Source organism: Anolis carolinensis, chromosome 6 (assembly GCF_035594765.1).
Source record: "Anolis carolinensis isolate JA03-04 chromosome 6, rAnoCar3.1.pri, whole genome shotgun sequence".
Classification (NCBI taxonomy): domain Eukaryota; kingdom Metazoa; phylum Chordata; class Lepidosauria; order Squamata; family Dactyloidae; genus Anolis; species Anolis carolinensis.
Window position 1 is genome coordinate 76,200,430 of NC_085846.1, and position 72,089 is coordinate 76,272,518.

At 39.2% G+C, this 72,089-nt stretch overlaps 3 protein-coding genes across 7 annotated transcripts in view; 1 reads left to right on the plus strand and 2 right to left on the minus strand.

Moving 5' to 3' along the window:
- Positions 1-18,841: 18,841 nt before the first annotated feature.
- On the minus strand, positions 18,842-49,207 carry nr1d2 (nuclear receptor subfamily 1 group D member 2). Of its 2 annotated transcripts, none has more exons than XM_008118961.3 (8): positions 48,889-49,207; positions 34,537-34,797; positions 31,396-31,484; positions 29,470-29,614; positions 28,165-28,820; positions 25,949-26,134; positions 25,364-25,574; positions 18,842-22,383 (listed from the first exon to the last, which is right to left on the minus strand). In XM_008118961.3, the coding sequence occupies exons 1-8, from the start codon at positions 48,902-48,904 to the stop codon at positions 22,187-22,189; spliced, it is 1,761 nt and encodes a 586-aa protein (XP_008117168.2). In that variant the 5' UTR covers positions 48,905-49,207; the 3' UTR covers positions 18,842-22,186. The 2 variants fall into 2 exon arrangements, with proteins under 2 accessions (XP_008117168.2, XP_016852216.1); XM_016996727.2 differs by lacking the exon at positions 48,889-49,207 and adding an exon at positions 33,928-34,025 and having other exon boundaries at positions 34,537-34,675.
- An 8,017-nt stretch (positions 49,208-57,224) lies between these two features.
- On the minus strand, positions 57,225-61,687 carry rpl15 (ribosomal protein L15). Its single transcript, XM_062984396.1, has 4 exons — positions 61,535-61,687; positions 59,168-59,344; positions 58,592-58,728; positions 57,225-57,579 (listed from the first exon to the last, which is right to left on the minus strand). The coding sequence occupies exons 2-4, from the start codon at positions 59,337-59,339 to the stop codon at positions 57,274-57,276; spliced, it is 615 nt and encodes a 204-aa protein (XP_062840466.1). The 5' UTR covers positions 59,340-59,344; positions 61,535-61,687; the 3' UTR covers positions 57,225-57,273.
- The window catches only part of nkiras1 (NFKB inhibitor interacting Ras like 1), a 16,711-nt gene continuing 6,199 nt past the window's right edge, over positions 61,578-72,089 (plus strand). The window contains exons 1-3 of one of the 4 annotated variants that reach the window (XM_008118963.3): positions 61,578-61,683; positions 64,038-64,167; positions 66,075-66,316. In XM_008118963.3, the coding sequence (XP_008117170.2) occupies positions 64,074-64,167; positions 66,075-66,316 (336 nt within the window). In that variant the 5' untranslated portion in view covers positions 61,578-61,683; positions 64,038-64,073. Of the gene's footprint in view, positions 61,804-64,002; positions 64,168-66,074; positions 66,317-72,089 lie in introns of all 4 variants that reach the window. The other 3 variants (XM_008118964.3, XM_003226220.4, XM_008118962.3) reach the window with 3 other exon arrangements.

Here is a 72,089-nt window from a genome sequence, read left to right on the forward strand (position 1 = left end):
TTCAATGTTAGAAACAAGTGGTCTGGCAAATAGAAATTAAACATTCTCAATAATGCCAGCAAATAAAGAAAGTGTCAAAAACAAAGTTGAGTCATATAGGAACAAAATCGGGAATTTTTTCTTCCAGTTATGACTTGTTTTTCAAAGGTAGGTAAAGGTAAAGGTTTTCCCCTGACATTAAGCCTAGTCGTGTCCGACTCTGGGGGTTGGTGCTCATCTCCATTTCTAAGCTGAAGAGCCGGCGTTGTCTGTAGATACCTCCAAGGTCATGTGGCCAGCATGACTGCATGGATTGCCGTTACCTTCTCACTGGAGCAGTACCTATTGATCTACTGACATATGCATGTTTTTGAACTGATAAGTTAGGAAGCTGGGGCTAACAGTGGGAGCTCACCCTACTCCCCGGATTTGAACCGCCGACCTTTCGGTCAGCAAGTTCAGCAGCTCAGTGGTTTTACCCGCTGCGCCAGCAGGGGCTCCTTGTTGTTCAAAACCGTTAGCAAAAATGGCCATGGTTATTTCGCCATAGAGGTGATAAGACTTGTCTTATGAAAAGCCTGTTCTCTAGAACTTCTGACACTATAAATGGCTTTGCAACTGTTGCAGAAAATGTAACTCCCAGTTTAGCCATTCAGTTCAATCTAGACAATGACAGCTCTACCAGGGAGGTTGAACTCTTTCTCTGAAGGTTTTTAAACAGAGACTGGATGACCAACTGTCAGGAGTGTGTTGATTGTGTATTCCTGCATGGCTGTGGTTGGACTGGATAGCCCTTGTGGTTTCTTCCAACTCTGTGTTTCTGTGATTAATCAGAATGAGATGAAAGGATAGCAAGTTGATTATTTAAATTGTTGCTACTGTATTTTTATTACTAGGGATTTTCTGACTCAATGGCCAAAGTGGCTTGGCTGGCTTTGAGTATGATACGCCTTGGCTTCAGTGAGTGTGTGGACCTTGCTCTAGGCCTGAATCCAACTGACCTATATATTGCCATCATATGAATCTGGTGCTCTCCAGACATGCATGTGAGCCCAAGTGAATCACAACCATCTTTCTTCTTGCATTGTTTGAGACAGATGTGAGACTTCTTGTGAGTAATAAAGTTACCTGCATTTGGATCAGAATATTTCTCCACTCATTATGACAACTGTAGTTAAAATCTAATCCATAATTAATATTTCCAACTTCATGTGAGGTTGCTTTGGGAGGGAAAAATCGTGGAAGACATTGTCAGTTTGTCATACTAGAAATGGAGAGAGAGAGGCAATGTCAGCGAAGAGATCCTTTCCATTGACAGAAGGCAGAGCCTGACTCCAACCATACACAAAATATATGGGTGAGTATTATTTAGTTACCTGAAGGATCTGTTGCCTACAGAAAGCAACATTTTCCAGCAAGGAAGAGAAACAGGAACAGCTGGAGTGTGTTTATGTTCACTGGAGATGTAGCTTGAGATGAAAGCATTTTCAACTCATGCTGTGTGCACTTGATCTATCTCCCACTGTGCTCAGTTCTAAGCTTTGTCACCTGATGTTGCTTCAGGGCAAAAGCATGGACAGACCAATCCACGGGACACAACCGCTAAATAATTCACTCATGGAAGGGCAATTACTGTCAGTCAAAGCAGACCAATGTGGAATAAGTGTTTAGAACTTTTTGTTCATTGGGCTAAATAAACTTGAAAGGGAATGAATGTACTAGAAGGGTCAGGGGGTCTTCACGGGGTTCTCTTGCAACTGTTCATCGCTCTGCAGCTTGTTGGCAGGAAGGGACATGTCATCCTTTACCACAACACTCACCAGCACTAGAGAACTCTATCCCTTGGGATGGCTGCCTGGATTTTATGCCTGATTTGGGGGGGGGGGGGTTGTAAGCATGGCAATCATAAATTGAAATACTAAATAGTAAGGGGGACACCAGCCTAGTTTACAACCTCATAGTTGCTGCTGCTCAGTCGTTTAGTCAACTCCGACTCTTTGTGACCTCATGGACCAGTCCATGCCAGAGCTCCCTGTCGGCCATCACCGCCCCCAGTTCCTTCAAGGTCAAGCCAGTCACTTCAAGGATACCGTCCATCCATCTTGCCCTTGGTCGGCCTCTCTTCCTTTTTCCTTCTATTTTCCCCAGCATCATGATCTTTTCCAAGCTTTCCTGTTTTCTCGTGATGTGGCCAAAATACTTCAGCTTTGCCTCTAATATCCTTCCCTCCAATGAGCAGCCGGGCATTATTTCCTGGAGGATGGACTGGTTGGATCTTCTTGCGATCCAAGGCACTCTCAGGATTTTCCTCCAGCACCAGAGTTCAAAAGCATCTATCTTCCTTCGCTCAGCCTTCCTTATGGTCCAGCTCTCGCTGGGGAATACCATTGCTTTCACTATGCAGACCTTCGTTGCCAGTGTGATGTCTCTGCTCTTCACTATTTTGTCAAGGTTGGCCATTGCTCTCCTCCCAAGAAGTAAACGTCTTCTGATTTCCTGGCTTCAGTCTGCATCTGCAGTGATCTTCGCGCCTAGAAATATAAAGTCTGTCACTGCCTCCACGTTTTCTCCTTCTATTTGCCAGTTATCAATAGGTGTAGTTGCCATGATCTTGGTTTTCTTGACGTTTAACTGCAACCCAGCTTTTGCACTTTCTTCTTTCACCTTGGTGATAAGGCTTCTCAGCTCCTCCTCACTTTCGGCCATCAGAGTGGTATCATCTGCATACCTAAGGTTGTTAATGTTTCTTCCAGCAATTTTAACTCCGGCCTTGGATTCCTCAAGCCCCGCACACCGCATGATGTGTTCTGCGTACAAGTTGAATTAAGCTTAATCCTGACAATACAGAGGTCCTCCAGGTCAGTTGCTCAGCAGATCAGGGTATAGGGTGGCAACCTCTGCTCGACGTGGTTACAAATCTTCAGTCTGAGGACACAGTTCTGCAGTCTGGGGGTCCTTCTGGATGGACTCAGCGCTGACGTTTGATGCTCAGATGTCGGCAGTGGCCGGCACGGCCTTTGCACAATTAAAACTTGTGCGCCAGTTGCAACCGTACCTCAAGAAGTCTAACTTGACTGTGGTGGTCCACGCCTTAGTTACCTCCAGGTTGGACTACTGTAACACACTCTACATGGGGATGGCCTTGAAGACAGCTTGGAAACTGCAGTTAGTTCAAAGGTCGGCAGCCAGGTTGTTAACTGGAGCTAATTACAGGGAGCAATCAACCCCCATTTGAACAGCTCCACTGGCTGCCAATAAGTTTCCGGTCTCAATTAAAGGTGCAGATTATCACCTATACAGCCCTAAACAGTTCGGGACCTGCCTATATTTGTGACCACATCTTCCCCTACGGACCTGCACAATCTCTAAGATTGTCTGGGGAGGATCTCCTCTTGCTCCCACCCCTGGCACAAGTGCTGTTCGTGGGGATGAGAGAGGGCCTTCTCGGTGGTGGCCCCCAGGTTCTGGAACTCTCTCCCAAGGGAGATTAGACTGTAAAGATCTAAAAATGTTGATGTTCCACTGTGCTTTTGATTAGGCAGTTCCCCAGATCATTTTGTCCCCAGCTATGGTCCAAAGTCTAATCCTTGCACTTTACTACTCCTCCTTACCCAGAGATATAGTGCTCTACTTTATATTACCCTTCATTCCTAATTTCGTCATCTGGTTTCTTCACGTTATTCATCACCCCTGTCCTTGCAACTGACTTGCACTAACCCGGCCTGCCCCTCAAAAACTGCTTACTACTCAGGCCATTGGTGGTTTGCTTGATTGTGTTTTATACTGTATTATGTTGTGTGTTGTTTTATTTAGTATTATTATGATGTTGTTTTATCAATTATATTATGCTATATTTTAACTGTGTTGATTGGGCTTGTCCCGATGTGAGCCGCCCTGAGTTATTATTATTATTATTATTATTATTATTATTATTATTATTATTGACACAACAACATTGTATGACACAGCAAACAAGATAGATATGCTGGATTTCATATCACAAAATCACAAGTCAAACACTTCCCAAGTGTTTAGGACTGTGTGATGTATTTTCAAATGATGCACGCAGATCCCAGTAGGGTGGCCTTTTGCAGTTGGCAGATCATAATTTTGTCAATGTCTATTGTTTCCAAATGCCGGCTGAGATCTTTTGGCACTGCACCCAATGTGCCGATCACCACCAGGACCACCTGTACTGGTTTCTGACAGAGTCTTTGAAGTTCAATCTTGAGGTCCTGATAGCGGCTAAGTTATTCCTGTTGTTATTCATCAACGCGACTGTCACCTGGTATGGAGACATCAATGATCCAAACCTTTTTCTTTTCCACAACTGTGATGTCTGGTGTGTTGTGTTCCAGAACTTTGTCAGTCTGGATTTGGAAGTCCCACAGTATCTTTGCGTGTTCATTTTCCATTACCTTTGCAGGTTTGTGATCCCACCAGTTCTTTACTGCTGGGAGGTGGTACTTGAGGCATAAATTCCAATGAATCATTTGGGCCACATGATTGTGCCTCTGTTTGTAGTCAGTCTGTGCGATTTTCTTACAGCAGCTGAGGATATGCCAGAAAACCACAGAATTATTATTATTATTATTATTATTATTATTATTATTATTATTATGCTGTAAACTAAGCTGAAAAGCAATGGGGATAATGAACAAAAACAACAAACAATGGTCTTCGATAGACTCAAGCCACATGGTTTTGCTGTCTTGTGTCTCTTGATCTTCATGAGAGTTTTCCCTATTCTGAGAAGAGTAATGAGCAAAAAACATGCTATATAACATGAGAAGACAATCATTATAATCCGGTTTTGTATGCTCTGATTGGCTGTAGATCTCCAGAGTTCCAGACCAGTTTCCTTTGAAGTCGTCCCATCTAGCAGTCCTTTTCCATTAGGTATCTGATCCGTAATATAGCTAATATATTTCTTGAGCTCCTTGAGGAAGGTAAGTGTGTTACATTATCTCTCTAATTGTGTTGTTGAAAGCTTTCATGGCCAGAATCAATGGGTTGCTGTGAGTTTTTCGAGAGGTACGGCCATGTTCCAGTAACATTCTCTTTCTACAACTACGGAAGGATGGAGGACTGGGGAATTTCAACAATATGTAACAGAGAGGATTTTTCAAATTTGCCAGATTTACAGAGGTTTCTATTTCTGCTGCCACCAAATATGTAGAGGATTCGAACTCACTACCTCTATCAAATGCTGTTGCCAAATGCTTCATTCAGGAGCCTCTTTAAGATTAGGATATTGAGAGAGAGACATGTGGCACTTTATGTGAGGAGAAACAATAAATAGTTATTTATTTGTAGTTTAAACAGTATATACGTGTTGGTTTCATTAACATTGAACAGTAAAGATGCTTAACTGTTTCATTAAAGGCTTATGCTTTTATCTTCAAAGGATGTTCATATAACCTGGTTTCTGTGTCAATATATTCCTTCCCCAAGGAAACACAAACATGACAATTTACTTTTAAATCCACTTCTCCTGGGATTTAAATAGCAATACTCTGGACTATAGAATTCACAAATATAATTCTCAGCCCTTCCTTTCCTGAAGGCTTTAACTATATTTCCTCAAAGAGGCTTCCTTTTTAAAACACAGTTCCCAACTGACTGAATTCCCAACTCCAACTCCTAACAGACTGATTTCCAAAAATCAACTGAAAAAGAATTCCTTGGCTCCAACTGTCACTTTGGCTCTGTCCATCTCCAGTTGCTAAGCAACTTCTCATTTGCATCAGCCAATCAGACTGCACCTATTGTAATGGCTGTTTGACTGCTCCTACCCCTTGCTCTGCTGAGCTTCTACAAGTAAGACCTGCAAAATGGCCGCACCATCAGCCCTGCTTACAAAATGGCTGCACACCATTCCTGCAAGATGGGCTACTTACCAACTTTGTAAGGTAGGCAAGATCCATTACAGCAAACATTCTCAGAGGTTTGTTCAGAGGTCTGTTGGAAATGAGGCAAGTGGAGTGTATATATCTGTGGAATGTCCAGAATGGGAGAAAGAACCATTGTCTGTCTGAAGCAAGTGTGAATGTTACAATTAGCCAGCTTGATTAGCATTGAGTAACCTTGCAGCTACTAGGGAGGTGTTAACTGGCACTTGATTGTTTGCTATCCGGAATTCCCCTGTTTCTGAGTGTTGTTCTTTATTTACTGTCTTGATTCTGGTGTTTATAAGCACTGGAGACCAGATTTTTTTCATTTTCATAGTTTCCTTCTTTCTGTTGAAATTGTCCACATGCTTTTGGATTTCAGTGGCTTCTCTGTGTAGTCTATGTCAGATGGTTGTCAGAGTGACCCAGAATTTTTGTGTTCTCAAATAATATTCTGTGCCCAGGTTGGTTCATCAAGTGCTCTGCAGGCGAAACATTAGGAGAGAATGCTACAGCCCGAAAAACTCACAACAACCCATCTCTCTAATGCAGTGGTTCTCAACCTGTGAATCCCCAGATGTTTGGCCTTCAACTCCCAGAAATCCTAACAGCTAGTAAACTGACTGGGATTTCTGGGATTTGTAGGCCAAACCACCTGGGGACCCACAGATTGAGAACAACTGTCTGATGGACAGTACATCATTCCATGCATCTGAATCTGAAACAGACTCATCAGACGGGTGGGAGAAAGCAGGGGAATGTAGGGAAAAGTGGAGGAAACTGTCTTTCCCTGTCTTCTCACCACTTTCCCCCGTAATCTGCTGCTTGGAGTCAGGTAACACTGACTTCTAAAGACAGTCTTCGGGCTCTGTTTCCATGCATTTAGGAAAAGGAGCACCACGGAGTCCCACCAGAAGTGCCTTTACATCATGTGATGACCTCTGTGGGACTCCTATGGGGCTCCATTTCATAAGTGCACGGAGACAGAACCCGGAGACTGACCGATGAGGTCCTTAGTCAACAAAAGCATACAACACCAACGTCTTTCTCTCAATTAGTCTCAAGGGTGCTCCAATGCCTCTTGGCATAGATTCAGAAGTTCACCACCATAATATTGCCAGACATTCATTTTGTACAAGCAGTCTTCAACATATCTTGATCTAATTATTGTTTTTCTGTGCTTTCTTCTGCAGCCTTTCTTTAGCCTACAGAACATGAAAATAAAAAATAACAAGAAAATAATTCAGCTTCTCCACATGTAGAGCTAAGCGTAGGAAGCAAAATAAAGTCATCCCATAAAAAAGTATTCCCTTTTGAAAGTCCTCCTCCACAAGGAACATGTCTAACACAGCAGTAACTTAAAACTTCAGCTGAGTGTTTAGAAATAGAGTTTAGGCATCCAAAGAAAAGGGACAGGTAGAGTTGCCAAGGGAATCGGAACACAAGAAATATAAGAATTCTAGCTGTGGAAAATTTTCACTGTCTTATTTTGTGCAATGCTGGAAATGTGTGTACTGAATGAAAATTTAGTTGGAAGAGATTTAATTTGGGGCGAAACAATGCCCTCAGTTTGCCCTGATGTAGATCACTCTTTCCAAGCTCTGCTAACACAATAGAGAATCTGTTCCAAACCCATTGTTTGCCTTCTAAAACAAGAAAACCACAGATGTCAAACCCACAAAGGAACTCTTTTTGAACGCATCCTCTTTCCCCTGGTCCCCCAAAGTGGTTTTCTATTTACTCAAAGTAGGGGTGTGATTGAAGAGACCAAAGCTCGAAAAACATCTTGTGGTCATAGAATGAGTTGTGCAGTCTTTAGCATGAGACGATTGTTTTGGCCTTTGATGTTGTTGTATGCCTTCAGATCATTTCCAATTTATAGTGCCTCTTTCTTGGCAAGATTTGTTGAGTGGGATTGCCATTGCCTTCTTCTGACACTGAATGGGTAGGACTGCCTTGAAGTTATCGAATACATTTCCATGGGCTTTAAGCCCTGGTTTCTTGGAGTCGAATTCTCAAATCACGACATCACATTGTCTCAAACCACTGCATTACAATTCAGTTAGCATGAATAGTCATCCCATGACAGAGGTGGAAAAGCATTGCATTTACATATTATTAAAGCAGTGGTTCTCAACCTGTGGGTCCCCAGATGTTTTGGCCCTCAACTCCCAGAAATCCTAACAGCTGGTAAACTGGCTGGGATTTCTGGGAGTTGTAGGCCAAAACACCTGGGAACTCCAGGTTGAGAACCACTGGTTTACAGAGTCAATAAGTCTTGTATCCTTTAGAGGGAAGAGGAGGAGGAGGAGGAGGAGGAGGACGACGACGACGACGACGGCGACGACAGTAATATCTTCCAGTCATTAATCCTTCGTTGTCACTTAAACGACTATGCCTGACAAACCTGTCCACCATCGTATCAGCCATCAATTTTAGCAATGGAGGTCTTCTTACCCAGCAATGTATCTCTGGATATTTGGATTGTAACCATAATGTACTGAAAATTACGATGCCCTTTCCAAAGCCATTATAGCCATGGGACAAGCAGAACGGGGAATAGTCATCAAAGTGTGAGTGAATTATGGATTTGCAGAGTGCCATTTATGACATTTTGCATTTCCTAATGTTTTTGGAATGTTATATTTACTTCTGGAAATATTCAAAGCCCCTTATTTCACTCATTTTAGAAACATAGTATTCTTTGTATTCAGTTCACTCCCTTTATCATCATTATCTTACTTTAAAAACCTTTTGACATAATTACACTATCATTTGAGAACTGACATTGTTATTATTATGTTAAGTAATAACAAGGATTAAAAATAGTAACAGCAGCATCTTCCCTAAGATAACAATTAAAATATACTTCTTTTTTTTTTAGTGTCAGGAGCGACTTGAGAAACTGCAAGCTGTTTTAGGTGTGAGAGAATTGGCTGTCTGCAAGGACATTGCCCAGGGAACTGCCGGATGTTTTTTTTTAATGTTTTACCATCTTTGTGGGAGGCTTCTCTCATGTCCCTGCATGGAGCTGGAGCTGACAGAGGGAGCTCATCCATGCTCTCCCGGGTTGGATTCAAGCTGACAGCAATCCAACCTTCAAGTCAGCAGTCTGCCAGCACAAGGGTTTAACCCATTGCACCACCAGGAGCTCCTGTAATATGCTGTCATCATAACTTCTCAAAAGGGGAAATGATCAAAAACTTGGATAGCAGCAAAACAGAATTTGTAAATACTTGCAGTACCAACGTGTGCACATTTACTCATTGGTAAGCTCCATTGTTTCCAATGGAATTTACTCTCCTAGTAAAATTCACTCCTATATCAGCGGAACTTGTGTCCAGCTCAATCTATATAGTTCCCTAGCATTAATAATCTGAAATGTGCTGCTCAGAGCCATTTCCCCCCAAAGCTAGTTCTGCCAAAATTCTGCAAGAGTACTAAGTGGAAAGATATTTTACTCACGTTTGGGAAAGAGAGTTAACAATACTTGTGGAAAACTAATTTGCATCATATTTCTGTCTAGACATGGCTATCTGCTCAAATTATCCTCAGCATGGAGACAGATGCTGCAAATGATCAGCAACCCACATAGCTCTATGCTTGCTGTGATAAGTGGCTACTTCAACTCCTTGCAGATGTTCTTACCTAGGAGTGGGAGGAATTTCTCCCCAGTGCATCCACTGCCCACGTGTTGCTTGGAAAAACTGGCACACCAGCCTCCAAGACGGATGACACTGCTCCACTGCCTTTTTGAATTCTTGGAGTAGTACACACTGTACATGTGTGTTTTTATTTTGCATTACAAATGACGAATCAAGACAACACATAATAAAACCAAGAGAAAAACAACATTTCACTGTGAAAATTCTACAGCTTTTGAAACCAAAGTAAAACCAGCTGCAAACTAGTTAGTAAGATCATTCAGCACTGCTCCATTTTAAAAATGTCCGGGATTTGTAGATTTGTGATATATTTCACTTTCTCTGTCAAAAAGCTCTGGTGTTCCAACAAATGGCAAATCCCTGGATTCCATAGGATGGAGCCAATGCACTTAGTGTGGTGTAAAACTGCTATAATTCTGCAGCCTGGATGGCCTCTCAGGCACAAATTCCAGTCCAGGTTATTAAAATATAATTTGCATGATTACCTGGGACAATGTTGAAAAAAGGGATTATTTCATTGGTTCTTCCCTGAACGAGTACAGAGTCAAGGCTCAAAGTACACTAGAGTATCCTAGATTCATCGAGAACTGGATTGAGTTAGATTGCTTGTTGTCATAATCAGAAATAAAGGGCCAAGGCTTTCACTTCAATAAGTATAATCAGGAATGCATTTTTATTGCAATCCTTTATTCTGGGAAGATAAGCTTTCAGAGTGCCCTTTTCGCTTCTCTGTACATCTTTTTTTCCTTCATTCACAAAGGATCCATTCACTCAATACAATTAGGATTGTCAGGTCAGGAGACTCCCATGCCCTGAAACTTCAGAGCCAAAACTCGAGATCCAAGGACAACCTCTTATGGTATTGTAGTGATGTTACGAAGTACAGGGTTTTTTTTGTTTTTTTTAATGCCTTTTAAATTTATTTGTGTGTTTTCGTATTTGATATTTGTATTTGATGTCACTGTATGCTGGTTTTATATCTGTGAGCCGCCCCGAGTCACTCTGGGGAGATGGTGGCGGGGTACAAAAATAAAATTATTATTATTATTATTATTATTATTATTATTATTATTATTATTACAGTTCCTGTTGATGACCTTAAGCATATTGCATAAAGGATCAAATCTCAGATATCGTTTAATTTTTTTTAATTAAAGTTTCAAATATTAAATACAGCAAAAGTGTGAGAACAATTTTACAATAGGAAAGATAGGTAAAAAGATAGAGTAGATCAAGAATAATAAAAGAGAAAAAAGGAAAAAAATAGAAAAAGAAGAGGCCCACACCCATAGTTCATCAAAAACCAAAAAAGTAAGAAAAACAAGAAAAAAATAAAAAAGTAAAATAAAAAATAAAAGTAAAAATAAAAAATAAAAAGTAGAAAAATAATGATAAAGAAATACTAATAATAATAATAATAATAATAATAATAATAATAATAATAATAATAATAATAATAATAATAATGGACTTCCATTCTTCCTTCTTATGCCCTTGAAGTTATGGGTAAAAAGTCCATAACCCTCTTCAGATAAAACTACGCATTAATATATTTTGATCTTTTCCTCCCTTCTTGTTACTCCTAATATAGTTTAAAATATTTATTTACTCTTGCTCTATGTAATCTTCAAAAATTGACCAATTGGTGGTTGTTGTATGTATTCCGGGCTGTATGGCCATGTTCTAGAAGTATTCTCTCCTGACGTTTCGCCCACATCTATGGCAGGCATCCTCAGAGGTTGTGAAGCATGGAGAAACTAGGCAAGGAAGGTTAATATATATCTGTGGAGAGTCCAGGGTATGAGAAGAGTTCTTTGTCAGTTGGAAGTCAGCGTGAATGTTGCAGTTAATCACCTTAATTAGCATTGGAAAGGTTTGTCTCTTGCCATACAGCGAACATGGCCATACAGCCCGGAATACATACATACAACCCTGTGATCCTGGCCATGAAAAGTCTTCGACAACACATTGACCAATTGGTCATTTTTATGCCTTTACCATTACTATGTTTTAATAAAAAAATCAAATCTCAGATATAAAGAGTATGCCTTTAAATTAAAAATTGAAACAAATCATCTGTGTGTATGTGTATATGTATATATAATTCCCCCCTTCTCTATATATATATGTATTGAAAACATAGTTCTCAGCATGAGATTGTTTCTCCTCACTCCAAGAAATAGAGAAGTGCAACCAATAAACCTGGCAGGCGAAGAAGAGTGTGAAGCAATTGCTTCACCACATTGGGGCAGTCTGGCAAAACCAAGACTTGCAGAAGTAGTATCGGCCCAGGGTCATACTTTAACACAGCCGGGCTGTGGCGCAGGCTGTTGAGCAGCTGCAATAAATCACTCTGACTATGAGGTCATGAGTTCGAGGCCAGCCCGTGGCGGGGTGAGCACCCGTCAATTAAAAAAAATAAAAAATAGCCCCTGCTCGTTGCTGACCTAGCAACCCAAAAGATAGTTGCATCTGTCAAGTAGGAAATAAGGTACCACTTATAAAAGTGGGGAGGCAAGTTTAACTAATTGACGACTTGGAATGAGGAAGTGCCATCAGAGTGGATGATGAAGCAGCTGCTCCCCCCTGTGGCCAGAATCGAACATCCCCTCAAAAGAAGGTTAAACTGCCTCTGCGTCTGTCTGTCTCGGTCTCTGTTTGATGTGTTTATGGGCATTGAATGTTTGCCCTATGTGTGTATACTGTGATCCACCCTGAGTCCCCTTCGGGATGAGAAGGGCGGAATATAAATATTGTAAATAAATAAATAAATAAATAAACCACTTCTGTTGTATGTCTACTTCGCTTTATAGACCGAAAATTACATTTGGCTTAGTTCATTCCATAGTCAACAGAGGGATCCATAGGTCAATAATGTACATGTTTTTATGAAGGCAGTGACAGTTTCAGTGCTTAATATCTCCAGATTTTTTAAAACATGGGTCACTACAAGTAATATATAATCTTCCACCCGGAACCCTGGAGAGCTACTATTAATCGAGACTGAACAGATCTAGATAGACAAATCTGATGTAATATGAGCAATCTATGAAAATCAAATCTTAGAAAATTCCCCAAAATCTTAGGCAGTATGATTGGGGAGATTGTGAAAATTATAGTCTTTAAAAAGTAACTTGTCTTTACCTGATTAGGCGTCCTAGGATAATCATATACTTGTTGCCCAGATACCATTTACTCCCCCAATTGAAATATTTATATGAGTTTCCAAGAATTTAGATCAATATCTTTACCTTCTCTTTTTTAAAGTAACTTTTAATTTGTTCCCAATTTGTTTGCATTTTTGGTCTGCCATTATTATTTGCTAGTAAATATGTCCGTGTATCCATATTCATTATCTCCGGTATTTTATTATACCAGCTGGTTATCTCTGGGGTAAAGAGGCAATCAGGTAAAGACGTGGGGCATTAGATGGAAGTCAATCTTTATGTTCACACAAGGGGTTTGGGGTTGTGTTTGTGTTACTGTTTACAATGTGATATATATAAACACCCAAGTTTATATATAGACATATATATAAATATATAAATATTAACGTACATATGTATCCATTCATAGGACTTCTTAAGAAACTCGCTCTCATTTATCTTTCTCTCTCTCTTTCTCTCTTTTTTTCTCTTTCTCTCGTATGACTATTATTGTCATTTTTATTATGATTATTATTTTTTCCTTTATTTCATTATTTTTTATTTGTATTTTTATTTAGTACTTTATATGTCACTTGGGTCGGCACAACTTCTGTTTGGTCGTCACACAACATGTAGTCTTGTTTGTCTCATTGTCATTACATCTATGTTTCACAATGGTAGAAAAGCACTAATAAAGACACTTAAAAAAAAAGTAACTTGTCCAAGGTCTTCATAACACTAGTTCATACTCTCAGTCAAACATGGAATTGCAATAGGATGGTAGGCGAGTACTGCGCTATGTATAGCCATGCCAGCTGTATGTATGAAAGAGGACAAAAGCAGCAAAGATTACAGCTTCTAAAATATTGCAGTCACAAGACTTGCTGGATTCCACATACAGTATTTTCTCCATGTGAGTGTTTACGTGGGAGAGGTTTTCCTGTAGGCAAAATTTGCATTGCATGAACAAGCTTTCCAGAAACCTTCACATGTCAGAGAGATGGCTTCATCTACAAACCTGCGCTGACAACTGCATTTCTTGTGCTTTATCTCCCCCTGCTGAGCAAACTTTGAACATCAGATTTGGCCATGAATAAAAAGGCCTTCTTCTTTTGTACAACAGGACACGAGAAACCCAAAATGAAAGATTAGCACATACAGGAGGCGGGTGGCTTTATCATGTCTCATTTAGTTTCCTACGTAGAGTTGCCTTTTGAAAGGAATTGAAAGGACCCAAAGAGCTGCAGCCAAACTATTAAATGTGAATGGGGTGAGTACAAGTTATGTCTCTGTATGCTGAATGCATGAAGGTTGTGAGTAAACCAGATATGTTACTTTTAACAGAGTCTATTTTTGTCTCTGGAGAGCATGATATAGAAACAAGATATTTTATGGGAGAGTAGATATTTTGGACACTGAAAAGAAACACTTCTGAAACTCTGCTATATTTTTGTGCATTGGCATAATCTCTGTTCGTAACAGATCAGAGACAACTGGGTTATCAGTCTAACAACTGGAAGCCAAATTGCCTTGCATAAGTACATGTGTTTATATACCACTGAAGAGAAGATTTTACTCAAACGAGTTTTTGGCTCTTCTCTGGAAGATCATATTTATACAAAAGGTTATGATTTTCAAATGGTGTGAATTCCATTTTTCTCAAAAGGCTTATGGAGATTCATGCCTTTCCAAAATAAAATTGTCTCCTTCCTTCCATTTTGAAATTTTCTGCACTTTGGCCCAGATCCGTGTATTAGTCTCCTGTTTTTAACATTTTATTCTGTATGTTGATTTTTATGACTGTTTTATTGATGCTGATGTTTTATTGTTGGGATATTTGTTTTATTGTCTTGTTGTTGTTACATTGTTGTGCTGGGCAAGGCCCCATGTAAGCCGCCCCAAGTCCCTCCGGGGAGATGGGCGGGATATAAGAATAAAGTTACAGCTCCACAACAGCTTCTGGGCTCAATTCGGTGACCTCAAAAAACCTACATAGCTTGGATCTAGTCTATCGGAAGTACTGTATCCTTTCTACAAGTCTACCTAAACTCTGAGATCCCTTCCACACAGCTGAATAAAATCCCACATTTTCTGCTTTGAACAGGAATATATGGCAGTGTGGACTCAAATAACCCAGTTCAAAGCAGATATTGTGGGGTTTTTTGCCTTGATATTCTGGGTTATATGGCTGTGTGGAAGGACCCATAGATTTGAGATCTTCAGAAGACTTGTAACAGGTATGTCTGGTAGAGATGCAAAAGAGAGCCTTCTTGGTGGCTCAAGGTCTCCATAAAAAGGATAGATTGCACCCCGGATTATTCTTCTTCTGTTGACAGATACCTTTTTTTATTCTGAAAAGCTTTGGGAAAATATTTATAAAGAAAGGTTTTTTAAATAGAGAGTTTCAAAATGACGGACTCTGTTTCAAAACAGTATATGGCAAGATGTTACATTTGCACAAAAAGTTACAAACAGCTCAATGAGTTATCAAGTTGTTCAAACCATTTTGAGATTGAAACAAATCTAAAAAGATAATCCCGCAAGTGAAGAATATCTCAGTTGGCCTTTTGCCGTTTTGCAAACGGCTGAGGCTATAGGGCCGTTTGTGCACTGGGAGAGGCATCTAATGGTAATCATTTGAAACTGTATGTCTCACACTTTCAAATGTTAACCATTTTATTTATGGGTGGGGTACAGTTGCAGAGATATAGACATTTCAAATCAGGTCCAGCTTTTTGAAACACGCTGTAGGGAATGTGGGAGGAAATATTGACGGAAAGACCAAGAGAGACAGAACGGTTTCTAGTTTTTTAATTTGTTTTTAATTGCTTTACATGAATGCTCTATTTTTTTTAGTAAAAAATTAAGTTTCATTACATTTCAATAACCTTTTTTATAGTGGTTTTAGTTTGTAAGCCAACTGAAGTGCTTCTTCTGAGAAAAAGGAAAAATGTAGAAATATGTTTGTTTCTGTATATACAGTAGAGTCTCACTTATCCAACATAAACGGGCCGACAGAAAGTTGGATAAGTGAATATGTTGGATAATAAGGAGGGATTAAGGAAAAGCCTATTAAACATCAAATTAGGTTATGATTTTACAAATTAAGCACCAAAACATCATGTTATAGAACAAATTTGACAGAAAAAGTAGTTCAATACGCAGTAATGCTATGTAGTAATGACTGTATTTACGAATTTAGCACCAAAATATCACAATGTATTGAAAACATTGACTACAAAAATGTGTTGGATAATCCAGAACGTTGGATAAGTGAGACTCTATGTATGTGTTTCTGTATACCTCCTCAAACTAAAATGTATTCAGGGAATAGCTTCAGGTAACCAAAGCCAAACAAAACCAAAACTGATGTTAAAATAGGTATTCAAAACAAAAAAATGGATAAAGTTGCAGATTTTTTCATCACCTTTCCCAACCAAAACTACAGTAGAGTCTCACTTATCCAACACTCTCTTATCTAACGTTCTGGATTATCCAAGGCATTTTTGTAGTCAATGTTTTCAATACATCGTGATATTTTGGTGCTAAATTTGTAAATACAGTAATTACTACATAGCATTACTACATATTGAACTACTTTTTCTGTCAAATTTGTTGTATAACATGATGTTTTGGTGCTTAATTTGTAAAATCATAACCTAATTTGATGTTTAATAGACTTTTCCTTGATTCCTCCTTATTATCCAACATATTCGCTTATCCAACGTTCTACCGGCCCATTTATGTTGGATAAGTGAGACTCTACTGTATCTCCCAGTAACAACGAACCCATGACCCCAGCCTACAAAATTTCCTTTTTTCTTCAAACTCTATGGAAACCTTCCTTCTTATTACAACTTTCAGAAACGAGAGACAGTATCAGCTTTGCCTTCTGATATAATCGATGTGTGACCAGACAGTTCTTTTTACAGGGTAGGAGGTTCTTCACTAAATACCAGAATCTCCGCTATTAGTGAGAATAGTCAGGCATTTTAAATATACAAACAATTGTTGGGTAAAAATATTTTACTTAACACTCACCAATGTAAAATAGTCTTACACATTTTTCAATGCTTGGAATGTGAAGTTTGAAAATTAATTTGATATGCCTACATGTTAGGTTCCATATTTTAAATGGAAATCGTATAGCATAATTCGATCATTACAGAAGTTTGCTTGATGCACTTTCCTCTCGTCACATTTCTCCTGTTCACCCTCTATTTGTACCTCCTCAAAATATCTGCATTAGAGACTGACATTTAGAACGAAACATTAAGACACTTCTAAGGACAAATGTTTCTTGCTCTTGATTAGCATTTACAGTGCGGTCCAAAATTTTAATAAGAGCTAGGTATGATTGAGTTCTGTGAAAATTGCCTAATGTGTAAACACAGAATCTATATATATAATTCTTCATGCTTTGTTGTCTGTTGCTTGTAGTCCCATTTGCATTAATGAACACATTTTATTTAATCATTATGATCAGTTTAGGCCAATTCAGATACTTTAAAACCAGAACAATGTAACTGTTTGATGACGGGAAGCATGCAAACATTCCCTCTCCATTCCAATTTCTGCCATCTCCATGAGAAGTGCTCCTTTTCCTGTCATATTTATCCTAGTTGAGATTTAGAACAACTTGATTGGGGCTTTAAAGGTAAAGGTTTTCCCCTGACGTTAAGTCCAGTCGTGACCGACTCTGGGGGTTGGTGCTCATCTCTATTTCTAAGCCGAAGAGCCGGCGTTGTCCGTAGACACCTCCAAGGTCATATGGCTGGCATGACTGCATGGAGCGCCTTACCTTCCTGCCGGAGTGGTACCTATTGATCTGCTCACATTTGCATGTCTTCGAACTGCTAGGCTGGCAGGAGCTGGGACTAACAGCGGGCGCTCATTCCGCTCTTGGGATTTGAACCTGGGACCTTTCAGTCTGCAAGTTCAGCAGCTCAGTGCTTTAACACACTGCACCACCACCAGGCTTTAGATATAGTTAATTTATAATTTTTCAAGTTAAACAGAACATATATAATAATATGTACAAAGCCTGTTTTGAATATTTTGGCTCTTATTCAAGTGCTTCCAAACTTTTCAGTTCAGTGGGCAGATTTGAAACGGGTGTGTGTTGTGATGTTATTACAAGATGACTCTATGGAAAGAAGCTTGCTCATTCCCATCATGGTTCACACAGCAGGTGTTGCCAGGCCCAAAGTAGCCTCATTTGGGTCTCAAATGCCCTAGATAGCTGCTAGAGGGTGTTAAGAGGCATTTGGTGCCCAATATTGGATTTTCTTGTGATATATGTTGTAGGGATGCAATCTTCTTAATGCCTGGCTCAACAGCAGTACTTGTGAAAATGATCTTGGAGTCCTCGTGGACAAGTTAAACAAGCCAACAATGTGATGCGGCAGCAAAAAAAGCCAATGGGATTTTGACCTGCATAAATGGGAGTATAGGGTCTAGATCCAGGGAAGTCATGCTACCCTTCTATTCTGCCTTGGTCAGACCACACCTGGAATCACACTGTGTCCAATTCTGGGCATCGCAATTTAAGGGAGACGTTGACGAGGTGGAATGTGTCCAAAGGGGGCAACTAAAATGATCAAGGGTCTGGAGAACAAGCCCTATGAGGAGCGGCTTCAAGAACTGGGCATGTTTAGCCTGCAGAAGAGAAGGCTGAGAGGAGACATGATGGCCATGTACAAATATGTGAGGGGAAGTCATAGGGAGGAGGGAGCAAGCTTGTTTTCTGCTGCCTGGGGTCTAGGATGTGGAACAATGGTTTCAAACTACAGGAAAGGAGATTCCACCTGAACATGAGGAACTTCCTCACTGTGAGAGCTGTTCAGCAGTGGAACTCTCTGCCCCGGACTGTGGTGGAGGCTCCATCTTTGGAGGCTTTTAAGCAGAGGCTGGATGGCCATCTGTCAGAGGTGCTTTGAATGTGATATTCCTGCTTCTGGTCAGGGGGTTGGACTGGATGGTCTATGAGGTCTCTTCCAACTCTATGATTATATTCTTCTTCTAGGGACGCAATGCAGTCCCCGAGCTCCACAGTTGTCTAGTTGTTCTAAGGTGGCCTGACATTTAACAGGAATGTACTTCATGTAAAAACTTTTCCAGAATTAGTTTTGCAGAAGAAAAAAGACCACACAACAGTATATTCTTTTCCAACATAATGCCCAAATTTAATCATTTAAAACATGTAAAACCAGAGGTAAAAAAATCATTTAGTTTCATACAGTACATTTTTGTAATCTCTCTCTCAGCAATCAACGATACTCAAAAGTCTGGTATGAAGTATTTGTCAGTATTTTTAACAGGCATATAACCAGCAACACAGTAAAGTATAGCTCATGATAAATGGCTTCTCAAGGTATAAATCACTGTAAATTCTGGAAGTTGGGACCACAGAAAAGTATCTTCTTCCAATGCTGCTCAGTAGCATGTAAAGCCTGGGAGGAGCCCATGCTTCATTTCTTCTCCAATAGTTTCTCATTTTCTAAAAGTTAACCCTAGCACGAGAAAGAAGTTTTGTGGCTCTTTCCAGTACCGTTACTGTCACAGCATCTCTAATGCTGCCAATGTAACGACGGTGTTGGGCGTAAAAGATTTATACAAAGGGGATGTCCTAAAAATTAAGTCGAGCTTGGATTTTGGATTTGTTATAAATGTAAAAATGGAACGTTTCTGCAACATGCAGGAACATGTTATTTAACATGAAATTGAATGAATATACTACATAATGTAATTCTATCTACATATATACGGAACTATTTCTTTTTTTAAAAATAAGCAATATTTTACTCAGTACTGGTTATATTTCTCTACTGGCTTTCTAATAAATCATAAGACATCTATTTAGGATAGAGGCTTCTATATGCCTAGAATCAAAATTAACTTTTTTAAGTTTTAAAAAGAATCAAAATTTTACCTATCTGTTTGTAATAAAAAATATTGATTCTCAGTTATTCTGTATTCTACCAAGTGCACATTTTTGAAAGTGAAAAAATCACTACCAAGTGGTTGTTAATCTAAATGGAAATGGTAGTGATATATATTAGTCACGGTTTTATTTGCAGCGAACACATGCAGTTCTTCGTTGACTGCTGAATGTTGACATAGAACCTCTTAAAAGCAATGCATATAAAATGTTTAGTTTTTCTGCTCTAATAGGAACTAAATCTACCTTCTTTAGTTACCCTATATACTCATGTATCAGTCTAGAATTTTTAGTCCAAAAAGTAACCCAAAGGATGGGTCAGTGTCAGTACTTACTTTAATTCTTATCAAAAAGAAAACATCCCCTTTTCTGAGAAGAGTGACAAAAAAAGCTTAGTAAGTCTCAGAAGGACTGAAAAAAACCTTCCAATTTCCCTCTACTCTTTCTGCTACGGCACCACTCCTGGCATTTTTGAATGCCTAGGTGGGAAAATGGTGATGGGTGGCAGGATGAACTTCAAATTATCCATGGGCCATATCAAAATCAATATTTTTGACCCCCAAACCAACCCCCTACTTATACATGAGCATATACTACAAGAAGGGGACATGTTTCTAAATGAGTAGTCTAGTCGAATACCAGGCTTAAGCCAACATCTGTCAAACTCACGACACTTTCATTATTCACATATACTTAATGGAAGTGTAGGAAATTCAAGATTTACCTTTAGTGCGGGAGAAAAAGAAGTAACAAACACATAAAATACCAAGATTGTAAGCAAAATTTTCATTCTTTTGTTTCAATGGAAGGAAAATTCACAGAGGGCTGCATCCAGACAGCCATACTTGAAACATAGAAATCAATATAGTCATGATCAACATAAATCCTGTTGATTTCAGTTGGTCCACCCAAATATGACTATATCTGGATCCATCTCTGAACATTTCTGTTTCATACATTGTGAGTAGTAAAGGTAAAGGTTTTCCCCTGACATTAAGTCTAGCCGTGTCTGACTCTGAGGGTTGGTGCTCATCTCCATTTTAGGCCGAAGAGCCGGCATTGTCCATAGACGCCGCCAAGATCATATGGCCAGCATGACTGCATGGAGTGCCGTTACCGTCCCCCCAGAGCTATAGCTATTGATCTACTCACAATTGCATGTTTTCAAACTGCTAGGTTGGCAGAAGCTGGGGCTAATAGTGGGAGCTCACTCTGCTCTCTGGATTCGGACCGCCAACCTTTTGATCAGCAAGTTCAGCAGCTCAGCGGTTTAACCCGCTGCTCCACTGGGGGCTATAATGTTCTGGCACACAAAGTGCCACTGTGCATTTATTCCAAATTCTTTGAACTATATTAATTTTGGGGGGAATGTAAAAGTGGCACAAAATATAGAAAAACAGGCATAATAACAATCTAACAGACTTTTGTTGTGTGTCACAAAATAAACTGAATAATGATTTGCCACTCTTAAGAATTTACATGTGAACTTCCACTTCCTGGCTCTAAATAAATATTAAGAGGCATGAACTGCATATCACAGCTTTGCTTCCCAGTTTTGTGTAGAATTAAAATAGCATATAGGTGCAGTGTAAATTATTCTTGGAACACACACAAATATGCAATAAAGATATTGTTACAGTCTCTTCGACATTCTCCAAAAGAATCACACTTATTCTTTCAAGCTAAATAAATGTCCAGCAGCATTTAAGTGCGATTTTTTAAAAACCATTCCAATCTAGTTTCTTTCTTTCTTTTAAATATTTGATTTGACAGGCTTCCCATTTAACTTCTGATATTCTAGTAGTTCATAATCTAACAAAATCAGCATATCAGCTTCAACCTAGAATTCTCTGAACAATCTGAACTCTCAAGACATTTTGTTTCAAATAGTACACCACCAATCATTTAATTTGGTTTACTTCCCCACAATTGAAAATATTGTGAAGAAGTGATAGCACATCATTCATTTAGAACTATTTATATACATTCACACAAATATGTACATACACAAAGTATTTTATAGAACTGTCATGCATTCAATATCTCTGTTCAAAAAATCTCTGTATACTTCTGTTAGGATAAGCAAACTGGTACACACCAAGACATCTCATGAAGTTTCAGAGATTCCTATCCAACCAAGATTTGATGTTCAAAAAGGGGGTATAGACCAATTAAATCTCTATAAGTCACTGAAGTGTCATTATCCTCACATTCTGTTTTCTACATTTGGATGTATGCATTTTTGTTTTATACCAGAAAAACTTGGGTTATTTTTGTTGTAGGGGCACAGATTATAACAGTCAATATCCATATGACTATAGAGATATCTTCAGCTTTAGTGCAAATGGGGGTTGCTTAGAATATTCATGACGAAATCTTGTCAATGATGATTAAAAAAACCGGTGAACCTGAAGTGCTATTGCATGTCAACAGAACATCTACCCATGATACTGTCAGCAAGTTCTTCTTCTCCACAAGACTTACATACAGACATAAATAAACATTTGAGCACAAAATACACACACAGTTTATTCAAAGTCCATTCTATAAATAAGAGGTAAAAACCTAAGGGTGAACTTTAAAGGCTAGAAGTTCCTCAGAGTGCATGTTATTCAAGGAACGCAAGTCAGGCAGTTTTAAAAGCAACTTTGTAAATGTAGAGGCTTCGTTTGGATGATTTTTTGTGATTAAGGTCCTGAGTGCACGGATAAGAGTCTCCTGCAGCGCCTCCACGGAGTTGACATTTTCTATTCCTGATCGTTCTAGAAAAAAGGAGTGGAAGTAAGATTGTTATTTTGTTTGCATCTTAATACTTTGAAGATATCAAAAAACGTGGTTGTTCATCAATTTAAATGTGATGTAGCAGCTGAGAGCTGAAACGGGAAACATAGCAAAAGAAAAACAGAAGATGAGGCATGGTCTAGTTCTTACATGCTTATGTTCTTAGCTAAGCATTGTTTAGCAAAACACTCTGTGACCCTAATGTAAGATAAGTCATAGAATCATGGAATCATAGAGATGGAAGAGACCTTGTGGGACATCCAGTCCAACCCTCTGCCAAGAAGCAGGAAAATAATGATCCTGGATAAGCAAGTTAAAATTTTCACAGGAGAAGGAAACATTTGAACTGTGATCCAATGTTCTGGTGTGGGCATCCTCATTTTTCTCTGTCAACAAATATATATATATATATATATATATACAGAGTGATTTTGTAGGCAGTCAGATAAAAATCAGAAATATTTTTTCTTTGGTATGCTGTAAACCAGTCCAGGAGTCCTGTGCCTTTCTGACAGGAGGAATTTTGTAGTATACAAACAGGAAAAGATCTATCTGTTCACAGTATATGGTGTGTAATGCAGTACAGAGACTAGTACTAAATTAACTAAAGCAAATTATTAGAAGTCATGCTATTTGATATACTATCTATCTATCTATCCATCTATCTAGTAAAAGGTAAAAGTTTCCCCTGACGTTAAGTCCAGTCATGTCTGACTCTGAGGGTTGGTGCTCATCTCCATTTCTAAGCCGAAGAGCCAGCGTTGTCCATAGACACCTCCAAGGTCATGTGGCCGGCATGACTGCATGGAGCGCTGTTACCTTCCCGCTGGAGTAGTACCTATTGATCTACTCACATTTGCATGATTTCGAACTGCTAGGTTGGCAGAAGCTGGAGCTAATAGCGGACGCTCAGTCAGCTCCCGGGATTTGAACCTGCGACCTTTCGGTCTGCAAGTTCAGCAGCTCAGCGCTTTAACACACTTCGCCACCGGGGCTCCTTCCTCCCCCCCCCCACTCTCTCTAAATATATATATCACCAAATATGTATGAGAACATGAACAACTTGTAATATTTTAAATAAACATTCACAGGACCTATTTTTATGTTATATACTCCTGTTCTACAAAGCTCAATGCAGCTGACCATAGAAATAATTAGATATAATATTAAATATGAAATGTGATTGCAAATCCATAGCAAATCTCAATGTACTGTATATACTCGAGTATAAGCCTAGTTTTTCAGCCCTTTTTTAGGACTGATAAAAAACCTCTTCGGCTTATACTCGGGTGAGGGTCCTGGTGGGCTTATATTCAGGCCAGCTTATACTCAAGTATATATGGTATATTTATTATTTTTCTCTATTATTATTGGTATTGTTACATTTATTATTTTACTCTATTAATTATTATTATTACATTTATTATTTTACTCTATTATTATTGTTACTTTTACATTTATTTTACTCTATTTTTATTATTATTAATACATTTATTATTTTACTCTATTTATTATTACATTTATTATTTTACTGCATTTATTATTATTATTATTATTACATTTATTATTTCACTCTATTATTATTAAAAGGATACATAAGCACGTTTACATTGAAGAAGATGAAAATAATAATTTAATCAAAGTTGAACAGTCATATCTTAAATTAAAGTTTGATGTAAAGATGCAAAAACATTTAAGCTACTGAGGCCTCAATTAATGTAATTTTATTGGTATCTTGGCTTATACTGGAGTCAATATTTTTCCAGTTTTTTTGTGGTAAAATTAGTTGCCTCGGCTTATATTCGGGTCGGCTTATACTCGACTATGTATAAGCCAGCGTCCCCCTGGGGGAGAAGAGCGGTATATAAATTAAATAAATAAATAAATATAAATAAATAAATACTTAATATCAATTTGTACACAAATTTGTGGCAAATATCAATTTATGCATAATTGACAACTCACAAAGGTTATAGAACCTTTTTAAAAAGATGACAACCCTAATCCTGTTTCTTAATGTCATCTGAGTTCCAACATTTTGTAAGCATTGCTGAAAAAGGTATTTAGAAACCAACATGCAGAAGAATTACACAGAACGAAGGATATCAGGTCAAGGTGTAGTATTTAGTCATTGGTTTTATTGTTCTTTTGATTTTGCTTAATGTAGTGTAGATTATCTTTTATTGTATTGTTTAATGTGTTATGATTTGTTGTTCTATTTATATTCTGTGATATTGTATTGTTCTGGGCATGGCCCCATGTAAGCCGCCCCGAGTCCCCTTTGGGGAGATGGTGGCAGGGAATAAATAAAGATGATGATGATGATGATGATGATGATGATTATTATTATTGTGTAGCTGTTTGAGCACTGACCTACGACTCTGGAGACCAGGATCTGAATCTCCATTCAGTCATCGAAGATCCACTGATATCAGACAAGATATATCTCCCTGAATAAATTTATTTATTTATTTATTTATTTACAGCATTTATATTCCGCCCTTCTCACCTCGAAAGGGACTCAGGGCGGATCACATTACACATATAGGCAAACATTCAATGCCTTTTTAACATAGAACAAAGACAAGACAAACATAGGCTCCGAGCGGGCCTCGAACTCATGACCTTCTGGTCAGAGTGATTCATTGCAGCTGGTTACAGCTGGCTTGCTCTCCAGCCTGCACCACAGCCCAAGCCTGTAAATCTTACCAAGCCAAGATAATTATTTGATAGGATCATCTTAGGGTTGTCATAACTTGGAAAGACATGAGGGCATACAACAACAGGTAAAATGTAATGTTACTTGCCAAAGGTTATGAATAAACCTCCTTCCTAAACCCATTATAAAGATTTCATTTATTGTTGTAATCAAGAAAAAGGGTAGATTTTAATTCCGATAGTTCTTTTGGGAACTCAAGGAAATTTTGCTTTTTGGTATAGGCATAACTTTTATTTTCTTACCGGCAGACACAAGGACCACTGCTGTAAACAAGCTCATTTCTTCATCGCTAAGGTTCAGGGCATTTAGCTTCTCACTAAACTCAAACATGGAGTTGAGCAGATCACCAGCCCCCATTGAACGCAGATCATCCAAACTGTATTTCTTTCCGCTAAGAAAGGTGACAGTACGATCCTTTGCATCAAATAAAGATGCAAACCTCACCATTAAAACCTGGTCAAAAGAAAAGCACAAATGTATTAATAATAGTAATATTAAAAAATAGACAACAGAGTAGAAGATAATTGATTAGTATGAGGATTGTCAAGGAAGTAGTCTGTAAACATCTATGACATTCTGAATCAAAATGCACTATATAAGTTAATTTCTGCAAAGATAACTTTTGCAATATCTTTCACACAAATAGTAGGCAATGGCTAGAATCACCAATATGGTTCAGTTTATTCTATCGCATGGAAATAACACAGACATTAGAGGGGAGAAAACTGCCTAAACAATATAAGTAGATGTTGTATCTGGCATCCTGTTAGATTTGATTGTACAGGGCATTCTGTAACACACATATACCATGTATACAAGATATTCACCTCAAAGGTTCCAGCCTTTAGAAGATTTACTTGGTCATGCTGGGAAAGGTTTCGGAAACCTGGAACACGCTTGGCAAACTCCACCACTTCCTTTACTGCAGGTGTAAAGCTCATAGAAAATTCCTCCCAAACTTCATGACCAGACTTATTTGGATCCACAAAAGGAGTCTTGTTCATCGGACAAACCTAAATAATTTACAGATACATAATCTTTAACATAGGATTCAAAGAAATTGGCCAAATTATCAGTTTCCAAATCCTCATAAAGGCAATTGGTCTAGTACTCTGAAACATAGTCTCCAATTAAAGACTATTCTTCAATATACTAGACTCTAATTAAAATTAGGTAAACTTCCTTGTTGAGAGTATAATTTTAAAAACCTTCTTATGAACCAAAGCTAATAATTGTTAATTCCTTAAAGCTGTTATACTAACAACTTACAACCTCATACTCTTTTACATACTGGTATTATGCGTGTGTATGTATGTATGTATGTATATATACAGTAGAGTCTCACTTATCCAGCACTCGCTTATCCAACGTTCTGGATTATCCAACGCATTTTTGTAGTCAATGTTTTCATTACATCATGATATTTTGGTGCTAAATTCGTAAATATAGTATTTACTACATAGCATTACTGCGCATTGAACTGCTTTTTCTGTCAAATTTGTTGTATAACATGATGTTTTGGTGCTTAATTTGTAAAATCATAACCTAATTTGATGTTTAATAGGCTTTTTCTTAATCTCTCCTTACTATCCAAGATATTTGCTTATCCAACATTCTGCCAGCCCGTTTATGTTGGATAAGTGAGACTCTACTGTATATATGTATATATATATGATTTGAAAATAATATTATGGACCCGATTGCCATGGTTATGATTTACGGGCTCTCATTTCCTTAGCAGTTCACACTTCATTAGATACCAGTACATTTCTATTAGCTACCTGACAAAATTTCATGGAGATCTCTTTAAAAGTGGAGAAGAGACTTGTAGCACGCCAAGTCAGCTTCACACATGATGACTTGTTAACTGTGATAATCTTCCAAGCAGAAGACACAGGTGCAGAGAACCATGATCACTTCTGAAGACCGTACAAGCAGTAACTTAGTTCTGAAATGATGTCTTCACTGCAGCACAATAGGGTACACATCTGAAACAACCACATATATATTTCTGAGGATAGGTTGTTCCAACTGAACTAAGATTCAGAAAATATATAGCCCTCCATATGTTGGTCAGGCTTGGGAAACTGCAGACCAACATCTGCAACACCTCATGTTCCCCATCACTTTATTAAATTATAGTTCAGAATTATGGGATTGATTTTATGCCAGTGTTTGGATTGTGCATTCACTCTTCTTTCAGCAGAGTCAGAGTTTTTGCTCTATTTTGCATTAACAGTAGTTTGCAATGGCTTCCAAACCAGGATATGCTTAATCTTACCTATAGTAAATTGAAATAAGCAGTCTTCAAATCATGGTTTATCAAGCTGCTTTGTTTCAACCAACCATTGACAGATCAGATGACAACTAAACTGATACACCTAAAGCAAAAGCTTCCAATTATCTCCTTGGGGTTTTATTGCTGGGGCAGAGGCATTATGGACCATTTAAACCTATTTATTATCTATGGTTTAGTCCAGTGGTTCTCAACCTGGGGTCCCCACTTTTTTGGCTTTCACCTCCCAGAAACAGCTGGTAAACTGGCTGGGATTTCTGGGAGTTGTAGGCCAAAAACATCTGGGGACCCCAGGTTGAGAACCACTGGTTTAGTATTATATGTGATTGTGACGATTGTCCAGTTTAAGAATAATTATGGCATTTGACTGCATAGACATGTAAGGAACTGATTACTAGTTATTATTTTGGCGAGGGCTGTTCTTCAGTTATGTATTTTTAATAATGCAAAGTCCTAGACATACTTTTTATTTAGCACATAACCCCACTTGCTTCTCTAGAAACTGTGGCCCAGGTCTTATACCTCTGCAAATTGCTTCCTTTTCAATGCTGATTAATTTCTCATTAAACAAAGCTCTCACATTGCAAAACACTCCCTCCCTCCGCATTAATTTTATTTTATTATTATTTCATTTAATCAAAACAATGACCCTAAGAAGAAATGATTTCTGGCTCAAGTCACTGTCTTTAATCTATCCTTTAGAAAACTTAGCTAGTTGCGTGCAACAGAGATTAACTATCACGGTACCAGATGCATCCTGCCTCCAGTGTTGTAAGAGTAGGCATTCATAGATTCATTTGGAGGAAAGCCGTTTTCGGGCATCCTGTTGCAACCTTTCAGGGGAAAGCCATGAGTGAAGTTCATAGAACTGCTGCTCGTGAAGCAAAGGTTACGCCCATTAGGATAATGCACATTGTTTCGCCCTTTGTATTGTCCATTGAAATGTTGCTCACTATCGCCATATTGGGTGCTGCTTATGTCACCATGATCAGGCTCACCACTAGAATTATATTGCTCTGTGTACTTGAGGTTTCTTTCCCCGTTCTGGGGCTGCACAACACAGGGAGGATTTTCCGATTGTTCCTGGTTGTACATAAAGGTATCTTTATGGGCTCTGGTCACCATACCGATCACTTCTTCCTTCGCAATGTCAGAGGGGGGAGCAGAAAGAGGTGGAAGAAGGACCGGAGGTGGAGAAGTGCGGTTGATAGTCTCCTTTTCTCGCTGCATTTTGGAGTTCAGCTCTTCCTGAGGCAACAGTATCACTGGTTCTTCGCTATCTTTTAATGTTTCATTAGGTAAGTGATCACTGAATTGAGTGTTCATCATGGTTTTCATGGCACTTTGCATTTCTATCAGCATCCTCTGTTTCTCACGTTTAGGAATCCGGCCAAATCGAACAGCTACCAAGAAGAAGAAGAAAAGAAGCATTAGTTACAGGTAACTGTTAGTCCAAGTTCAAGAGGAAATGCCACTCCAAATAAATAATTTTCTTACTCCCTCTCGCAAACCAGGTAGATCAAGGGAAGTGTTTCAGATAGAAAGGTAAAGGTTTCCCCTTGACATTAAGTCTAATCGTGTCCGACTCTGGAGGTTGGTGCTCATCTCTATTTCTAAGCCGAAGAGCCAGCGTTGTCCATAGACATCTCCGAGGTCATGTGACTGGCATGACTGCATGGAGCGCCGTTACCTTCCCGCCGGAGCGGTACCTATTAATCTACTCACATTTGCAAGTTTTCGAACTGCTAGGTTAGCAGAAGCTGGGGCTAACAGCAGAAGCTCACCCTGCTCTCCAGATTTGAACTGCTGACCTTTCGGTCAGCAAGATATTATGTATATATTAGTGCCGCATGGCACAGAAAAGGATGCCAAAAGAAAAACGATTACTAGCGCGCCACATCAAGTCCATGAAGCAAGATTTAAAGTTGTTTTAAAATCACAGCCTTGTTCACAGCTCTATCCTAGCATTTAGAAGGACTTCCTTTTGAATGAGGCATAAAAAGCACCAAAAAACCAGCTTTTAGTAGGTCACAGCACAATACAGAAACATACCGTCTCTTGACATCCCAACTGACAAACATTTTTTGAATCGGCACTGCTGACACCTGTTTCTGTTCATTCTCATTATGGAGCAGTTGTTATTCTTCAGGCACTTTTTGTACTGGATATTTTGTTGAATGCTTCTTCTAAAAAACCCCTGATAAGAATAAGCAAATATGTTTCAGTTCTTTTCTCTTTTTTTGCAGGCAATTTTCATGTATATCCCATTAACAAAAACTTGCATTTCAACACTGCAACTCTTCACTTATTGAAAATATATTACTTTTACTTTTATTCCAGTTGCTAAAAGCAACATTTTCCTTCTCGTTCACTTTATAATCATAACATACAAAAACAAAAGGATGTGAAGTAGTTCAGGCTACGATATAGTGAATGGCCCATTATTATCCAGTGAGTTTCATAGCTCCATGGAGGTTTGAATGAGGATCGGATATCCCAGTTCACTGCTGATCTATGGATCACACTAGACAGTTGGACTGAAACTTGGGAGGTCCTGTTTCAGGCACATACTGAGCTATGAAACCAAGTGAATGACCTTAGGCAAGTTATATTCTCACTTCCTCACTGGGTTGTTGGGGAAATACAGTGGGAAGAAGAGTCGTGTGCACCATCTTCTTTGCAAGAAATGTAGGATATAAATATACATAGGAAATAAACCTGGGGTTGATCAAAGTGAGAGGAATATTGCTACTAAAATTTCACTTTAACCCAGATAGTCAAATGCATCTGAAAATATTCAGATTATTAAACTACCCTTATTAAACTACCCAAGAGGCGAGTATCCAGAATAATGGGATTCACTTGGGAAAGCTGGTGCAGGCTACTGTGGAGATGTGGCAGGGAGGAATCTTTTTATCCCACCACTGCCACCAATTTGTGGTGATGTGGGAAGGGAAGGATCTTTTGATTAATTATTTTATTATATATATAACTATATCCGCTGCCACCAACGGTGGAGATCTCAGGCAGAAGGGAAATTCTTTTTCTTTTCTTGTTCTTATTCACTTTAGATAGTAGCGTTACTTAGTTTAGAATATGAGTGACAGAGGCTTGGATGTTGAAAGAAAATTAATAAGTTTATTTCAGGCACAGAGCTTAGTGGTTACAATTTGTTTCTCAGAGTTAAACTTTCTTAATATGTTGCAAATATAACTTATGGTGAATCCTCTCTCAAAATACTTTCTCCTTTCTTGACTAGTCTAAACCTTTTTCTTCTTCTTACAACCAAAACTATTAACTGATCACTTTGGATCTAACTGGGATTGCTTCCCCTTACCACTCAGACTCTCTGAATAAACCCAAACAAGTCACTTAACTTGCTTGATTTGACACAAATAGAGGTCTGAGCTTCCCTGGTTTCCCTAACTTGGAACCAGTGTCTTCCCTGTGACTAAAAATCACAGACTAAACTGTTTTTAAAACATTCCCTTTCTTTCCTCCAAACGGTGGTTGGCTCCGCCCTCGTTACTATGGCAACCTGCCTCAGAATGCTGAGCTGGTTACCATCCCCTATGCACTGGTAACTAATACTTACCCTTTTAAACATAGTTAAACATGACTTTTAAAACAAAATTAAACATGACATCTATAAATCAAAATAAAAACACACTTCTTTACAGCTACATTTCCAATATACCATGGCATGTGGAAATACTAGACAAAAACTGCAAAGATTTTGACTCTGTATTATTTTCCCAATCATGTTTCCCAAATGCTGGCCATTTGTGGAAGGGAAGTACAAGAAACATTATTAAAACTATACTTTTCATCTCTACATGAATTACTGCACATCTTCGAAATTGTACCTGGCAATTGCTCCATGGAGACATGTCTATATTTATAATAATTATATATAATATAATTAATTATTGTATAATAATGTGGACAATATTATTATTTAAATAGTATATATTTTACCTTGCAGCCTTCACAGGCATGGACCCCATAGTGAAATCCTGAAGCAACATCTCCACAGACTTTACACAGTAGCACCATGCCATTAAATTCTACAAATATAAACAGTAGCATGAAAACCCAGTACAAATACTATGGAAGAAAACATACACATATATCAGATTTACATTATTTTTTACAAAATGAAAGGTTCAATGAACTGGACTAATTCTAGACAAAAATAAAAAAATAAAATTCAGAACGCCCTTCTTTTGCTTTTTGTTCTTTGAAATGAATGCAAAAATATGAATTTATATATAGAATTCAGCAGTCGGTTTAAATTGGCATAATTTTAAGTAAAATAATACCTTGTTGCCTAGATTTTACCTCCCAACCAGGTGCCCTCCAGGTGTGTAGGACTACAATTTCCATCATTTGTAACCAGCAGTGTTATGTCAGTTTTGGAGTGATGACATTTGTCAAATGCATCGGAAGCGTGACTAACTGAGGAGGTCTGATGGTATATGTTGCCCTCCTTTGTGGCCACAACAGCCAGGATGCTTGGGACTCATTGTCCAAGATCTGCTACAGAAAATTTCATTTCACATTTTGTTGGCTCAGATTTACAGAAGCAAACCCAAATGAAAACACTAGGCCTACTTAGAGTTGAATGAACAGAACTTTCACATGAACGGAAATGCTGCCTTACCAATGGATCACCTATAGTTAGAACTAACAACTGGATTGAGGACATTGTTAGTCATCAATACGACTTACTGGAAAAGATAAAATTGCTTGGAACAGAACAATAGAAGAGACATCTGTTCTGTGTCACAAATCATTGCAACATTAGCACAGCAGTGACATTATGGTGGGCCCTCTGGATCCATGACATATGAATCCCTGATATCCAGCAACTGAGGATCCTCATGGACCATATTAGTAAATGGTGACAATGTAAATGTGAACACACTGAAGTGTACACCCTCGTGCAGCCAGCATCTAATAATATGGGGCGTTATCATATTTTTTCAAATCCGCAGAAGGTCTCAGAACTGAAACAGACACACACTGAGACTACTGTATGTTGTAATGCCTGCATAAACCATGAAGAAATTGATGAAATCATGCAGACACTATTTGTCAACATCTCCCAGTAGTTATAAACTGCACAGGCAATGGTTGAGGATGCTGGAAGTAGTAGTCCAACAAAACCTGGAGGGCTGTATGATTCCATCCCCTGCAATACACACACTGGTGTAAATATATAGGATTCGACTCTTGATTGATGATTTATAGTATTGTTTATATGATGCTTTTAACTTAATTGATCTGAGGTCATTTGAAAACTATATTCTTTGGCAATATTTTTTTTACTATCCAGTGCACCCACATATACATTACCAAATGCCTTTTAGAAACTCAGTGAAAATTATATTTGGTGTTTGGTTTTACCCATAAGTCATGTTGAAAGGACAAGTATGGTAAAAAAAAGATTAAAGAACCAATAGTTAGGAAGATTATAAGAAAATGGAAATAAAAAAAACATTAATTTCTAGTCTCTTGTGTTTAACTTGCTGGTCTGGAAAAAAATTGATGAAATTTACAAAAATGGCTAATAAGCTACTAAATTACCATTGAAATAAATTGGAAAGAACAGATATGGGTTGTTAGATGTAGTAGGTAAGACAGGAACTATTTACTAACAAACATTAAAATATTCATGCTTACATTTGATGCTTCTCATGATCTATTACTTCTGACACCAGTGTAATAAATATATTTTAAATTATATATCAGAACTACAGAGCAAAGATATTAATTTCTTGTCTCAAGGTTAGTTACTTTAATCCAATATTGTGAGCATGTTAGTATTTATGTACTGCAAAGCTGCAGGCAGTTGCTGAATGAGAGCACATGGACCGCATACATGAGATTGTCTTGGATCTAATCCATGGTATTGCTAGGATAAAATACCAGGTGATGGAGAACTCTCCTTGGTGCCGTTTTCAACAAGATTATACAGTAATGAACACAGAATCTGAACTCGTGTGGGACAACTCTGTATGTTAAAAATCACATAAGCAGGAAGATTTGGGTGTCACTGAAGTGAATTTTACATTGTGCAAAATTAATTTTAATTGACTTTACTCTGAAGGAATCTTAAGATTTACAACATATATTTGATTTATAAAACAATGTGTGTCGGGATGGGGTTAGTTTTGGAGTGACACTATTTCTTTCCTTATTTGATACCAGCTTTGATTCCCTGTTGGGGGATTCTGAATTCTCAAATCTGTGAGCGATGAGTTGCATTTTATAATTATTGGGGATTTTTTGATTTCCCGCTGCAAACAGTCTACAGTACGATCAAACTCCAGATATTTTCAGTTTGATTTTTGCTACAATTTCCAATGAGAATAAATTGAGTTTTTTAATAAGCAATCTTTATATAACTCATGGGAGGAGAGAGTGTTCTTGATAGGGATATTAAGGCTTAAGTGAGTGGGTGGGTTGGGGATTCCTTTTATGGTCAGGTCTTGACTTCAAACTTACTTGTGGGCCCCAGGACAACATGGCCTGTTGGCACCACTTTGCACTGTGAGGCAGGAGCTCCAGTTTGCCAGAGGTTGAATACCAGAGCTACAGTCTATCTAGAAGGAAGGAAGTTAGAGGTTAAGTGCTGAAGATTAAGTGCTACAGGCTCAAGGCAGTGGATGCTGTCAGGCCTCAAATATCATACTTATTTAGTGCAAACACATAAAGGGAAGGTTTGGGTGTCACGTTTACCAATACATATTTTGGAAACTAAGAATTCACCACACAGGTGTCTTCCACTCACCCCTTCTATGGTTGACTATAACAACTGTGTGCCACTATGTCTGAATTAGAAGATGCAAACTAGGCTTGCTTCCAAGGTATAATAAGAAACAATGATTCTGAGATTTTTTCCAAAACCTGATTTAGGGTCAGAACCAGGTTAGACTCAATTCAGACAGAATATTCAACCATGGAAAGGGAGATTGATTTTACATATGGGAGACAAGGGGAAGAAGGTGGTTTAAAACACACCCCAAATCTCCAAACCATAGATTGGAGACTGGGAAGCATGAAGTATGGACCCACCCTAAGTGAAGAAGCAGCTATGGCTACAAGAATACGTACTTGTAAGTCCACTGTGACCCTTGATTTGTCCTTTTGGACTTGAATGGTTTGCTTTAATTCGATCATCTAGTTGGTCACTCTTTGTGGCTTCTTTGAAGACTTCTCTGCTCTTGATGTTGCAGCTGCTCTCCGAAGGAGAACTGTTTGGAGATGTTGGGACAGGCGAAGAGGAGGATTGGAAGCTGCTCTCTGAGCCCTCGCTGTGACATGAGGCAGGGCTAGATGCTGAGCTTGAAGAACTGATGTAAGTGATCACACCACCTGCAGAAAGAAGGCAGGAATGGGTACGTCAAACTCAAACCTCCGAATTTGGAAAACAGTTAGCAAGTGTCTCTTCCTCAGATCCTCATGCATAATGTCTTCTTAGTTTTCAGTATTAGGTAACCATAAATATTGCCTTTCTTGCTTTTCAAATTCCATAATTACTCCCGCAAATAAGAAACAGTTCATTACATTCATTCATTCAAAGTGTTTATAACTGGAAAGAACAAAATGTATGTTTTTGTTTGGTATGTCTATTGGACAGCAGATACTATAAAAATTATGAGCACTAATTAAAAAGAAATAAAAAAGTGTAATACATAAGTAATAAATTACTCATAGCAGTGCTGCATGATTAATATTTTACAGTAGAGTCTCATTTATCCAACATTCTGGATTATCCAATGCATTTTTGTAGTCAATGTTTTCAATACATCGGGATATTTTGGTGCTAAATTCGTAAATACAGTAATTACTACATAGCATTACTGCGTATTGAACTACCTTTTCTGTCAAATTTGTTGTATAACATGATGTTTTGGTGTTTAATTTGTAAAATCATAACCTAATTTGATGTTTAATAGGCTTTTCCTTAATCCCTCCTTATTAGCCAACATATTCGCTTATCCAACGTTCTGCTGGCCCGTTTATGTTGGATAAGTGAGATTCTACTGTACTTATTTTACCTATGCCCTATTCTTGCAAATACCCTAGAATGGATTACAACAACAACAACAATAATAATTTTATTTTTATATCCCACATCCATCTCCCCGAAGGGACTCAGGGCGGATTAAAACATAACTCAATAAAATCAACGACATTACAACAAGACAATAACATAGAAACAACATCATCAACAGCCAATAGTCTGAGCAGTAATGGGTACTGAAGAGAATTGTGCAATAGAATTTCAGAACAGGGCTGGTGGAAATCCTTAGCTGTGCTACACAGTATGGTTTCCATGATTCTCTCTGGAAACCAAATCATGGTTAAACCTGTCTGTAATATAGGCATACCATAAAGGTTATTTTTTCATGAAAACCTAAATAACTTAGGCTACAATTCTCATAGCTTTCTATAGAGTGGTCCTATGGTCAACAATGGGTCAATTTCAGATAAAGCAGTTGGTAATGGAAGCCTTTAGTGTCCATACCCTATATGTTTTCAGCAGGGTGCAGCTTCCTACACAACTTAAGTGCTTTTGAAATTTTACCTGGTTATTCTAACAAAAACTGAGTGAAAGCATTAGAGGTCAGAGAGCTGCATATTTGTTCTTTCATGAAAAGAAACTGAGCAAGATCCCTTTTTCTGCATACAAGTCCAATCACAAACAAATGATCACTCAAGCAAACACAACCCTTAGAATAAACAAACTGTTCCAAAATAAAGTTGCATATTTTATGGTTACAGTATACTTTATTTTACAACCCCGTCCCCCAACAAAAAACATTGGCTACTTATATCCACCTGACAATTGGCAAAAATGAGGTCACACACCCTTGCACAATTGCAAAACTTGCAAATGACCTTTCTCTGGTTTTCAAAAATATAGCTCAAATTTCAGGTCAAGAAACCTGTTTAAAGTACACTTTGTGTGAAAAGAAGGTTTCAGTGACTGGAGCTTTCATCCCATTAAAGTGGTGAGTTGGCTCCAGATTTTAGTCTAAAGCAGTGGTTCCCAAAACCTTTTCTTGACCGGGGACCACTTTCCAACATTAGTACCAAAAGAGTTACTAATGAGTTTTTGGTCAACTTCAGATTTGTTTTGGTTATTTGGGATGTTGATTCAGAAAATTGCATTGGATAGACCACATTGCCTCTAGTTTCTGATACAGAACATATGCCATCCAGTAGTTGCCATCTGTTCGCCTATAGAAAACCATATTTAATAATCTAGAGCTTATGTGGTCTATCCAATGCAATTTTCTGAATCAGCACCCCAAATAACCCGAGGAACAGGCCTAAAATGAAGACACCAAGGCTTCCCACTTCCATGGAACGGCTCCGCTCGGGGGAGGGAGGAGGAGAAGCAACAGTCAGGAGGCTTGCTGTCGCACCTAAGTAAAAAGTTATAAAGGATTACACGCTTATAGCATGAAGCTATAGAATACACTACTCAGAAACAAGCCCTGTTAGAGCAATGACACTTAATCTGGAGTATGCTCAAACTTTAATCCTAAATTTCCTTTTGACACTGTAAGTGATTTTATGAAGATTTAATGTCATCTCCATAGGAAAGTCAGTTCAAAATTATTTCTTAAGAAAGGTTTTATTGAAGCAATGTATAAATCCTAACCTTTTCACTCAAGGGTTTATTCGAGATTGCTTTCCTACTATGAAAAATCTTTAGTTTATACGTAATCCCATTAGCTCCAGTGAGAAAAATGGAATCAAACCATAATAAAAAATGACACCGCAATGATGGGCTTTCAGAATAACACAGCAGAGACAATGAGAATAGTGGGAAATGGAAATGTTCCAGTAATGCACTTGCTTCTCTACATTTACACCAATCTAAATTCAATGGCTATTATAATAGAATATAAGTAACATATTTATTTATACAAAAAGATCTGGAAAATAGTACTTGTTCTGCATAACTTTTTCTCTTTTGCTTTCTTCCTTTAGAAAACTGGAAAGATGACTATATATAAATCCACTTATGCACCTTCTTGGCTACCTCACAATTCTGCACAAAATGCTGAGCTCTCTCCAACAACTTCATCCATTCTGTGTCCGAACAATGGATTACAAGCACAATGAATACATCTAACGATACACATAATACAAGTGAAAATCTGTATGTGTGTATGTGGCACGAGTGTCTGTTCACACAGCCAGCATCCAGCCTCCACAAACAGGCTATGGTTCCCAGCTCTGAGGAGCCACCAAGTCACTCCCTCCAAGGACATTGCAGGTTACAGCTAGCACATCCCAGTGTTCCTTTCTCTCTTTATTTGCATGACTCCACCCACTGCCTCTCCCTTAACCCTTCCCTACCCTTTCCTGTGACACACAGCAAACAGAGGAATTGATCAGCAACTGAACATACTGGAGAGGTTTGGGGAGAATTCACCATGATTTATAGGAGTTGTAGGGACTGGAATGTATAGTTCATCTGCAATCTAAGAGCACTTTAAACCCCACCAACGATGGACCTGGAACTAACTTGGCAAAGACCCAACATGGCCAAATTTGCATGCTGACAGGGTTTGGGGGTGATTGAGCTTGACACCCAGGAGTTATAGTTCACCTGTATTCAGGGAACACAGCAAGTTATGGATCTGGACCAAACTTGGCACACTGACCGAACATGATCAACTGTAAATACTGGCAGGCTTTGTGGGTGATTGACCTTGGCATCAGAGAGTTATAGTTCACCCGTATTCAGAGTACACTGAACCCAGCAGGTGACGGATCTGGACCAAATTTGCCACACAGACCCAACACGGCCAACTTTGTATACTGGTGGGGTTTGGGGGGGGGGTGACTGAATTTGGCATCCGACAGTTACAGTTCACTCGTATTCAGAAAACACTGAACCCAGCCAATGTCAGATCTGGACCAAACTTGGCAAACAGACCCAACATGGCTAATTGTGAATAATGGCACGGTTTTGGGTCCTGGACATTTGGGAGTAGTAGGTACTGGGATTTATAGTTCACCTGCAATTGAACCCCACCAATGATGGATGAGGACCAAACTTGGCACACAGAGCCCCCATAACCAACAGAACATATTGGACAAGTTTGGGGGAAAGGGAGTTATAGTTCACCTGCATCCAGAGATACAGTGACCCCCACCAACAATGGACCAAACTTTGCACAGAGAAGCCTCATGACCAATTGAACATACTGCAGGGGTTTGTGGGAATTGGACTTGAATCTGGGAGTTGTAGTTCACTCGCATCCAAAGAGAACTGAACCCAGACAATGATGGATCTGGACCAAACTTGGTACACAGAACCAAAATGGCCAACTTTGAATACTGGAAGGTTTGGGGAGGATTGACCCACAATTCTGGGAATTGTAGTTCACTCCAAACTGAGAATACCTAACATTCAAAGACAAATAGTGCCTTTCTCAAATGACCTGGGCACTGCCAGGTCCCCAAGCTAGTCTATAATAAAAGTGAAAATATGTTTGTATGTGTGCATGTATGTTGGTGGGTGATTTCCATAAGAGCTCCCATTTCAGAGAGCAATGTGACTCCTGCCAACAACAGATCTGGACCATACTTGGCACACAGACCCCCCCCCCCCCAATGATCGACAGAAAATAATGGAGGGGTTTGGGGGGACTGATCTGGGATGATGGGAATTCTAGTTCACCCACATCCTTATGCATTTTCTAACAGGAGCATTCATACAATGACTATTTCTTCTAAATAGCATTGCAAAGGCTAGTTTAAAAATAAATTTAAGGTAGTAAAAAAAATAACAAAAACTCAACACATAAAAGACAGAGGAAGTCTAAACATGAAACACAACCAACTGTAGCAATCCATTCTCGGTTGTATTTGTAGAAAGTAGAAGATATTTATCTTCTGCAAGATGGAAAAAATTACACACGAAACTCAGATGGCATAATTGGATAACCATCTAAAATTACAATGGAATATAGATCCAAGTGTGGAACTCTTTCAGTGCACTGCATTGCTTTCAATGGGATGTGCATATAGCCACATTCTAGAAGTATTAATCACACACACAATTACATGTGACAAGAGCTAGATGAGGGCACGTGAGTACATAATGCAACGGGCTGATATACATTAACACTCATTAAAATAGTTTTAGGCACATGCTCTGGCAGGAAGTCATTATGTAATCTAGTAGTACTACAGACTTGGTGACAATTTAACACACAAAACACACAAACATTTGCAAGTGTTTACAGTAGCCATACAAAGAGGTAGAAACACCTCCAAAGAAAAACGGGTTGAATAATAGAAAGCATAATAGAAATGGACAATTTTAAAAGAGGAGACAAAGAAGCTGTAGAGTTGTTGGAGGATCTCTACTGAGGCTAGCTCTATTTGATCTATTTTTGTTTCTCATACAAAATTAATGATCTCAACACTAAATTATTCAGGATGGGGAAAACAAACTGTCTTAAGAAGAGGTCTAAAATGTTCTGTGACCAAACTACATGAATGGATAACAAAGCAGCAAATGAGATTGTTATGATATTCAATAAGATCTGACTAGTTATGACCATTCTTGGGGTCAGCTTAGTTTCAGCAGCAACAAGGATGGCAAACTCTAGGTTAGAAATCAAGAAAACAAGAGTTTTACATTTGTTTACATAGTGCTGCATCTCTCTTGTTGATTCCTTTGTGTCTGCTTTTGGACTGTCAGGTCAGAACCTGGAAAACCTGTTCTTTACACACACAAAACCCTGCACACATACAATAATCATTACCATATACATATCTTAATTCTGGAATATGTGAACAATTTTGGCTGCCTCTTCTCAAAAGAAAAGGAGAGTCCAAATGACCAAAAGGATTCAGGCCTTTTGAATTGAGGAGGGGGAGATGTCCAAAACTGAACATTATTGAAGTATGAAAGGGACTTGGTGACCTCCAAATGTGCTATAATACAAATGACACCACTCCCAGTTAGCAGCATAGTCATGTTTGCTGGGAATTATGGATGCAGTTGTCCAGCATATCCGAAGAGTACAAAGACTGTTTTTTGTTTATTGAATTTATATCCCACCTATCTGCCATAATGGAATTCAAGGCAACTGAGAAAGAGAAAGTAGTCAGCCTTCCACAATTTTCATGGGGAGACAGGATCCCCATGAAAAGGAAAAATTATCTATGAATGTCTAGGTCAGGGGTCCTCAAACTTTTTAAGCAGAGGGCCAGTCCACAATCCTTCAGAGTGTTGAGGGGCTGAATAATTATCATTTCAAAAAAATACAAATTTTTATGCACACAGCACGTGTCTTATTTGCAGTGCAAAACAACAACAACAATGAAAGAACAGTACAATATTTAAAAATAAAAACATTAACCAACATAAACCTATCAGGATTTAAATGGGAAGTATGGCCTGCTTCTGTCCAATTAGATAGTCAAGTTAATTACGATTGTTGTTGTTATGTGCCTTCAAGTCATTTCAGACTTTGGGCAAGACCAAGTCTAAAACTGAGAGCGGGGGCCACGTAAATGACCTTGGTGGGCAGATCTGGGACTTAGTTTGGGGACCCCTGGTCTAGGTCCTCCAGCACAAGCCTATTGTGAACTGCTACTTGAAGCTAACCAGACAACCACATTGGATGACCTAGAGCAATGGTTCTCAACTTGGGTTCCACAGATGTTTTTGGCCTACAACTCCCAGAAATCCCAGCCAGTTTACCAGCTGTTAGGATTTCTGGGAGTTGAAGGACAAAAACGTCTGGGGACCCCATGTTGAAAACCACTGACCTAGAGATTCCATGGCAGTGTATCTCTGACTCCTGGAATGATGGGGAAACAAAAAGAAACAGCTATTAGTTTGAAATCCTAAGAGTCAGTTTTCCTGAAAGTTGCAGCTGACCACTACCAGAAACAGAATGCCATAAAAGAAACTAGACAGTTGCCATCGAACCCAGTAAAGTTCTTATACATAGAATCATGGAGTTGGAAGAGACCACAAGGGCCATCCAGTCCAACTCCCTGCCATGCAGGAAAACTTTGTGTGCACACAAACTTCTTTTCCACCATGTCTGTGTCACACTATTCATAGAATCATAGAGTTGGAAGAGACCTCATGGGCCATCTAGTCCAACCCCCAGCCAAGAAGCAGAAAATCACATTCAAAGCACCCCCGACAGATGGGCATCCAGCCTCTGCTTAAAAGTCTCCAAAGAAGGAGCCTCCACCACACTCCAGGGCAAAGAGTTCCACTGCTGAGCAGCTCTCACAGAGAGGAAGTTCTTCCTGATGTTCAGGGGGAATCTCCTTTCCTGTAGTTTGATGCCACGGTTCTGCGCTCTAGTCTCCAGGACAGCAGAATACAAGCTTGCTCCCTCCTCCCTATGACTTCCCCTCATACATGTCTATCATGTCTCCTCTCAGCCTTCTCTTCTGTAAGCTAAACATACCCAGCTCTTTAAGCACTCCTCATAGGGCTTGTTCTCCAGACCCGTGATCATTTTAGTTGCCTTCCTCTGGACACATTCCAGCTTGTCAACATCTCCCCTCAACTGCGGTGCCCAGAACTGGACAAATAGGAGTTTAATGTCCCTGGATCTAGACACTATACTCCTATTTATGCAGACCAAAATCCCATTGGCTTTTTAAATCTCATACTCTTCCACCTGAGGAAGACTTAATATTTTGGAGAACTTGATGTCCACTTAATTTTGTAATTATTTTTCCACCTGAGGAAGACTTAATATAGTCGAAACCAGTCTGGAAATCCTCTACATGGAAATGCTCCAGAAGGAAGCGGAAGCTCCACACAATAGTATTATTACAGGATCATCCTTTCATAGACATTTGGGTTTATAAACTTCTACTTACAAGAAAGTAAGGAATCTAATGCTCTTAAGGAGAAGTCTGCTCTAAAGCATTCACACTGATAACTCTACCTTACAAGAAAAGATATCCAGCACAGTGAATATTACAAACTTTCAGAGCTAAGTAACTACTGCTATTACGGAGACGTCTGCTCCAAAGTTTTTGTGCTTGATGCCTTCATTCCAAGCAAGAAAGAATATTCTATACAGCATGTTATAAACTCTTGACATCCTTTGAAGATCTTTACTCAGCTCTCCAGAAGAAAAGGATTGCTATAAGATTTTTTGGTAGAACTCTCTTGGCTATAATCTATCACTGTGCATATAACAGTCTTATGTTCTTTGTATACATGTTCATTGTTGTTGCACATACATTGCAAAAATATTTACTTCTGCGATTGTTTTACTACTGCTTGTAGTGGATTTGTGTCTTTGTGATTTTGGGAATCCATTTTCTTTTTAGTTATTCGCAACAGAACCAGGCCCAAGAAAAACTGGAAACATTATTAGGAAATAACCTAATTGCTGTTACTTGCTGTTCACTGTCAAAAGGTGCATCTACATGGCAGAATTAATGCTGTTTGAGATCACTTTAACTGCCATGACTCTATACTATGAAATCATTGTAGTTTGGTGAGGCAGTAACACTATTTATCATGGAAGGCTAAAGACCTTATCAAACTACCTTGTCAAACTACAAACCCCATGACTCTACTGCATTGAGCCAGGGTAGTTCAAGTGCTATCAGTATAGTTTTGATAGCACTTGAACTACCCTGGCTCAATGCAGTAAAGGCACCCAATTAGAAGCGATTTCAGATCTTTCCTTGCAGCTGCATTTCATATCATGTTACATAATCAACTTCTGATGTGTTCATTTAATATTCAGTTCAATTCATTTTACATTACGGCTCTGGGGAGGGTAAATTCGGGAGTTTCCATTCTGCCACCCCCTCCCTTCCTCTTCGTTTGCAAGATTGGGAGAGAAAGAACCATCTCCTCCGCAAGACTTTCAGGAAATATAAAATCAATCTAATTTTCAGTCCCAGGCGAACTGCCCCACGTGTTATGTAACTCTCCTAGAAATCCATACATGTGGCACCACATGACTTTTCTCTATTCTGTGAGTTCAGTCATCAGCTAAGACGCTTCCGCAACCCTCCTCCGGCCTGTTACGTTTCCAGTGTCACCAGTCCCTGAACATGTGCGAACAAGCCTGTCTACTCAAGGCACATGGGCATACACACACAAACACACACACAGGAAGAGCACCGCCTCACGCTCCGACCACAGAAGCAACCAGGTGATCTCCATCCTATAGAAAAGATCCACCCGGCAGGCAGCCGGCAGGGCACACAACGTGATCCTGAGCAATGAGGCATTTCAACGGGAATGAACGCAAGCACACATACAGCTCTGTCCTAGATCAAACTATAAAATCTCAAAAGCTCTCCGGTGAAGTTAATAAACCTCACCGAAAACAACAGAACATATTATAATGAGTAAAGCAATATGATCCACTCAAAAGTACAACTGAATTCAATGGATCTTTTTCTCTCCATGAGATTAAGTGAGTTGCGGAAGACAGCTTAACCTATTTAGAGAGATTTAATCACCTTGCCTCTTCGTCTGGATGTCAGTATCACCCAAATGTCTTGCTTACATCTCTTTCTCCTACAGCTTACATAGTTCCCCGCTTTAATAAAACACAACATTGGTATTTCTTACCTCTCTAATCTCACCCTCCATCTATCCGGCCCCTCTTTGTGTCTTTTACGGAAGGATCAAAAGGAGATTTAGCAAGGCAACCCCTACAGACAGGTCTTTCTGAGAAATATCTTCAGCGGAATGTTCTCCCAGTTGAGAACAGATGTGATTAAAGTAATCCTCCCCAGACTCTGATGGGACTGAGTCCTACTGACTCCAATGAGAATGGCTTGCAGGTGTCTACGTATGTATCTATTTAAATAGGTCGGACTGGATGTCCCTTGCAGTGTACACTGATTCTAAGAAGAAAGATATGTGACTGCAGCCAGCATGGCGTTGTGTGTTGAGTACTGGAGGCTGACTCTGGAGACAGTGGTTCGAATCCCTTCTCAGCCATGAAAACCCAGTGATAGAGTCACACTCCGTCAGCCTCGGAGAAAGACAAAGCGACCATCTCCATTTAATGCAGTTTCACACCACTGGCTCAATGTTTTGGAATCATGGGAGTTGCAGTTTGGTGAGGGACCAGCAGAGAAAGGTAAACAACTCCTAAGATCCCATAGCATTTAGCAAAGGCCAGTAAAGCGATGCCAAACTGCATTGGTCTGCTGTGAGTTTTCCAGGCTGTATGGCCATGTTCCAGAAGCATTCTCTCCTGATGTTTCACCCACATCTCTGGCAGGCATCCTCAGAGGTTATGAGATCTGTTGGAACTTAGTCAACTGCGGCTTATATATCTGTGGAAAATCCTGTTGGGAGAAATAACTCTATTTGTCTATTTGAGGCAAGTGTGAATGCCAGCTTGATTAGCATTGAATGGCCTTGCAGATTCAAAGCCTGGCTGCTTCCTGCCTGAGGGAATAATTTATTGGGAGATGTTAGCTGGCCCTGATAATTTCTTGTATGGAATTCCTGCTTTTGAGTTTTGTTCCTTATTTACTGTTCTGATTTTAGAATTTTTTTTAATACTGGTAGCCAGATTTTGTTCATTTTCATTGTTTCCTCCTTCCTGTTGAAATCATCCACATGCTTGTGGATTTCAATGGCTTCTCTGTGTAGTCTGCCGTGGTGGTTGTTAGAATGGTCCAGCATTTCTGTATTCTCAAATAATATGTCGTGTCCAGGCAACCTCAAACTTAACACCAATGACAAACTGATCAGCTTTGATTTGGTATCTCTATTTACCAAGGTCCCGGTAGCAGACACCATCACACTATACAACCAGAATTTCCCAGTAGACATCACAGCCCTATTTCACCATTGCCTCACCACAAGATACTTCCAGTGAGACAATGAATTCTATGAACAGGAAAACGTAGTAGCCATGGGGAGCCCTCTTAGCCCAGTCATTGCGAATTTCTACATGGAACAAGCCCAGGAAATGGCAATAAAAAAGCCCACCACATGGTTCAGATATGTGGATGACACCTTCACCATTTGGAGCCATGGAGAAGACCTAAACAAGTTCCTGGACCACCTTAACAGCATCCACCTAAACATCCAATTCACCATGGGAGAAAAAAATGAAAGGAAACTGCCATTTCTAGATGTCCTAGTCATCTGTAAACCCAATCAACAATTGGGCCACACAGTTAACACACAGATAGATGCCTACATAAATACTCCAACCATCACCTAAGTCAAAAAAGAAACACAATTAAAGCCATGGCAGACCGTGCAAAAAGAATGTGAAGCCCACCTCCTTCAAGGGGAACTGAACCACCTAAACTGGGCTTTACAGGCCAATGGAGACTCCACCACAGACATCAGAAGAGCTACAAGGCCAAGAACATGCCATGAGAGTAAAGACAAAGATCCACCGAGAGGAAAAGTGTTCTTAGCATACATCAAGGGAACCACTGATCGCATGGGCAAGCTGATGAAGAAACACAACCTACAAACTATTTACAGACCTACTAAGAAAATCCAACAAATGCTACGGTCAGTGAAGGGCAAGAGGGATCCTCTCACCTCTGCAGGAGTCTACCGTATACCATGCAGCTGTGGACATGTCTATATAGGGACCACCAAACACAGCATTGGCCAAACACGAATCAAGGAACATGAAAGGGGCTATAGACTAACTCAACTAGAGAAGTAAGCCATAGCAGAGCAACCTGGACACAGCATATTATTTGAGAACACAGAAATGCTGGACCACTCTAACAACCGCCATATCAGACTACACAGAGAAGCCATTGAAATCTTCAAGCATGTAGACAATTTCAACCGAAAAGAAGAAATCATGAAGCTATTTCCTGGATTTAAAGGTTAAGATATACAGTAGTCTCACTTATCCAACATTCTGGATTATCCAACGCATTTTTGTAGTCAATGTTTTCAATGCATTGTGATATTTTGGTGCTAAATTCGTAAATACAGTAATTACTACATAGCATTAATGTGTAATGAGCTACCTTTTCTGTCAAATTTGTTGAATAACATGATCTTTTGGTGCTTAATTTGTAAAATCATAACCTATTTTGATGCTTAATAGGCTTTTTCTTAATCTCTCATTATCCAACATATTCATTTATCCAACATTCTGCTGGCCCGTTTATGTTGGATAAGTGAGACTCTACTGTATCTGCATATTGTGTGACCTTGGTATCCCGTGGAGGCTCATGTCCCATTATTATATATACAGTAGAGTCTCACTTATCCAAGCTAAACGGGCCGGCAGAAGCTTGGATAAGTGAATATCTTGGATAATAAGGAGGGATTAAGGAAAAACCTATTAAACATCAAATTAGGTTATGAATTTAGAAATTAAGCACCAAAACATCATGTTATACAACAAATTTGACAGAAAAAGTAGTTCAATATGCAGCAATGTTATATTGCAATTACTGTATTTACGAATTTAGCACCAAAATATCACGATATATTGAAAACATTGACTACAAAAATGGTTTGGATAATCCAGAAGCTTGGATAAGTGGGACTCTACTATATATAAAAAGGTAAAGTTATTTGTGCCGTGACTATAACACCACAACTATGCACCCCAGAAACACCAAACTTGACAACACAACACAAAAGCCTTGCCTCAAGGTTCATACAACACAACTGAACCCCCAAAACGGTACCAGGACCCGCAAACCCCCAAAAAATGCTCTAATAAGAAAACAGAACAATATAATCTCTAAAATCAGGACAATAAATACAAATCAACACTCACCAGACAGGAGAATTCCAGACAGAATACAATCAGACCCAGCTAACACCTCCCAACAAAGGATTCCCTCAACCAGGAAACAGCCAGGCCTCGAACCTGCAAGGCCATTCAATGCTAATCGAGGTAACTAATTCCAACATTCATACTTCCTGCACTCAGACTATTGCTATTCGACCTGGCCAACCAACAATTCCACAAGGTAGAAAGCGGCCAGGCTTCCAAGCAGCAAGACTATTCACTCCTGTTCAACCAGCCCAACCAGAATATACCCTACATGGATAACCCTCAGGTTTGTAAGCCATCAGGCCACTCCATCCCATTTAACCAGCCCAAGCAAGGAGGCCCCTATATACAAACTGTCCAGGCTTAGAAGCACAAAGGCTATTCAGTGCAATTCCAATTGGCCACAGCAACGTGTGGCAGGGCACAGCTATTTATTATATATAATGAAGTTTTAAAAAAGGTGTCCTTTATACAAAATGGCAAAAACAAGGTTTGCTTTTGGGATTTTTCTATATATATATTTACAGTGGATAGTGATATCCGTGGATATGGAGGACAGACAGCATAGGGTTGCACTGCAGAATTCCACTTTGAGGATTCTAACCACGCCCCCTTCCCAACGCAAGCGAGACCCGTTCCATCCTGGCTCTGAAAGAGAACCAATCGAACGCGAGGGAGGGAGGGGCGTGGCCACATCGCCGGTGGGCGTGGCTTCCGGCCGCCGTCCCCGCCCCCACGTGTCCCTGTCTCTTCACCTCCCTGGATGTAGGTCACCAAAACAAGAGTCGCCCGCCCGCCGCCGGCTTCACGTGGCCGCGCACGCGGTCTCCCGGCCAGGCCGCTCCGGCTTTATTATGTAATCTCGACGTCACAGCCACGGCGGGCCAATCAGGACGCGCGCCGCGCCGAACGTAAACAAAGAGGCGCACATGGCCCTGCCGGCGAGTCCATGTGAAGACAGAGAGGAAGAAGAAGAAGGGCGAGAAGGCGAGGAAGTGGGAGGAAAGGGGAGCGGGGTCTCCATTGCTTTTCAGCTACAGCTGTGGAAGGGCTTCAGCCCCAAATGAATCCCAATCGCGTATAGGTCTCCCATCTATCATTAACCCTACCTCAATCCTACAATGAAAACAAAATACAAGACACAGAAAGAGACCGAGTCCACATTGTAGAATTAATGGAGTTTGACACCGCTTTGAACTCGATTCTGTGGGACCTTGGGTTTTGCAGTTTGGCGAGGCATCAAACGACTACACCACCCAGCATCCCATAGCAATGAGCCAGGTTGAAGTGGGTCAAACTGTATTAATTAATTTGATGCACCCCAATAAGGCCGCCTCTTCTTTCAATTCCTCTTCCTTCTTACATTATTATTATTACTATTATTGTTATAAATTAAAATCCCAGAAGGAATAGGTTTTGAAAGGGAAAGATATAGAGAAAGCTTTTGCAATGCCTCTCTCTCCTGGGATTTTAACCCATAAAATAATTTAACATTTTAATTCATTCAAGATGTTAAATAATTAAAAAAACCTAATAAATATTTTAAATAATAGTTTTAAAAATGAATCAAAACGTAATCAATGTTTTTTAAATAATTAATCATATTTAATTATTGGCTACATTGAGCTCCTATGGTTCCCTATGAGGCCACTTCTCTTTCAATCAGTGATCCGAAGCGACCCCCACTCACCTGCATTGAGCTCCATGGCTTCCCCGTTCTCTTTCTTGGGTTCTCGGGTGGAGAAAGCAGCGAGGTTTGGGGCGCTTTCCTTCGGGGATCCCCTTCCTCCTTCTCTCCTGTCTTTCTCTGCCAAGGAAGGAAGGAAAGGAGGGAGGGAGGGAGGCAGAGCCACTGCGGCAGCCGGGCTCAAGGGAGGCGCCTGGGACCTCTGCGTGGCTCTGCCTCGTGGGTTGAGTGAGTAGCTCTTTCCTGGGGAAGTTTTCTTGCTGAGCTGACTCCTGGAGCTGCTGCTTCCTCCTCCTCCTTCTCTTCCTCCTCCTCCTTCCAGGCAAAAAAGGAGGAGGAGGAGGAGGCTCTGACCCACGTGCCTCCCTCCTCTCCTCTTCTCTTCTCCCCTCCTCTCCCTTACCTGCCAGCCCCTTTCACCCAGTGACACACTTTCCAGGGAGGGAAGGGGCTACTATAGGGCTACTATGGGCAACCAGGCACCTGTCTCGGGCCCTTGAGCAGTCCATCCAAGGCAGGGTGAAGCCCAATGGCAGGTAACCCAAGGAGGACAGTGAGTGGGGAGGCTGAGCTATCTCCCTTTCCACAATAGTCTTGGCCAGGGGTCCTCAAACTTTTTAAGTGGAGGGCCGATTCACAGTCCCTCAGACTGTTTTGGGGGGGGGGGGGGGGGGGACTGTGATGAAATAGCCCAAAATTAAGATTGTTGTTGTTGTGTGCCTTCAAGTCATTTCAGACTTAGGTCAAGTTTAGGACAGGGGCCAGGTCAATGACCTTGGAGGGCCTTAGTTTGGGGACCCCTGATCTAGACGATCTCATAAGACCATAGGTAAGCAAAGAGACCTCCAAAGACCATCTAGATCAGGGGTCCCCAAACTAAGGCCCCGGGGGCCAGATGCGGCCCATCGAAGCTATTTATCCAGCCCCCACAGCACAAGGGCAGAAGGGGGTTGGACTAAATGACCCAAGGGGTCTCTTCTTCTCTTACAACCATTATTATTATTATTATTGACACAACAACATTGTATGACACAGCAAACAAAGATAGATATGCTGGATTTTGTATAACAAATACTTCCCAAGTGTCTAGGCCTGTGTGATGTATTTATTATTATTATTATTATTATTATTATTATTATTATTATTATTATTATTATTATTAACATTGAGGCTGGGTGGTCATCTATCAGGGGTGCTTTGCTTGTGCTTTTGGTGCACAAAGGCAGAAGGGGATTGGACTAAATGGCCCAAGGGGTCTCTTCCAACCCTCTTTATTATTATTATTATTATTATTATTATTATTATTATTATTATTATTATTATTAACATTGAGGCTGGGTGGCCATCTGTCAGGGGTGCTTTGATTGTACTTTCGGTGCACAAAGGCAGAAGGGGATTGGACTCAATGACCCAAAGGGTCTCTTCCAACCCTCTTTTTTATTATTGTTGTTGTTATTTTTTATTATTATTATTATTGCTCGGTGGCCAACTATAGTCCAGCCCTCCAATGGTCCAAAGGATCGTGCACTTGGCCCCCTGTTTAAAAAGTTTGGGGACCACTGATCTAGATGGTCTCATAAGACCATAGGTAAGTGAAGAGACCTCCAAAGACCATCTAGATGGTCTCATAAGACCGTAGGTAAGCAAAGAGACCTCCAAAGACCATCTAGATGGTCTCATAAGTCCATAGGTAAGCAAAGAGACCTCCAAAGACCATCTAGATGGTCTCATAAGTCCATAGGTAAGGAAAGTGACCTCCAAAAGCCATCTAGATGGTCTCATAAGACCATAGGTAAGCGAAAAGACCTCCAAAGAGCAGGTAGACTTAGGTCAACCCTAAGTCTAAAGTTTAGGACAGGGGGCAGGTCAATGACCATAGGTAAGCAAAAAGACCATAGGTAAGCAAAGAGACCTCCAAAGACCATCTAGATGGTCTCATAAGACCATAGGTAAGCAAAGAGACCTCAACATTAAGTCAGGAGAAAACCTTTACCTTTATCTACTTTAGAATGGCTAGACTACATTAGAAACCATCAGACACAGGAATTGCTAGTTAAATGATGAGATTATATACTTGGATTGTTTTTATAGGACTATAGTTAATTTCTCTGTTGTTGTGAATTTTAGCTTCTAGATTGGTTGTACAGGTGAAATAGTTTTTAAACTGTTACTTATTAATATTTATGGTATTTTAAATTGCACTAAATGATAATTTGGTTATTGTTGTTTATCATGTATGCTAATAATTTTGTATTATTACTTGTTGTAAGCCGCCCTGAGTCCCTCTGGAGAGAAGGGGCAGGTATAAATGAAAAATTATTATTTATTATTATAATGTCTCCTCTCAGCCTTCTCTGCTGCAGGCTAAACATGCCCAGCTCTTTAGGCCATTCCTCATAGGGGTTGTTCTCCAGACCCTTGATCATTTTAGACACTCCTCATTGGACACATTCCAGCTTGTCAACATCTCCCTTCAACTGTGGTGCCCAAAATTGGACACAGTATTCCAGGTGTGGTCTGACCAAGGTGGAATAGAGGGGTAGCATGACTTCACTGGATCTAGACGCTATATTTTTGTGAGCTGAACACCAGATAATATGATAAGGAGGTGACTGAACTGCAAAGAGATCCTTCTCTTAGATATATGGATAACATTTGGGCAGGTAGATGCTTATTGTTGGATTCTCGTCTCCATTTTCTTATTTACATCTTTCATATATGATTATCACACATGAGCAAACAGTAGTCTGAAAACATTTTTAATCTTGTCTCCACAACTGTATGAAGAGATGTCCTTGTTTATGGACATTGTTGACCAAACACAACCCATCAAGTCATGTGTGATGACATTTCTAAGTGCAGAAAAGTTATATATTTATATTTAGAATAAAATAAAGGTGTATATTAAAAGCATGTTTTTGGACATAGTCCATATAATGCAAATGCCAGAACTGTATGGCATCAACATTTCAAAGGTTTGGATCCACATCTAGAGATGTGTACATGATTACTTCATCTTCTCAAAACCCTGTTGAATTGGGCAAGCAGTGGCAACAAAGGACCGATGCCTGGAAATTGGGTTGAGGCATATTTTGTGAAATGAATTCCAGTCAAGGAAGATGACGACTCAATTTTCAGAGATCTCCCTTATTGTCATAGTCCATTTCAAAAAGAGCTCCTGCTCTCTGAAGGACATTTTTGCGAACTGAGGTCCTGTTATGGTGCCAAGGAGTTGAGGAAGTCCAGTTCTACTTCACCTAGCAGCACGTGGGCAAATCTGGATGCAACTAATAGTATATTACTACTTTCAGAAATCCAAACTTTCAGAATTAGGCATGAGTTCCTATATTTAGTTATTACTTTCACTTCCTCCCTCTCACCTGTTTCCAGTATGATGCTTTAAGGAAGCCATGCCAGATCCTCTCACACATTACCTCAAATAAAGTTCAGCTTGAAAATTTGGGATCTCTTCACTGAGATTGCAAAACATCCTGTGCTGAACTGCTGATCATTTTAAAAGCATTAACAAATGCAGTGATTATATTGAAGTCAAGCACCATGTCATCTCTCAGTCATAGTATCACTGCAGTTGCAGCACGGACAGGAAATGCTTGCTCTAAAAATACACTTTTTTTCTCAGAACACCACTGGATCCCTCATTGAAATGGATACTTGTGATTTTGTGATGGTAGGGAATCTGCCATCGGCACAGGTGCAATCAAACAATATGTAGTGATGGTGCCCAATTCTCCCAGTATCCACTGGGATGTATGGGAATTGTAGGCCAAAACACATGGGATTGAGAACCACTGATCTACAGTGTAGAATTAATGCAGTTTTACACCACCTTAAATTTCATAGAATACTATGGAATTCTGGGATTTGCAGTTTGGTGAAGAACCTGAAATCTTTGTCAGAAAAGTATAAAGACCTCGTAAAATATAGCAGGGGCCAGATGCAGCCCTCCAAGATCATGTACCCTACCCCTGCCTTAAGCTTTAGACTTAGGATTGCCTTAAACCTGAAATAACTTGAAGGTACTCAACAACAACAATCCTAATTAACTTGACCATCTCATCAGCCAAAAGCAGGCTCACAGTTGGAGGATTCCTGTTCTATAGCATGGGTCGTGGTCGTTAAAGTGGCAAAAAACTGCATTAATTCTACAGTGTAGATACACCCTGACAAATGAAATTCAAATAATTCCCTTTGAATGAGATCCAAGGTGGCTCACAAAAAAAAACCTGGGTAAAATCATAACAATTTAAAAAGAAATTAACATCTTCTTCTAACCAGTATAAATTATTTTTAAAGGCTACAAAAATTAAAAACATACATCCTAATATAATGCTCTGCAAGAGTGATTATGTACTAAAAGCCAACATGAATAAAATTTCTTTGCCTGCCAGCGAAAGAAGGGAGGGAGTGAGCCTTGCTTCCTTTGGAAGGACATTTCAGAGGATGGGAGCAGTGACTTAGAAGGCTCTCTCTTGTTTCATCAACAAGAAGGTCTGTGATTATACTAACAAAAGATCAGGCTCCAAGATGGCTATCAGTGTTGCTAATTTTTTAAAGCTGAAATTGATGGTATTGTATGCTTGGCACAATTAAGCCACACACTATAAAACTTCTAAGACCAAATTAAATATATTACGCTTTGAAATTACTTTGCATTTTCACATGAGGATAAGAACCTACAAATCAACAGAAGGGCTGATTCTATGGATTAGCTTCATAGAATCATAAAGTTGGAAGAGACCACAAGGGCCATCCAGTCCAACCCCCTGCTATGCAAGAAAAACATAAAGCACACGCAACAGATTATCATCAGCCTCTGTCTAAAATACTCCAAAGAAGACTCTGCTGTTCTGCAAGGCAGCACATTCCACTGGCAAACAGCTCTGACCATCAGGAAGTTTTTCTTAATGTTTTGGTGGAGTCTTTTTTCTTGCAATTTGAATCCATTGCTTTGTGCCCTAATCTCCAGAGCAGCAAAGAAGTTTGCCCCTTTTCAATGTGGCATCCTTTCAGATATTTAAACATGTCCCCTCTCGACCTTTTCTCCAAGCTAAACATACCCAGCCCTTTACGCTGTTCCTCGTAGGGCTTGGTTTCTGAACCTTTCATCATTTTGGTTGCTCTTTGCTGTACATATTCCAGATTATAATAGACTTCTTGAATTGCTGTGTCCAGAACTGGACACAGTATACCAGATGTGATCTGGGCAAAGCAGAATAGAGTGGGACTATGGACTTCCTTTGATCTCGACAATATACTTCTGTTGATGCAGCCTACATTAGGTAAAGGTAAAGGTTTTCCTCTGACATTAAGTCCAGTTGTGTCCGACTGGGGGTTGGTGCTCATTTCAGTTTCTAAGCCGAAAAGCTGGCGTTGTCTGTAGACACCTTCAAGGTCATGTGGCCGGCATGACTGCATGGAGCACCGTTACCTTTCTGCCGGAGCGGTACCTATTGATCTACTCACATTTGCATGTTTTCGACACATTACATTAGCTTTTTAAGCTGCCACATATCAATTGACTCATATTTAGCTTGTGGTCTAAGACCCCCTAGATCCCTTTCACATCGACTTTTTAAGCCAGGTGTCACCCATCCTCTATCTGTGCATTTCATTTTAACTTTGAACCTACCAAGAGATCATTTGTCTTTTTGGAGGATAGTTCAGAGTTTAGGACAGGGACATTTTCATCAATCAGCTCCAGCCACAAATCTAAGTAATGGGACGAGTATTTCTCAAGAGATGGCACTTTTATAGCCAGTCCTGGAGTCCAGCTGTAGTTCTTTCTACCTCCTCCTAACTGAAAAAGTGCAGTTAATTAACATAAATTAAAAATTAAACCTTGCAGAAGCCCACAGGGGTACATTAAAATGCCTCTCTTAATGACCTGGGACTTCAGTGTGCATCCTATATTGAACAAAATGGGGACTGAAAAGGTGGTCAAAGCTGCTATTAAACAGAAAGCTATATATTTTACTCTTGATTAGGTAATTTCATGTTGATTTCTGAGTCCATTAGATGTAAACATCTCTTTAATTGGAGTTTCCAGAGAATTAGTACAGGTTGAGTATCCCTGATGAAATCATTCAAATGGATGGCTGAGATACAGTAATGACACTTTTGCTTACTGATGGTTCAGTGTACTGTATACAACTTTTTGTTTCATTCACACAATTATTACAAATATTGTGTATGTGAATAAAGGGTATATAAAACATAAAGGAATTGTTTAAACTTGTATCCCATTATGTATATATGCAAATATAGAATTTCCAAGATCCAAAGCATTTCTGATTCAAAACATTTCAAATAACCAATGTTTTGAATTACACTATGTAACATGATTTTTGTTCCTGGGTTTTAAATGTCATTTCCTAATTGGTTGTCCCATAAAAACATGGACAAAGTTTATTAAGCTGTGGTTGTTGTTCCTTTTGTGTGCTTTAAAGTCAATTTTGATTTATGGCAATCCTATCACAAAGTTTTTTGGCAGGATTAAAAAGAAATTTGCCATAGCCTTGCTGTAAGATTGAGAGACTGTGACTTGGACACAATCAGTCTGTGGATTTTCATGGCTGAGCAGGAATTTGAACCCTGGTCTGCAAAATACTAGCTCTCTATTAACAGGAGTACTGCTACATAGCAGATACAAATTCAGTGCCAGTGTTACCTCTCCTGGCCAGGGCATGAGGCACAGAACATTCTTAACTTGATAGACAAGCAGTATCTCAGATATTATGGCTTTTACCATTTCACTAGGTAACATATGATCTGTAAAACCAGAGAGCTACAGCTGAAGATTTTAGAAGTAAAGATGTGCACTTTATGACAAAATGGCAATTATTAGAAGCCCCCAGGAGTAGAAAAAAAACTTAATTCAGGAATATTTTTTGGCAGAAAAGCTCCAAAGACCACAAAAATTGCTTACTGGACACTTTGGCCATTCCTGTTGTAAATGCTAAAAAAATGGAAGAGAAAAAAAGCCCTAGAAACCCAGAAGGCCAAAGACCTAAATAACATGAACACTTATGTAATTCACTTTCTTTGAAGAACTGGCTTTGAAATGAAGCAAGATATGGAGTGCAAGCAGTTACTGAAACCATGTACCCTTCTCAGGTTTCAGTTTTGTTGATAAACCAGAAGTCTTCATATCTCATGTTTTGTTTGCTCAAATCCAGAGAAAATATTTTTTTCTCCATATCTTATTTCATCTGAAAGCCAACAAAATTTTCCCCAAGCACTTGAGATTTCCATCTCTCAATTGACAACTGAGCTACAGAAAAGGAGCTAAGCCCCAAATTTGCTAGTTTGTTATTACCTGCCCTCGCATTTTATTCAAACAACTAAAAATGGTTCAGAACACTGAAATTTTGAGGAATCCCAATAAAATTAGTACTATGGCTTTTGAATCACCACCACCATCAGGGCAAATAAAGCTATATATATCATTTAACTGAATGTTAAAATACACATGAAACCCCTGGTATACACAGGAAGTATTTATATGAACATATGAAATCAGAGCTTCCATTTTGGAATACCATTGTTTGAAACCCAGATAAACTGCATATGTGAAAAGAGTCATGTTCTATTTACTTTTTAACACAGATTATGTGTCAGACAGACCTATAGGCTAAATAACTCTTTTCTTGGTTCAGAAACCAGAGAATATCCAGTTTGTCTTAAGATAGTTGTATAATATAGATTTGACAACCAAGTGCTCCTTTATCATCCTACCCATAAAGTATCAGGATAGCACAGGTTTTACATGGTGAACAATGGCACCTGTGAAGAGGTCAAATAACCCAACTTTCTCAAAACTGATGTATTTCAAAAAACCTTTTGCTAACAAAGAAAACCAAACAAGACACACATGGTTAGAAAGACTGTCAAAGCTTTTAGAAAATGCTGAATTATGTAATCCAAATAAGCAGGATATTCATCATGGACCTCCTTATGTTACTTTTGAAATAAATTCATCATTTTAAACAATTTTGAAACATTTGCTAACAGCTCTTAATTTTAGGAGCCTCTTATTTATCTTTGCTTGTTTCTATGCCTAGGACTTTTAAATATAATTTTTTGTACATAAAATAAGTGAAAATCTAAATTCCTATTGGGTATTGCCACACATTCAGAGTATTTGGGCCAAGGACCCATTATAATGAAAATATACTGATATTGCTAGCTATTGTTTTTGAAACACCAAATAAGTCATTAATTATTCCATAAAAAGAAACCAGTGATCTGCTGTTTACAAGTTTACTGTTTAAGTCCGAAGCTACCAATCTTAGTGTAATGAAAACACAAAACAATGGAAACCCAAAGCCTCTAGTTGACTTTATTATGAGAAATTTGAGAGCAAAAAAATTAGCGGTAACGGTGAAGCTGCAAGGTGTTGCGCCGTCTCCAAGCAGCACGGCGTGAGCCACCAATTGTGTGATGGAACTTGTGGCCCTTTCCAAGGCCACGGCTCTTCCTCCCAGCAGAGGTCAAGCCACGCATCTCTCTGTGCTTGTGAACTGGCATGGTGATCCATTGGGTGTCTGGGTTGCGCCGGATGGCCTTGTGGAAAGGGTCAACCAGGATGACTTCAAAGAACTTGTAGGTAGAATCCTCTCCCACCCAGTAAGAGTTGAGTACTCTCAGGGCTCCACAATGGCGGCCAGCACGTTCCTAGGTGCGAAAAGGCAGAGTTCAGAAAGAGTTTTGAAAGATGGCTGGTATTTTGTTATGACACTCATCAACTACTTTCTTTATAGTGAAATACTCTTTTGAAAGCAGTAGGAATGAATGATTCTTTTAGACTTCTGGTGCTATATGATCAGTGAACACTATCCAAGTAGAAGCAAGATCAGTGGAATACTAGAGTTTAAGCAGAAGCCAGAGGTGAGCAGTGTATGGTCCTCAAGATGGAATCTGACTGCAACTCCCAGGGTTCTTCACCATAGGCCGTCCAGTACTGATGAAAGCTGCCATTCAATAACATTTCAAGGACCACATATTACTTATTTCTGATAGAAGGAAAAAATAGGCAGAGAAGCAGAACAAGGAGCACAGTATAAATTTCTCATCAGCTTGCAGTGCCTCACAATAACTTGCGATCTGAAATACTTGTTCGATTTCCCAAATACTGTATAATCTACATACAATATGAAGTAGTCCATCAGAATGAACAGAAATACAAGCAGTATACACATTTAACAGTAATAGAATGCCTACTTCGTGTTAACACGAGATCCCTGATTTTGAATTGATTTTCCATATATGCCCACTTTTATCTCATATTCCCTTGCCTTTTTAGAAAATGTTCTCAATTCATTATTCTACACACCACATATTATACCAGCTTTAAGACAGAAAATACCATGTTTCACCTTAAAATTAGACTATAAAATACATTACATCAAAAGTGCTACTGTTGTTCATTAACCACACCAGTCTTATTTGCACAATATGAGCTACTTAAATTGTTACTCTATTACTGTCTTCCCACACGGGAGTATCACAATCATTCATGGATGTATGAGTTAAAGAGGTTAAAAAGACAACTGGAAAAAATAGAGAAGTAGCTTATGTTATTTTCAATGTGAAAAAGGATAACAGTTTAAGCAATAATTTCAAACTGTCTGGGAACAATGATAGCTGTAAGGAAGTTTGACAATGGTCACAAAAAAAAACTCCCCACCTCTGCTACAGACTGCAGGCTCCGGGCAAATTTCAGTTGGTTAACTCCATGATGCACGGGTTTACCATAAGTAGCACCCTTAGGAACTGGACGTTTACGGCCACCACGACGAACACGAATACGGTAGATGACGTAACCTATGACAAAAGCAGAGTTGAAAAATAAATTTCACAGCCAAAGTATTTACACTGTAGCAGATATCCTTATCCATATTATGTTGCTTATAACTTTCTAAAATATCTATTTAGCAATAGCAAGCATTCATCCAATAATGGGAAACACTATGTCCTTACAGTTTATACAGATACTATAAAATTGCATTAAACATAAAAGATGCTGGAAATTGTTTATCCTGCACAACCTCATAGCTAAATGGCAAGACTTGCTGTAGCAAGATATGAAGAGATGAAGCCAATGTTTCAACCCCATGTCGTCTCAGAGGTGCTCTTGCCCAAATGATGCACAGAAATGAGGCCGCAATATGTTTAAATCAAATCGTAAAGATGATAATATATTCAACTGTCCTAAACACACAACCCACATTCATATCCACCTCATTCCTGAAATTGCTGTTACCTTGCTTAGCTTTATATCCCAATCTGCGAGCTTTGTCTGGTCTGGTGGGACGAGGAGCTCGATGAAGAGCAGATAACTGGCGATATTGCCAGCAGCGAACGCGCAAAAGGAAGCGCATCACATCCGACTGCTTTTTCCTCCATAGTTCTTGGATATACTTGTAGGCACCCATTCTGGCTTACCTACATAAAAAGAAGCAGATTTACATCACATTTCATCCTTAGGCATATGCACATTTCCTCTTTCCAAGAAAAAGCAACAACGTTTCTACGTATGTGGTAACAAAGTGCAGCATTTAATACAACATGCCTGGATGGTACAGACTTTAACTTCAAGAAAACAAGTTTATCCCAACTGTAGCACCAAAACACTGCTTTTATCAAAATCTGACTAATTACCAATAAATATTAGTTATTTTTTCAATTCTAAAATGCACTTCCTTCTCATATAAACATCTCTAGAAATAAATAAAAATAACTTTTTGCTGTTAGTGGTACTGAAATTAGTGTGTCTTACTATCAATGGTGTCTTAGAATTGAAGAAATACTGTCAAAGTGTTATAATTCTTTGAGCATCAACTCTTTCTACAAGTTGTTTGGATAAGGGAGCATAAACTCAAAGGCAAAGTTATATTCCTTCCCACATGAAAAAATAGTTGCCCTTTCAAAGCAAAAACAAACAGGAATGTAAAACCATCCCATCCAAACTTTTTTTCTACAAATGCACCAAATGTCTCAAAAGGGTTTTTATATTTAAGAACTTAATTTTTTGATTTTAATTTATAATACCATAGCATCATATGCAATACACAGAGGAAATAAATGTATACTATGTGTGAAAGAGCAAATCTCATAAATAGCATCATATACAGTAATATATAGGACCCCTTTTCATGACAACAAATGTGAATTCTTCTCCATGGAAAAATAAGACATCCCCTGAAAATAAGACCTAGCGCATCTTTGGGAGCGAAAATTAATATAAGACACTGTCTTATTTTCGGGGAAACACGGTAGGTTGGCAGGAGCTAGGACTGACAGCGGGAGGTCACCCTGTCCAACGGATTCAAATTACCAACCTTCAAGTCAGCAGTTCAGCAGCACAAGGGTTTAATCCAGGGGTCCCCAAACTAAGGCCCGGGGGCCGGATGCGGCCCTCCAAGGTCATTCACCTGGCCCCCGCCCTCAGTTTTATAATATAATATTTTTATATCAGTTTTAATAATATAATATATTGTATATACATATAATATTGATAATAATCTTATGTTATACAATATAATACTAATAGTAATACAATATAATAATATTAATTATATGTTATATATTACATATTATATAATAGTATAGTGGTATAGTTCAATATAGTAATATATAATGCTAATATTGTGTTATGCTAATAATATAATATATTTTATGTACATACAGCTGCTCTGAGTCCCCTTCGGGGTGAGAAGGGTGGGATATAAATATAATAAATAAATGCAGTAAATAAATAATTAATTTTAGACTTAGGCTCGGCCAAATTCTGACATGACTTGAAGGCACACAACAACAACAACAATCCTAATTAACTTGACTATCTCATTGGCCGGTAGCAGGCCCACACTTTCCACTGAAATCCTAATAGGTTTATGTTGGTTAAAATTGTTTTCATTTTTAAATATTGTATTGTTCTTTCATTGTTGTTGTTGTTGCACTACAAATAAGACCTGTGCAGTATGCATAGGAATTTGTTTGTATTTTTTTTCCAAATGATAATTCGGCCCCTCAACAGTCTGAAGGATTGTGGACCGGCCCTCTGCTTTAAAAGTTTGGGGACCCCTGGTTTAATCCATTGCGCCACCTTTAAAGAAATGGCCACTAGGAGTGAATCTACACTGCAGAAGTAATGCAGTTTGACACCACTTTGACTGCCATGGAGTCATGAGAGTTGTAATTTGGTGATGTCCTTGCATTCTTTGGCAAATATACCTAACGGCCTTGTCAAACTCCAGCTCCTGTGACTCCATACCATTCAGCCATGACGGCTAAAACGGTATCAAACTGCTTTAATTCTAATGCAACCAAGGAGGAACTGGACAGCACCCCTTGGGCCTATCGTTAGGCCGCTGCATAAGGAGAAAGGCCTCCTAAAGCAGCGGAGAGGCTTTCCCCTTCTCCTGCCACCGCTTCAGTCCCTTCCGGCTGGGCAACCCTAGGCCCTAACGCACGCCACCAGCGGCCAGCTCCTCGCCCCGTCTCCGCCATGAAAACCCAGCCACCTTCTTCTTCCGCCTCCCGCCCACAAGGCGCGACCCCAAAAAGACTCCGTGAAGCCCCCTGAGTTGAGGATGGCGACGGATTAAAGCGGCAGCCATGAACAAACCTTACCTGACGGCGCCCGGAGCCGGAAAGGAAGAGGCCTGCTTCCCACAATGCTTTGCGGCAAAATCCACGGATCCAGGCCCGGGAGGCGGAAGCTGCGCGCAGAGGTTGCTGGGAAACGTAGTTCCCTAGAGCACGGAAGTGGGCAGGGTAAGCATTGGAAGGAAGCACCGTTCAGCGTCGTTCCTTCAGGACGGGAAGCTTGTAGTCCGTCACATGCTGGGCTGAAATTGTAAAATGGAAAGCTATGGCCTTGGGGTTTTCCTCAGAGTAACGTTATTTAACGTTATTGTAGAATTGGGCTAGTTTGACATAAGCATGTAACGCCTCAAGTTGGTGCTGGCGCTCTGGACATGCTCAGAGGCGCGCTTGCGTGTGCTGTTTTCCAAGTTAAGGCACTGATAGTCGCAGAATTAGGGTAGAAATCCTTCTCGAAATAGAATATACCTTAAGGAGTTAGGAGAAAGTAGCAGTAACAAACAGCGGCTGTTTCTTTTATGTACAGTAGACTCTCACTTATCCAACATAAACCGGCCGGCAGAACGTTGGATAAGCGAATATGTTGGATAATAAGGAGAGACTATGGAGAAGCCTATTAAACATCAAATTAGGTTATGATTTTACAAATTAAGCACCAAAACATCATGTTATACAACAAATTTGACAGAAAACGTAGTTCAATACACAGTAATGCTACGTAGTGATTACAGTATTTACGAATTTAGCACCAAAATATCACGATGTATTGAAAACATTGACTACAAAAATGCGTTGGATAATCCAGAACGTTGGATAAGGCAGTGTTGGATAAGTGAGACTCTACTATATATAATAGGAATAATTGAACCACAGGAATGAAAAAATCATGATTTTGTCGAAGGTTTTCATGGCCGAAATCACTGGGTTGCTGTAAGTTTCCCCAGACTGTATGGCCACGTTTTAGAAGCATTCTCTCCTGACGTTTCGCCCACATTTATGATAAGCATCCTCAGAGGTTGCGAGGTCTATTGGAAACTAGTCGGATTTATATCCCTGTGGAATGTCCAGGGCGGGAGAAAGAACTCCTGTATACTAGAGGCAGGTGTGAATGTTGAAATTAGCCACCTTGATTGGCATTGAATGACCTTGCAGTTTCAAGGCCTGGCTGCTTCCTGTCTGGAAGAATTCTATTAGGAGGTGTTAGCTGGCCCTGATTGTTTCCTGTCTGGAATTCCCGTTTTTCTGAGTGGTGTTCTGAGCCATTGAAATCCACAATCATGTGGACAATTTCAATAGAAAGGAGGAAACCATGAAAATGAACAAAATCTGGCTACCAGTATTAAAACCTCTAAATCCGGACAGTAAATAAAGAACAACACTAAGAAAAAAGAGGGGAATTCCAGACAGGAAACAATCAGGGCCAGTTAACATCTCACAACAAAGGATTCCCCCAGGCAGGAAGCAGCCAGGCTTTGAAGCTACAAGGCTATTCACTGCTAATCAAGGTGGCAACTTGCAACATTCACACTTGCCTCAAGCAGGCAAGAGTTCTTTCTTCCACCTTGAACATTCCACAGATATATAAACCCCACTTGCCTAGTTTCCAACAAACCTCACAACGTCTGAGGATGCCTGCCATAGAAACGTCAGGAGAGAATGCTTCTGGAACATGGCCATATAGCCTGGAACACTCACAGCAACCCATTATTATAATTACCATTTCTGTCCTGCTTTAAAAAGAAACCCAAAGCAACTAAATACTGAAACTATTAAAATGAGCAGTTACAACAATTAAAACCAATTTTAAAAAACTATAGATTACTATACGTTTTTGATTGTATGTGTTGATTAAAGACAGTATATCTAGCCCTGACTACATTTTTCCAATATGAAATACACATTTCAAATATTAAAACTTTAGATAACTGATATTTCTTCACCGAGATGTCTTTCTGTGTGTATCACATGTAACTGTTGACATTTTACAGCACTTTGTCCGAGAAAGGCTTGCATATTATTCAATGCCTGGCTTAAGTATTTCAGTAGTTTTTCCAAATTGCCTAACATTTTGCTTATTATTTTAGCACATTGTCTTTTAGATATTTCCTACAAATCACCTTCAAGCAGTAACAATAAAATAAAACTGATATTTTAAGTAGTACATCTGATACTGGCATTGGTTCCTAAGTTTCTGGTTCTGGCAAGTATTATTATTTCTCTTTTAAAGAGACTCAAAGCAGTGAACAGTGGTCAAAACAATACAATGCAATTTAAATCCTAAGGATTATAAACATGAAAATAGAATTAACCCTAGAACTATCTAAAAATGAATACTGGAACAGAAAAAACAGAACTGTGACTTAATTGTGTTTAATACTTGTATTACTTTGATGTTTTCTGTGTTTTTAAATAATTGTAAGATGCCTTGAAAGAAAGAAAAAGTGGGACATGAATGCATTAAATAGTAAATATTTTCTGTCTTGACTGCAGAGGTCACCAGTATTTGCTGTACTGTACTTTAACAGGATTTTTTCAAGGAAGCCTATCAGTCTGAAAGGAAGATGGGAAAAGGCTTCAAAGTGGTGGTTTGTGGAATGGCTTCAGTGGGGAAGACAGCCATTTTGGAGCAAGTTCTGTATGGTGATCACAGGATTGGTAAGAGATGGATGTTCTAGGTTTTTTGTTTATACATAAGTGTCGTAAGACAATTATCCATCCTGTTTCATAAATCATTAAATAAGTAAACAATACATTTAACATGATAGTAGAAGTACCTATGGCACAGTTCTTGGATTGTTCATCTTTTGGTGTAGTGCAGGGCTTTTAAAACTTTTTCACTCGTGACCCTTTTTGACCCCATAATTTTTTACATGACCTGAGTATATAGGAATATAAAATGGGTATAAATGTTTACTGATAACACACCAGAATTTGCAAGGCTTGTTAAACAAACTGATTTTCCTTTTTATGAAGTATAGCTGAAGCATCTGCAGAGTCCACTGTAAACACCTCACAGCAGATTAATGTGAATGTCTACAACAGCCACTAGGTGACATTCAGAAAACGGTTACTGTTGCCAAATTTTTCCGTACCACAGCATTGAGCAAAGGGGACCCCATTTAGGGTCGGGACCCACATTTTGAGAAGCAGTGGACTAGCGAACCCAACTGGCTTAGTCAGAAATTTGAGTCATGGAGGACCTGGAGGAGGTTTCAGTTTCAACGTTTATAATTATGTCTCTAGAATAAATGGAACAGATCAAAGACAAAGTCTGTTATCTGGACATTTTATTTTCCAATGTTTGCAGGGTAAATTAGCCTGTGGGAAATTTGAATTGGGTGTTCTATCTCAAGTGGATCTACAATGTACAAATAATGTAGTTTGACACCACTTTAATTGTGTGGCTCAATGCTATTGAATCCTGGAAGTTGTAATTTGCTGAGGCATCAGCAATTTTTGGCAGAGAAGGCTAAAGACCTTGTAAAACTGCCATTATTCAATAGCATTGAGCACTGGCAGGTACAGTGGATTCAAACTGCTAATTCTACAGTGTAGATGCACTTTCTACTATGTCATCAGCAACCTTTTTCACTTTTCTTTCTGTAATTTCTTGCTGTGACTGTTCCCAGACTTTGTAATTTGTAAAACTTGGTAACTTGTAAAACATTGTTCAGTATAGGACAATACTATTTTCTGTTTTCTGTTTTAAAAATCAATCAGATAATAGTAGTAAAAGGTAACTAAACAATGTACTTTTTCTATATTGAGCAATGAGTAACAATGTGTGTGTTTATGTGTGTATATGTTTATGTTTTGAAAGCTAGAAATAAGTGTTTAGGGGTGAGGGATCATGGGAGTAGTAGTTCATTAATGTCTGTATACTATAGGTTACTCATCGCTTCCTTAGTAGGAGTCGCAGTGGCTCAGTGGGTTAAACCCTTGTGTTGGCTGGACTGCTGACCTGAAGGTTGGGTTGCTGACCTGAAGGTTGCAGGTTTGAATCCGCGAGATGGGGTGATCTCCCGTCTATCAGCTCTAGCTTGTGGGGACATGAGAGAAGATTTCCAGCAGAATGGTCACATATCCAGGCATCCTCTGGGTAACATCTCTGTAGACAGCCAGTTCTCTCACAACAGAAGCGACTTGCAGTATGTTCTCAAATAACTTCTGACATAATAAAAAAATCCCTTCCTTAGTGTATAACTCTTATTTTCTTCCATATCATTACAATCGTTTCCTTATGATAATTGAAAAAGAATAAATCTGGTCATTGAATGACACATCAGGAAAAGCAATTGTATTCTGCTCAGAATGGGGTATACCCATTAATAATCGCCCATTGGCAATTAGTTATAATAATGATACAATAGCCACATGAAAAAATACAAAAAGAAATAACTTTTCAGTCACTGCAGAAACAGTGAAAAACATTGTCAAAATTGATCATGACAAGAATTCATCATGAGCAGGGGAAAATAAATGAAAAACCCTACAATAACCCTACAATAAATGTCTGATTAGAAATTTATTTTAAAGCTATTTTCTCCTTTTCAAAATAATAGGTGCTGAATATTTTGCAACTATAGAAGACGTGTACGTGGCTTTGGCTGAAACCGATCGAGGAATCAAGGAACAGTTACGGCTGTATGACACCAGAGGAATTCGAGAGGGAGAGGAATTCCCTAAACACTACTTCTCCATTGCAGATGGTTTTGTCCTGGTGTATGCTGTGAACAGCCTGGAGTCCTTTGAAACTGTGGACTGGCTTAAGAAGGAGATTGACAAGCTGAGAGACAAAAAAGAGGTAAAAAAAAGCCCCCAAACTTTCTGATTCCTTCAATCCCGCGATTGTCTTGGCTAATATATGATAACATGATGTATCGAAGACAAGCTTGTCGCCTAAACTACGTTTCTCATTAACCTACAGGTCAGGGAGTTTTCTGTGTGCCAGAAAATTTATGACTGGGGAGATGAGAGAAAGGGAAACACTGACACTTCTAAGAAGCAGCAAAGAGGAAGTGTCCCTCTTTCTATTTGCTCCAGGAGGTTAGGGCACATCCATATTGTTGAATTAATGCAGTTTGATACCACTTTGGCTGGATTTACACTGACATATAATCCGGTTTCAGAATGCAGATTAACTGCATTGAATTGGATTGTATGGTAGTATAGATCCAGCCATTCCTCAATGCAATAGAATCATGGGAGTGATAGTTTTAAAAGGTCTTTAACCTTTCTGCCAAAGACTGATGGTGCCCCATCAAACTATAAATTCCAGGATATCATAACATTGAATCATGGCAGTTAGATGTAGATGTTTAATTGTTGATTAATTTTATGTCTGTCTTATTTTAAATTTTTATTAGATGTGTTTATTTGTTAGCTGCCTTTATTCCCTATGAGGAGAAAGGCAGGATATAAATAAAGAAGATTATGACGATGATGATGATGATGATGATGATGATTGATGATGATGATGATGATAATTGCACCCATAGTGAACTGTCTGAATAGATTTCAGGGGCAAGATTGAGTGAGGAATTTGTTCTTCATCAGGACACAGTTGGATGCCTCTATCTATTCCTGTAGCTTTAAGAAGTTTCTGTGTCTCTGTCATTTCATGCAAGATGCCTGAAAACGTATCTCCTTTTCAAAGAATAGCTGCAGAATGAAAGCAAAGTCTCATGGTAACAATCCCAGTGGGGATTATATATATATATATATTTAAAAGGTTTATGTAAAAGATTCATTAAAATCCACTGAAATTATGGCATCATGTCTTCTATGTACATTCAAGCTCACTTGCTTGGTTATTATTTGATAGGTCTTGTTATCCTTCCTTGAGTCATTCCTTTAACAGTGGTGGGTTAGAAATTATAATAACAGTCGTCCTACATGTGGTGGCAAAATGATGGATTGACAGGGAAATAGGAGACAATACAATCTTTTTTGTTGTTGCTGTTAAATCAGACACCTAGGAAATTGTTTCAGCGTTTGCTTAACGGAGTGCCTGTAGCCCGGCAAGCTGAATTATATATCACCTACGCGCTGCACTATGTATTTTTTCCCTTGCTATAAATGATATACATAATAGAGAGAGGGAGGAAGCGTGTCCTTATTGGACCTCTTAACTAAGTGCCTTTAACAAAAAAGAGCACACTCATCTAGGGCCTTTTCAAGTATGTGTGCATAGGGCTGCAGTTATGTAATGCTAGTTGTTGCCAGAGCAACTTCTTACATAATACCCAAGGCTTCCTGGTTGCATTGATTAATGCAGTGGAAAAAAGCCTTAGCTGTCTTTCACTGTCTGCAGCGCAGCAGTCATACCTTATTATATAAGTACCATTGACGTTGGGGTTTCCTTATTGTCTCGTGAGCTGGTTCTAACAAGGAAACATTAAACAGGTTCCTACCTTCCAGCACAAGTGTCTCAGGATTGTAGCTCCCATTATCCCTCACCAGTGGCTAGAAGTGATGATAAATATATACCGAAAGCATTTGGAAGGCCACCACATTAGGGCTAATAGTGGTAGCTTCTTAAACTTTGTAGACTTGACGAACAGCCCAGCAAGATTCCTAAAGCCATTGAATTGCAATAAAAAAAAGAAAGGAAGCAAGGAAAGTTGAAAGTCACCCCGCTCTCTCATTCCATCCAGGCTCTGTAATTTTTCCTTTCTGCTCAGTCTGTGCCAAGGATAGAGAAGCATTAGCATTCTAGTTGTGGTCTTCAACCATCAGCAATAGCAGTCAAAATAATCAGCGGTAAATGGCTAAGGGAGTTGTAGCCATAAACCTCTAGAGTGGTAATTCCCAAGCTCTAGTCCTCCGTGTATCAAGGATTCTGGAAGTTGAGGTCCAAAACACTTGGATGCCAAAACTTAAGAAATACTAACCTCTGAGGATCCTGATCTGTTCTTTGGGCATACAACCCTGTGGCAAAGTGTGATGATAGAATATATTTTAACTGCCATTGCTCAATGTTATGGTGTGGCATCCAGCCGTCTTTGGCAGAGAAGGCTAAAGACCTGCTAAAACTACAGCTCCCATAGTTGTAGTTTTACTTTGAGGCGTAGCAGAGAAAGTGGTATCAAGCTGCATTCATTCTACAGTGTAGATATACTCTAGGTCCTGTCTGTCTGTGTGGTGGAGGCGGTGGTTGGGTTAATATCAGTTTTCTGGAACTCTCCAATATAATTGTGCACTTACAGTGGGGGGGGGGGGAGTATTTAGTCAGATACCAATTGTACAAGTTCTCCCACTTAAAAAGAGAGAGGGGAAGACTTCCGGTTGGCATGAGCCAAGGCAGGCTGCGTCTTAATTTCCACCATAATTTCCAAATAAATTTGTGAAAAATCAGACAATGTGATTTTCTGGATGTTTTTTCTCATGTTGTCTCTCATAGTTAAGGTCTACCTATGATGTCAGTTACAGGCCTCTCTCACCTTTTTAAGTGGGAGAACTTGTACAAATACCTTTCCCCCCCACTGTATTTCTGCTTTCAGGCAAAGTATAAAAAAGTATATAGGATAGAATGCAAAGGTAGACTCTGTATTTTTAAAATTCTTCTCTTTATGCAAAAGTATCCTTCCTTTTATGCAATTGGATACTTTAACATTGTACTCTGGGCTTTTGAGGCTCTAGATCAGGCATGGGCAAATTTTGGCCCTCCAGGAGTTTTGGACTTCAACTCCCACAATTCAGGCTGTTAGGAATTCTGGGAGTTGGAGTCCAAAATACCTGGAGGGCTGAAGTTTGCCCATGTCTGCTCTAGAACCATCCCAGCAGTATTCCTGCCCTGGGCTGCCTTCAGGGCCATTTGGTGCAAATTCACATCACAAACTTACTGAATAAGTGAACAAGAACTCCATGTTGGCTCGCAAGATTCTTTTTAAAATGAACAAAAATCGTATCCAGCAACAGTGTTGAACCTATAGCCCTTCAGAGCATAACTGCACAGTCTCTAAACTCTTGACTATGCTGGTCATGGGCCAATTTGAAAACATCTGGAATGCTACAAGGACCCAGCTTTGATCATAGCTACGTACTTTCGAAACATATTTTCCAGCTTTTTCAAAACCAGAAATGATATGCTTCCACTTTGGGGGATAATAAAGCCTTGCTTCATAGCAGAATTCCCTCTCACAAAGGCTTCCCTGTTGACAAGTCCCCCCCCCCCCAGGGTTTTTATTTTTATTTTTTAAAGCATCAACAACAAATAAATCTTAACTGGTGAAATATGCATGTGACATTGTGAGCTGTGTGTTTCTCCTGCTTAATGTGTGAATCCAAATGCTATTGCCATAGTTCCACTGTGATTTGATACCCCATCAGATTATATACAGATAGATAAGCGCTTTCAGAAAATCAATTACAGAGCAATTCAATTGTTTGGGAAGAAAGCAAGAAACTGAATTTACTTAGCCATCTCATTTCCCTTTGAAAATTGCTGATACAAGTAGCCAAGTAGATGTGCTTGTGGGCATTACTTATTTAATAGAAATCTTGGCACTAGAGGCAGAAATAACATGAGAAAAAAGGGACAGGTTATCACACATCAAAATTAAGAATAGTCCAATTTGTCCCGGAAGACTTTTTATTCAAAATTGCAACTGCGAAATGAAACAACCAGATCAGGTAAGAAACAAAAACACTTTGAACTTTTTACAGTTTCTTGCAAAATATATTTAGGAAGGCTGTTTTCTTCCATTACCTTCCATTCTTCTTATGGTTTCCATTTTGGTAAACATATTAATTGATCAATGCTTTTTTAACATGCTGGATGGGGAGCTAATGAGGAAAGTTTATCTGCTGCCTGCTTTCCTCTTGGTTTGGTTATTCATTCTTGGACAGTAATAGTTTCTGGAGGTAGCTGCTGTTTAACTGGTCTGATGTAAGCAAGACCTACTACAGCTACTGTAGGATCAGCTTAAGCTTTATCGAATTACAGTGGAACCTCTATTTAAGAACATTTTAAATTAAGGGACTGTCACTTGGCCTGGGTTTTGCTTTGACATAAGAGCAGCATTTTTAGTTAAGAGCTAGCACCAGATGGAGCGCTAGAGAGTACAGGGTTTTAGGGCTTCAAGGGAGCAGCCTCTGTGCCTCATGCTCTTGACTGCTTTTGGTGATTGCTGTTTGCTTTGCTCTTGTAACTTTGGGTTAGTTGATTTTGTGTGATTTTTATTCCTGGTATGTTTGGCTTCATGAAGAGAGAGAGAGAGGAAGGGAGGCTGGAATGAGTACAGTATGGAGAAAATTATGCTTCTGCCTCTTCACTTTGTGCTTCCTTGCTACAAATTTGTGCATTTACCATTTTAAATTTGAAGATGATCTTTCTTTTTTTATTGTTCCATGTGAATGTGCATTTATACATTATTTGTTATTAAAGTACATTTTCTTATTTAAAAACATATAACAAAAAAATGGGGGGTGAGGTTTTGGGGAGCCGGAAAGGATTAATAGTATTTCAGTGCATTTCAGTGAGAAAATTCATGTTGAGATAATAGCGTTTTGAGTTAAGAGCTTGTCATGGAGCAAATTAAACTCTTAAGTCAAGGCATCACTGTATTTACTGCAGATCCATTGCTGCAACCCAGCACTGAAAGTCTGTGAACCTCCTGCTAGACAGAGTGTGACAAGAAAAATAGAGATAGCATAAAAGACTTTTTTTCTGAAGCCTTCTTCACTGAGATAGGCCTGTATTGCTGATAATAGAATGGACAGCTTTGGCTAATGCTCAGATGTTTTCTGGGATCAGGGCTATTAAAACCAGCAACTGTAATAGAGAAACAAATAGTTATTACATCACAGCAATACATTTGTTTGCTAGTAAATGTATTTCCTTTCTTGATTATATAATCAGTTGCCGTAGCAATGCTGACTGGACTGCGTATGATTCATCTCCCTAATTTACCGGCACTGAACTCCCTCAGTCTTGCAACACCTATGCTGCAAGCAAATAGTTAGAAGTAGTCATCTCACTTGAGGAAGTTATCCCCAAGTAGGCATCCTCCAGTTGTGTTGATGACATCTACAGTTCCTTCTCTTTCGACCCGTCATATGCTGGCTCTGACTGATGGAAATTGTAGCCTTGCAAGCTGATTGTTATCATGTCCAAGCAGAGGTTGTTGTAGAGAAAAGTATTCAGTGACTACTCTCTGATTTACAGGGTAGTCAAAATAGAATAATTTTCTTCTCTTTTTAATGATTGCATTAAAGTATCTGTCTTCAGATTCAGTTTTCAAGGCAGCATGGTAAAGAACAATAACGATCATGAATGCCGTTCAAGGGGTGACCTCAAGTTACAACAAATTCAAAATTGAAATAGCACACCTCAAGGTTAAATTCTGCAAATTAACTTTCAGGGAAACTATTCAAATATAGTTAAATATTCTGCCCTTTGATGTTAAGGCACATTCCTTTCTGCACATTCGTGGAAGAGGAACTTATTTAAAGAATTGCCACATGTCCTAAATGCTATGCCTTACACCCAGATTTAATTGTACTTAAATTGCCCTCATTGGAATTCTGGGATAACTAAGCCAAAATGTAGCTTAATATTGTGAATTGCAAATTCA

Excerpts from the sequence above, each read along its gene's own strand:
- nr1d2 (XM_008118961.3), bottom strand. Across the intron at positions 25,575-25,948 it reads TAAAGGCTGGAACCTTTGAG|GTTTTAATGGTGAGGTTTGC; the intron begins GTGAATATCTTG and ends TCTTTTGACCAG. Across the intron at positions 22,384-25,363 it reads AGTGGTCCTTGTGTCTGCCG|AACGATCAGGAATAGAAAAT; the intron begins GTAAGAAAATAA and ends CCTTTTTTCTAG.
- rpl15 (XM_062984396.1), bottom strand. The coding sequence starts at position 59,339 with ATGGGTGCCTACAAGTATATCCAAGAACTATGGAGGAAAAAGCAGTCG. Across the intron at positions 58,729-59,167 it reads GGGATATAAAGCTAAGCAAG|GTTACGTCATCTACCGTATT; the intron begins GTAACAGCAATT and ends CTTTTGTCATAG. Across the intron at positions 57,580-58,591 it reads GCCTGCAGTCTGTAGCAGAG|GAACGTGCTGGCCGCCATTG; the intron begins GTGGGGAGTTTT and ends TTTCGCACCTAG.